Source organism: Adiantum capillus-veneris, chromosome 24, assembly GCF_014529385.1.
Source record: "Adiantum capillus-veneris isolate H3 chromosome 24, ASM1452938v2, whole genome shotgun sequence".
NCBI lineage: Eukaryota > Viridiplantae > Streptophyta > Polypodiopsida > Polypodiales > Pteridaceae > Adiantum > Adiantum capillus-veneris.
The window spans coordinates 144,491,602-144,563,690 of record NC_140954.1 but is presented as its reverse complement, the minus strand read 5'-3'; the positions used below and the strand labels follow the sequence as shown (position 1 = coordinate 144,563,690).

Genomic DNA, 72,089 nt, shown 5'->3' with positions numbered 1-72,089 from the left:
TACCATTTGGATTGGGACTATATCATAACCTTCTTTGTCACAAAAGTGTGTAGGTGTAGATTCATTAACTCACATATCCATTGTGGCCAAAATTTGGGTCCACTCAAAAGGTTCAAACAAATGTTCAAGGAATGGTTCAAGCACATAATCTATATCATTTACTTCTCTATCTAAAGCACAGTCTTTCCATCATAAACTACCCAGTTCAGAAGCCCTACACATCCAAATTGGAGTGTCTTTATGTACCCATGATGACAATTTATTCTCCGTTGTCGTACCGTGGCACGTGCATAATGTGAAACTAAATTATCTACCTTACTCTCAATTATTTTTCTATGTGGGACCAAATGCTATGATGTACATAGTGTGATATATGTGAAAATAGATGCCATAGTTGCAGCTCTGTATATACCTTGCGGGGACAGCGAGTCCCTTGGCGTGGCACTATGACATGATTTTTCACATACATATATTCCTATTTTGTTTTAGAAATGTACAAATGTCAAGTGTATTGAAGTGGCACGCTTGTTTTGCCTAGAAAGTTCAATGCGGGCGATCTCGGCCAAAAATAGCAGGTTTCATGTGTAGGCGGAAGAGATGCATCCAGATTGCTTGACAGGTTTCCCAGCTTGTTTGGGCTTTTTACGAGCAAAATAGGGCATTTTTGGGCTTAAAAAATGACAAAAAATGGCTCAAAATGCCACATCACTCACGGTGCCGTCACTATTAGAATTAATGGATCATTTTAGAACATCAATATCAGCACTACAAGCTCCTCTATGAAGGGATACAAAGCCTGCACCTAAGGTATGTTAGTGCAGTCTCGTGCTATTCCAACCCTGTATTCGAGGCTGTGAGGCCACCAATTAGGGTTTCCCCTCTTCAAATAGCCACTTGGGAATGAATAATGAAGTTCTAAAGCTTCCATGAAATGGCTACGATGGAGAATTGAAGCGTTTGCGTAGGGTTTTTATCAGGGCGAAAGAGCATTGCAACTGTGTAATTGGCAGTGAGCCTACACCAAATCATCACACACACAAGAGTTTTGAGTTGATCTTGGTTATTTTTCAAAAAGAAGCTTTCATGTCTGGAGTTTTTTTCTTTTTTAGTGTGTTTTTGGCTTCAAATCATCTACGCCTTGCTTGATTTTATTGCGAACTCTCACAGTCAGAGGCCCGACGCTTTCCTAGCCGCACTTCGCACTTCTTGACATAAGTTTGGTGAACGCGGTTCCAAGTAGGCTAGGGTGAGGGTTCAAAAGCTTCATTGAAGGTCTCAAAACAAAGGTTTAAAGCTATGGAGCAACAAGAGCAATAGGGGGTTCGGTTTGATCCTGTCACAATGCAAATGTTTCAAGCTTTTGCGGTATTTACGCAACAGCAGCAAGCTGCGGAAAGGAGGGAGCTTTCCTCAACTAAAGTGATTCAATCTGTGGTGAAGAAAACGAAACAATTTAAAGGTAAATATGTAACAAAGTATCTTTGTGGATATGTAAAGGAGATGGATCTTCATGAGGTGCCCAAAGCAGAGATGGTGCAAAGTTTCGAACTAGCTGTGGTTCCCGAGATCAGAGAGCATGTAAGGGGAATTGGAAATGAGCATGGGGCAGCTTGGGAAGCATTCAAATTAGCCTTGAAAGAAGAGTATTTCATGGAAGACTCCAAAAGGGTGACAAAGAGGACTTCTCGAGAGTGGGTAGTTCAGCCAAAAGATGGACTTTCGCCTACCAAAATGCTAAGGGAATTTGAACGCTGCTATAATCAACTTTCAAGGACTGAGAAGGCTACCCTAAACTCAGAGAAGACAGAGCTCTTTCTGCAAGCTGCAGGCAAAGAAATTCAAGAGAATTTAGAGTTACTGCTTGAGGATAAGGATGCGGAACATGGCTTAAAGACTGATTGGAATGAGGTCAAAGATGCAATTTCACTGCTAGCCAAGTGACAATGACAAAGAGACAAGATGATCATCAACCCTAGTCAAGCCCCAAGTGTTCCGAAGAATCCCATGAAGCCTATGATTGTGTTTCCAAAGAGTGACAAATCCATCCTTGACGATATTGTTAAGGGAATGCAAGAATTGAAGTTAAAGCTTACAAGGCTAGAAGAGAAGGGGCAACCATCAGGTCAATCTACAGTGCAACGACCTCAAAGCAGAGAAGGTTTTGTAAATAGATACATATGGTGTGATAGTACTGACCATGGAAGGAGGGATTGTGAAAGTTTCAAAGATGCTTTGACAAAGGAGCTTGTTTTCTTTAAAGATGGAAAAATTCACTTAACTGAAACAGGTAAGCTCTTGGGTACAAACTTCGGCAAAGGTGGAATGTCATTGAAGAAGCTAGTCAAGGACATGGCTACTAGCCATGCCATCTCAATGGTTGAGGCAGCCGCCTATGGGTTGAAGGTGGAACCTATTAAGCAGAAAGGAGTCAAGGTTGGAGAAGAAGCATCTAATGGGATTGGAGAACTGTGGCCATAGGCAATAAATTCTATTGTGAAAGGTAAAATGACTAAAGAAGTTTTACATGAAGCTGGAGACTGCATTCGTCTAGAAACAGGTTGGAACGACCTTGTGGACTAATTGTCAGTGCATGCATACATTGACAAATTTCAAGCCAATGAGGCCATTTTCATAGAGAAACGTAGGCGTGAGAATGGGGATGAAGGGCCTTCAAAACGGGCGATGAGGAGTGGAGGCAAAAATGACACAGTGCCTCATAGATCACCTTCCCCGCAATAGATGCATGTCCCCGAAGTGCCTATGCAAGAAGCCTCTAGAGAAAAGAAGAAGGATGCAATGAAAGCTCCAATCTGACATAGAGGCGGCAACAGATCTTAAAAAGGTTTTGGAAGAGAGGATTTTGAACAGTAAGGTGGAATTTACATTGGGTGAGGTCCTTGGAATAGCAAAAAGGGAGTTCCATGAAGAGATAATTGATATCATCAAGAGGAAGCGGCAGTCTCTTACTGAATCTATCCATGTACAGGGTGAAGAAGAGACTTTAAATACACAAGGAGTAAATGTCTATGGTGAGCAAGGTGATCAAACTATTGCTAGATGCTACAAGTCTAGGGGAGGAGTAAAATAGGTTCACTTCTTGGATGACAAAGATGAAGTCGAGACCATTCACAAGAGTTACTACTTGAAGAGTCACTGGGCAAGAGCAACTACTGAGACCCTAGTGAAAGTGGGAGACTTAGAAGAGACATACATTGCGCTGATAGATAATGGGTCAGAAATTAATCTTATGTCAAAGAGTTTATATCAAAAGGGAAAATGGCCAATTGATATAAATCATGGATGGATGATCCGTGCAGCAAACAACTCATCAGGAGAGTTGTACGGAGCTTGTCCAAATGTAAAGGTGACTATAGGGGATGTGAAAGATTACCAGAATTTCTTTGTACAGGAGATGTCTACATACCCTCTTATCCTTGGGCAGCCATACATCACTGCTACTCGCATAGAAACCAAGGTAATGGACGATGGGTCAGCTTATGCTAGGATAAGGAGCAGGGATGGGAAGCGTGCAATACAATTCCTTACTGTTTGTGTCGACCATGAAAGGCTTAGAGAGAAACCCTTTCCAAAGACAAACAAAGAATTCAAGGACTACAGGGATATGAGGGGTTGTGTCTATGTACCATTGTAGAGCGGGATTGCAGTGGTACAAGAAGAGAAAAGTTCTCGCATGATGTATATGCAAAGGAAACATTTTCTTTAGGTTTTGTAGTAACAAACTATGGATCTATTGATTTTACAAACTATGGATCTATTGATTTTACAAAGTGTGAGGATTTAAAGCAGGGTGAACGACAACATGTAAATAGTGCACAAAGAGGCTTGAAGATGAATGGTTTGCTAGAAAATAATGAATGCATTACAGGAGTATTTGATGAGTGTTCGTTTGTGGATATTATGCAAGACTTGGAGTCTTTAACGGATTGCAATTTGCGTATGGAAAGTGAGGTTGTGAAAGTTTGCTCAATAGAAATGTATAAAGTCATTGAGGATTTCAAAAATGCTCAAGGTGTTGATGTACGAGTGGAGACTAAGTATAAGTCTGTGGCAAAGAAAGTGAAACCAGTGGCATTACCTCTACCAAAAGACTGTACGGATAAGATGGATCAAGCTGCTTTGCAACCTACTCTTCGTGATCCGAGCAAGATTGGACATACGTTTACACATGATACTTTGAAGGAGTTGAAGATTGGTTGCAAAGACAATTTAACAAATGTTGAAAGAGTATGCTTTGAAGAAATGCTTGCCAAACATGGAAAGGCTTTTGCATTCGAGGCGCATGAGATAGGATTGTGATTTGCCACAGTTGATTGATTGCGATCAAATAGAAAAGATTCGACCGCATTGTTTGCATGTGTTTGATGAACGGGTTGTCACTCCATCTAGTTGTTCATCTACATTGCATACACAGTCTTTAGAGAAGACACGATTTGTTTCCTTCACTTTACATGGAATGGGTATGTTCATGGTTTTGTGTTGGAGATGGTTTCAGAAATTTTCAGCCATGGAGATTCTTGAAGAAGAAAGAAGCAAGACTCTAGCCGACGTTGAAGCAAGGAAGGAGCTATCAAAGACTTTGTGTCGCTTTCAGCGCAGCCCAAAGAAGCAAGCATTGCAGACCTTTATGAAGTTCAAGTACTGCACGACACACACATCAGAGTGGGCCGACGAAGAGTCCCTTCTAGGATTCCGGATGCTCTTGGCGATCTCCCTCGACGCCATATAGTTCGGTACTAGTACCTCACTTTGAAAAGGAGGGGATGTCACACCCCCCCACAGCATCAGATCCATCGTCATACCTCCCACTTCCTTGGCGTTTTCACAGATCATCCATCGCTTGAAGTCTTCCCCCTTTTGGCGATAATTCCCTTGCAGATGAGCCACAGCATAGTGTTCTAGAAAATCAGTCAGCCAGAACAATTCAGACATTGGAAAGCAAGCTGTCAAAGCTAAAGTCTAAGATGAGGCAGATAAATGAAGAAAAGGAAGAGGCTGAGAGAGCTGCTGACAGATTTGAAACTATGTTGAGGATGAAGAGAGTTGAGTTCAACTCATTATTGACCAGCCACACTGCATTGAAAGCCTCTTTAACAGAGAGATACATATACAATAACTTGGCTGATATTCTGAATCCAAAGGGCAAGCCTCTTTAACAGAGAGATACATATACAACTTGGCTGATATTCTGAATCCAAAGGGCAATGCCATTTTCAATATGGATAATCTGAGGGCACTCATGAAAACAATGCAGAGTGATTTGCAGGATAAGATCTCTGAATATAACAGTTTTTTGGCAAATCAAGCTATTCTGAACTACATTGAGAAGCAGAATGACCCCGATGAGGATTCTAAAGAAGCCGAAGAGAAGGATGAAGAGAGGGAGGATGAACCAGCAGATAAACACGATGATGATAATAACTCTCCTCCGTCTCCACCTTCAGGATCGGTGCTGATGAATCAGTGGCCACAGGGGACAGTCAGCCTAACATAGACCAACCAGACAAGTGTAAGGATCAGCAGTCGGGAGACCAAGGGGGCATCATCAACACCCAGACAACAGTGAAGATTCCCCAGTACACCAGTCACAGCACAGTTTAGATGTGAAAGGGAAAGATAAGGTTGTGACTGAGACTTTGGAAAGTGATGAGCAACATTCATTACAGCTCATCACACTGAACAAGAGGTTGAGACATCAGCAAGCTCCTATAACAAGGATGTATCTAGAGGATGATGTTCTCCTTTCTAATTTGGAACGCTTTCAGAGACTATATATCGGCGCAAGAGAAATGATCCAGCATTGAAAATCAGCCGCTTTTCATGATCATGAGTTGTGCAAACTATCTGAGCATCCTAGCAGAATTCAACTGCTAGAGAGAGTACCTGAGTGGGCACTAACCTTTGATGATAAGCTGGTCAATCCACACAGGCAGCGGCAGTCCACAGCAGCCTGTAATTCCCTAGACATTGAATTAAAGCTGATGCTTGGGAACAGGCCTATGTATAAATGTATAAAAGAGATCAGAAATCAACTGAAAGAAGTCCTACTGCAAATGTAATTTGCCAGAGGAGTTCTGGACCAGAGGTTATAGGCTATTATTGAAGACCAGACTTCCAGCATTAAGGGACCCCAAACTCAAATGAAAGTAGGGGAATAGGCAGTTGCTCTCCGAAGATTGTTTCAGCTGGTTCAAGTCGCCAGGAAGATGATGCAGCAAGAGAACCAGGCTGTTCTCAACTTTCTAGAGTTCGTCCATGATTCCTCAGTTCTCTTGTATGCACTACCTACTAACGAAACTGAGTTGCCTAGGTTTTTTTCAGCTTTGTATCCTCAACATTTAGAATCAGTGGATCGGCTCACATACTATAACATAACTAATGATCTTCAGGATTGGTATGAGCGAGCCACTGTAGAATGGAAAACCTGACATACACTGATCAATGATGCTCTCCAATTAAATGATGTTCAAGAATTGCAAGAAGAAATGAAGAGAGTCAAGCTCTGTATGGGACAATGAAATCCAGCTCAAAGGTCTCACCAAAATCACCAATCAACTGCTTCAGCGTACTATGGAGTCCTCTAAGATTCCTGGATATTACGGCTATACCAGGTCTGGGGCCACTGTAAAGAGAAATGGTTGAGATACTCTTTGAAGCTAGGATTAAAACAAATCAGCCTCTCCCAGAAGGATGGATCCACACAGCTTTACATTGCCATAAATTGGCCAGATGCCGGATGACAAAGGGTAGGAACAATGCTGACACTGGAACTTCTGAGGCACCAGCACAAAAGAAGGGCAAGATGAAGCGAGTTCAGTGGAAGGATACTGAATAGTTTTATCTGAGAATCAAACGGTGGATTTTTCCAGTGAGGCATTGGAATATCTTTGGTTGGGCACCTTTTGAATTACAATTATAGGGGTGTCAAGCACTCAACAAGCATGAAATATGACATAAAGCTAGCAATAAGAAGGGCTAGCAATTCCAGAGGAATACTATCATGAGGAACATCGGCCAACTCATGAGGAACATCGATAAGTGGGTTTAGGGTTTAGGGTTTGAGCCACAACCAAAAATCCCAATGGATTCCTCCAACACCAATTCAGAATCAACCGGTGGATTTTTTTCAAAAATTTTAAAAATATACCAAAATTCAAGAAAAGAAGGAAGGATGTAGAAGGCGAAAACAATCTCAGCAGGCGAGAACTGTCTCCTAGAACGCAGGACAATGGATCAGTCACACGACAATAATTATCACGGCAGTTACTACAGTAACTTCTAAAAGGGTATAAATAAAACCCATTATATTGTAATTGGGCTTTTGAGTTCTCTTGGCTTAAGCTTTCGAGTATTCTAAGCTACGATCTCTTCGCCTGTAACTTCATCTTGTAATCATTACTGCAACTGTAATCATTTGAGCTTCAATCCATTATACCTTGTAATAATTGTTTCTGTACTATGATCTGAAACTACAAACACTTTTCAGTTGTCCAGTCTATCTCTCTTTTCAGTATACTATTTCAGTTCAAATAACTATTTCAATCTAGTCTCCAGTCTCTATTCCAGTTTCACTAACTGAATTGACGACTTACCAGTAGCTCTAAATTCCAACACTGGAATCAACTATCTAAAGAGATCAGCTCTAATTCCACTAGGTTCCGTTTAGGAAGGGCCCCTGATTTGGCATACATGTCTACTAATGCACACCATCTTTTCCTAACAACCCATGTCGACCAACCTCAACATGCACCTCCTCGCTTCTCAGACTCCAAACGCTGTCACAAGCTTTCAAAATGCAAGAGAAAGTGGCTGCATTTGGAGAGAGGCTCTTCTTTTTCATTTGAGTGCTTGACTGGCATGCTCACGCTGAGCATACTTGGCAAACAATGCAATCCACAAGGCTACATCCTAGGCTGGAAGCTCATCAAACACTTCCTACACCTTTACAAGGTCCCCACAATTCCTATCTAGCAAAGCAGTACCAAGTATGCTATCCTTCCAAGTGGCCCCTTTAGTTTGACATCTGCATAATTTCTTCACCCTTGTGAAATGCTTCTATGCTTCCACAGGCTTTTAACAACCACACATGAGTGAATGTATTTGGAGAGAGCCCCTGTATTAGTTAATAGTTTCTTCATGCTGGGCATGCTGAGCTTACCTGGTGATAAGCATAGACCACAGAGCTACATCTTTCACTGGAAGCTCATCACAAACAGGCTTTAAGCTTTAACAAGGGTAGCAAACTTTGTATACATGTCCACCAATGCAGTAGCCGTTGTCCAGCTCAATGCTTTGTCACCACGGTCTTGCTGGGCATACACAGAGATCAAAGCATTTCAAGTGAAGTCCTAGTGATCGTCTTGGAAACTCGTCCAGCATGTTGTGTGCCTCTGCAAAAGCACCATACTTGACATACATATTGAGGAGGGAAGTGGCTAAACCGACGTCCTTTGCGAGCAAGCCCCTTCCCAAGAATACTTTTGTGGCTTTTGGAGACTTTTGTAAAAAAAATCTCAACACTATGTTAGTTATCTAAATAGAAAATGGTTTTCAGGGAATTATGATCAACACTCAATATGAGTTGATAAAAAATAGTACAGAGCTAAATAAAGGTATGAAGGCATCTTTTCATTGCCATCTTCTACAACTAATTTGTGCAAATGGACAAAAACTATCTATTTTCTTTTGAAAAATAAATCAAATCATTGTTAAGCAGGCCCAAACTTCTCCCTCAATAGGTATGTGATAGATGTACCAAGATTTTTTAACCCATATACAAAGACTACCGACATTTTTTACTTCTCCAAGTTAAGTGTTGAAGTGCAATTTTACATAAAATTTACTAATTTCAGAGAAGTAATATTTACTAATGTGTATTTAGAAACCTTTTTCATATCTTGAACCCATAATTATGAAGTTTCACGAAATTTTGATGTCATATACAAAAGTTATGTTTCATTTACTAGAATCTTGATGTGAGCCATTTTTGTGGCTTTAGCCAATTTTGTGGCTCGTTACAAGTCTAGTGTTAAGACAAAAACTTTGTTCATTTTAAACATTTGTACATTTGCTTACTCTGGGGAAGCATTGTCAGCATTGACAAGGTTTAGGCTATCCTTCAGTTGTATGCCTTGCATCCATCTAGCAAAAGGATAATTCTAAACTTAATAAGATATCGTCGGATAGTCTTACCGCCTCTTAGTACCTTGTCTTCATGTCGGAGAATGGACTCGGGCTGCAACACCTCTTCTTGGTCCTCGATCTCCGGTGGGTCTTCAATAGTTGGTTCTTGTGGTGGCTCTCCTTTACAAGGCTTTAGTAGGCTCATATGGAAAGCATTGTGTATGAGCCAATGGCTGGGCAACTTGAGTTGATAGGCCATCTCATTGATTGGCCTAAGAATCTGGAAGGGACCATAGTACCTTTTGCTAACTTAGCATAGTACTTTTGGTGTCCCGTAGAATTCTTGCCCGTCATGTGCCTTAATCGAGCCTTGGAAAATTTGAGTAAGACCCAATCATTTTCTTTAAAGGCTTGGGCTCTTCTGTGCTTATCAGCAGTAGTCTTTTTCCTTTGCTGTGAGATAGAGATAGCATCCTTAATCTTTTGGAAAGATTCTTGTAGGTCTCAGCTACACTCATCTACAACGAAGATCTTTCCCGTATACCTTAAGTAGCAGGGGACTTTTTGATCTTCCCTCAATTACCTCAAAAGGTGCTTTTCCCGTGGAAGTATGTACAGTGTTATTGTAGGCATACTCCACTAAGGTTAAGTACTTCTCCCATTGGGATCTTTGATCTACTTCCGTTACATAGGCTTTTAGTAGATCGAGAATTGTTAGGTTAGCCATTTCACTTTGGCCATCCGTTTGTGGGTGATAGGCCGAAGAGAAATTTAGCCTTGTTCCTAAATTCTCAAAGAGACCCTTCCAAAAATTACTGGTCATTCTAGGATCTCTATTTGACACTATGGACATTGGCAAGCCATGGTACTTGAAGATTTGTGAAATGAAGAGGGTTTCCATTTGATGGGCTTTGATAGCCTTTTTGATAGGTATAAATGAGCTTGTTTATTGAACCTGTCTACTATCGTCCATGGATAGACTTAGGCAATCCAAAGATAAAAGCCATGGATATGCTCTCCCATGGTGAATTAGGGATTGGCAAAGGTTGAAGTAATCTAGGTTGCTTCCCTCTATCAAACTTTGTCATTTGGCATGCCACACATTTAGAAACACTCTTGTATGTTTGCTTTCATGGTAGGCCAATAGAAATATGTTTCAATCCCCTTTAGGGTAGACTGAATCCCTCTATGCCCTGCATAAGGAGGAGCATGAGATTCATACATTACTTTCTCACGTAGTGAGTTAGTAACGCATAGTCTATTGCCATAGAGAAGATAACCATCTTAATGTCATAGACTTGATATAAACAAGCCATGCCAAACCAAGACAATTGACACCCTTGAAGATAGTGTATATTTTCAAGATCAAGGAAAAGGGCTTAGCAAAATTACTGGTCCATCTCTTTAGGTATTGTTATAACAATAATTTTGATATAATGACTTTGAAGGAGTTTGAGTAGACTAATTACTAGGGACACTCGATTGGAGAAGTGATTACGAGAATAGTACATGAAATTGAACAGAATGTAGGCCCAAATGATAGAGCCTATGATAGCATGTTCAAGAAAAGAGGAACCATAGCCAGTGTCAGCCACCTCAATGATGGGACCAAGGGTAGGAATTCAAAAACCACCAATAGCACGGAAATAATGGGTGGCACTAGGATGAGGAGAGGTCCACATGAGTCACATGTACCGAATAAATTTTTTGAAGGTTTAATGGGAGAAACAACAGCTAGAAGAGAGAGAGAGAGAGAGAGAAGGTGTTGAGCATAATAGTAGAGTCAGACCAGCAGACTTCCAAGAATGGGTCAAAAAATACAGCGGATCAGGAGATCTGTATGACTATTTAGTGAGCTTCATATAGGTTTTGAGAGCTAAGTACATAACCAACTTCCATACACAGTTTGAGGGATTTGGGATGATCTTAGAGGGAAAAGCTTTAACTTGGATCAAACCATGCCTCCTGTGTCGATAATCGATTTACCAACTTTGGCAATGAGATTTGTTGTTGCTTGTTCTAAAATGGAAATAAAGCATAGTACGGTTGCACAAATCTATAGTTTCAAACAAAAACAAGGATAAACTACCAGAGATAGTGGAGGCAATACATAGACAAATGTCCAGAGTTGGAGATTCCAACTGAGGAAAGACTTGTCTCACTATTTTTAGAGGGGCTATTAAACAAAGATTTGCATGCTATTTTGTATAGCAAGAAACACATGACTTGGGAAGCGTGCAGTCTAGATGCGATCAACTTGATGGATAATTACGAGATCTTCAATGAGAAAAGCAAATCTTAAGATACACAGAGCGAGCAAACTACATCCACGGTACCAGCACAAGTAGGACCAGTTGTTGCAGCTCCTGCCAACGCTATAGAGGACATGCTTAAATGCATGAATGATATGAATGATATGATGACCAATATGAAAATGATGCCGATGAGAGGCCTGGGACAAGGACCCAATCAAGGACAATCAATGGGACAACAAAGAAAATTGAAATGGTGTGCCATCAAAGGAAAATGGACAAATCACAAGATGAATAAGTGCTACTACAAGCCCAAAGATGATGGAAATGTCTAGTACGTGCCAATGAGGCCACAAGGACAACCCATGTATAGATACCCATCAAATGTGGTACCAATGCAATGATCACCTATGATTATGGGGAGACCACAAGCCAATAGCCACCACTCCCAGGGAATAATGCTATACCGATCAAGTATATGTTTCTTGAGGGGTAGGTGGATGAACATGCTTTAGTACTTGTTATTACATACCTTCAAACGATTTCAGTATCAGTGGGGGAAGAAGAGGAGTGATATAATCAACCGACATTGGCCCTTGTAGAGCCAATGTACAAGCACCTATGGATACGGGGCCTATTTACTTCATTGCAAATTAGGGAGCTAGACTACCTATGATCAAGCCAATACCCAAACCAAAAACTGGAAATCGCCATAACTATGGAGCGGATGAACATTGGAAAAAATATTTCCTTGAACCAGATAAGAGTGCAAGACCTATAGAGGCGCATTGTGGAGCTTGTGGATGCAAAGATGGACATTTTCCTAAGGACTACCCTTGTTCTCCTTAGGCTTTCCCTTGTTGTGCTTCATCTCCTATGCGAGAGCAATCGCTACCGCCTTGTTGAGATCGATTGGATCGAGTACCTCGACATCGTACTTGATATACTCGTCTAATCCAAAGAGAAAAGCCTCTTTGCGCTCTTCATCCGACATGCGTTGTTGGGTACCTAGCTGCAAAACACGATTAGAAAAAGACATAACCGGCATACCATTTTGCTTGAGAGCGCGCCAATCGTCCTTCAATCGTGCGAGGTACTGAGGTGGCATAAACCGCGCCTTGAGCTTGTCTTGGAAATCAGCCCAACTAAAAGAGAGGGGCGTGAAATCGTCGACTGCCTCTAGGTGCGCGGCTAGCTGTGCCTCTTGCCATGCGTGGTACCAATTAATGGCATCACCGGCAAGGTACATAGCTGCCGTCAAAACTTTGCTATTGCTTGTCTTCTTAGTTGTCGCAAAATAAGCATTAAATTGATGCAACCAAGAATGAATAACTGTAGCATCCATCTTACCGTCATACTTACTGAAAGTCAACTTTTCTGTAACTGGATGGTTGGAATCCGCGTCGTGCCTTACGCCACTTGACGAACTTCCACGATCATTGGGTGGTTCAGTCTTCGAGGCTAGGACTTGGGCAATCAATTCTTGAGTGCGTAGCTCTCGTCGAGCTTCACTCTCGACCTCCAAAGCCAATCTACAAGCTTCACGCTCGGTCTCCAAAGCCAATCTATGAGCGGCACGATCGGCCTCCAATGCTGCGTTTCGTGCTGCCGCTTCTTCCTTCCTTAGTTCTTTTCGTTCTTTTCTTGCGTCGCACTCGCGTTCTAAAGCAAGGCGCTTGTCTTCCTGTCTATCCATCATGGCCATCATCTGCTTCATCATTGCCTCCATAGGGTCTGGCGTAGATGGCGAAGGGGAAGGGTTGAAGAAATCATCTCCGGGTGGGGACGAATCTTCGTCGCCTCTCTCATGCTCATCACCTGTATACGAAGTATCCATTCCGCTTTGGGTGACGACCATGCACTATGATCTTGGGGTCTTAAGCTCGCGAGGAACTTGGGTTCTTGAGGGTCTTGAGGTCCTTGATTTGTGAGAATCTTAGGTTCTTGAGGTTCTTGAGTCTTGAGGGTCTTGGGTTCTTGGGGTTCTTGAGTTCTTGAGGTTCTTGAGGTTCTTGAGGTTTTCTTTCGCTTGCAAACCGCGTTTGAGAAGGATCTTCTCTTCACCCGAGTTCTACTCCTTTCTACGGGCGTACCCCTTGGCGGCCTTGCACTCACACCAAGGTTGCTTTTTCCCACCGCACGTCGATTGGCTGGCTGCTAAGTGCATGGTCCGCTCTCAAGGAGTGAAAAGAGACACAAGGGGAGGCTGGACAAGCCCTTCTTTCTTGGGATTCCTGTCACTCTTCAACAAAACACGATCAGGAATCGCCACGCCCAAGCGAACTTGGGTTTGTGCGACCTCAACAAGCAAAACAAATTCTTGTGGTTCTTCCCTTGATTAATGCAGAACACTTCCAAAGCTCTGATACCAATGTAAGGTGTAGCGGAATGAATGTTGTATTTTCTCAAGATTAGTGATCTTTATTGCTCAAGGTTCCTTTTAGTTCTTAGGAAAAGAGAGAGCTTTCCGTCTTATGGTTAGTGCTATGATCACGAACAAAGTGAGTGGATACTGTGTGTGCAAGTGAATGAGACTGAGAGAAGGAGAGAGAAGAGATACGACACCGAGAGTTGTAAAACCCTCCTTCGAAGGCCCCACTCTCGTCGGTGAGAGTGGTCTACTTTTATTGCACGAAGGTGTACAATGCGTATGCAATGGACTGATGCAACGGGACTATGCCGATGACGACGACGGGGGTGACAACGACAACTTAATGGCTGAAATCTGGGATCTTTTATATGCTGAATTCTTGGACTGTTTCGGGGCTGAATTGTTCTACTTCTATCTGCTGTCCAAAGGGGGAAAACTGCTGAGGTTCTGAGTGGTCCTGGGGGTGCTTATCATGGCTGAAAATCCCTGTTTTGGCGAGGGCTTATGGCTGAATAAAAACGCTAGAAAAAACGAGGCTTTGGCTGTGTTTTTAAGGCCTGTATGCTGAAAACGCTGGTTATCCAGGCACATCCATGTTGAAAACGCTGGTGTGAGAGGGTCCTAAAGCTGATCAAAACGTTGATGTTGTTGGTGGTCTACAATCCCAAAAACGCTACTGCTGATTTGCTTCAAAAACGCCAATAGGCTGCTATGGAAAACGCCAGCAAGGCTGATTTGAAAACGCTATGATGTGGCTGATCTGCAAGGAAATTATCGCCAGAAGGGGGAAGACTTCAAGCGATGGATGATCTGTGAAAACGCCAGGGAAGTGGGAGGTATGGCGATGGATCTGATGCTGTGGGGGGGTACTACTGAGAAGTTGCCTGTTGAGCGGGAAGCTCCTGCTGCCTCTTCTGCCAGAAAGTGCTAACTTGGGTTTGCTTATATATTAACTTAGCAAAATTTCCCTACCTACTTTTGTTGGAAAGTCACTTAAAAATAATAAGTGAAAATAACCAATAAATAGGAAAATAGGCTAAATGCACTGGAAAATTCCCCTAACTGATGCTAATGGATTTTGATGGGAATTCCGATGATCATGCTGTGTGCAACCAGAGGATATGCATCTATGCTAAGTGACTGGGCATGCACGGTCTACGAATAGACTCACAAAGTGCCAGATCACTGCTAATCTAACTTGACTTGATTGACGGGAACCCTGCTATGGTGTAGCTTGTCCACGGACACATAGGGTTGGGATGTGTCACGTGACATCTCAACTTGTTGCTCACTGTTCTTCAATTCAGCTTTTAATTGGGCCACTTCATTAGTGACAATCGTATTCCAGGATGACTGGATCAACACTGAACAACCATCCATGACCGCCGCTGGTCAGAGATAATTGGCTCATAAATTGTGACAGGAGACATATATGGTAGTGTGGTAAAGTCAGGTTTATGCAGGACTAATCATCCTGTGAGAGGATGAGTCTGCAGTTGTTGTAATTTGTCCTTCTTGGTTAAGGCTAAATCCAATTCACTGAAAGGGATAGAAGCTTTACTAACTGGACTGGCAGGTGCTGGACCTTTTCCCTTATCAGTATAAATTTCCGATTGTTTAGCACTGGTCTTATCTGGATGGTCTTTTATAGCACTAGTGTTTACTGAACTCTGTCCCGCTTGCTGGTTGGTCCCGATAATATTCTTTACTAGAGGTTGGTTTGACTAGCCAACTGGAGTCTCTGGCCTAATGGAGATTTTTTAGTAGTCACAATTTTGGCTTGACTTTCGAGCTGCTTCAAGAAAGCACTGCTCTTGGCCAATGTGGTCTTCGGTCGCTTAGAACTACCAGCTTCCACCTGCGTGGCCTTTCTCTTCTGAACCGTGAGAGCCAACTGAGTTCCTGGAGTTTCTTCATCAGAGGATAAATCAACATTGTTCGTTGCTGGAATGGGCTTTTGACTCCAAGCCATCCGTACCTGGTCATGAGCATCAGAAGAAGTTGCCCAGTAAAGAAACTGCCAGACATACCAGGCTTTAAAAACAGTCTAAGACTTCAACTTGGCAGTCTGCTGAAGCATATTATGCGACAGAATCTGACATAGGTTGATTGAAGTTGTGACATCTAATTTCTTTGCCAGTAACATAGCAAACAACTTCTCTGAGACATATGTGGGGTTATTCTTCAGACTCAACTTCAGCTACAAACCAGTAAGCCACGGGAACATCCAGACCTGCTACTACTGGAACCCCTTGTGCACTGGCCTTGCGTTTTTTCTTGGCTGCTTCATCTTCCTTCAGAGCTGCACTTATCTATTCAGCAGTTACAAATGCCAATAGGAAAGAACAGATTGAACATACTTTTAGCACTTCAATAACAACTGAACTAAAAGAGAGAGAGAGAGAGAGAGAGAGAGAGAGAGAGAGAGAGAGAGAGAGAGAGAGAGAGAGAGAGAGAGAGAGAGAGAGAGAGAGACGACACGCGACATGGAGTGGTGGAATTCCACCCCAGAGAGTATTGGCCCCAAACCTTGGCACCCCTTTTGGTATTTCACCTTCTCCAGACTCTGCACCTTCTCCAGACTCGGAAATTTTTGAGCTAACTTGAGTTGTTTTGCAGATATGCTGTAATCGCGAACGATTACTCTCTTTCAAGAAGGGGAGATGTCACAAACTGTTGACGTGTCAAAGCCTAAAGAATGGAGCCAACTTCCAGATGCTGGCCGAGGGGGGCTAAACCCTAAGAGAACAAGTAACAAAAGTAGAAGTCCTACTAACTTACGGAGACCCCGTTCGATGGGGCCCCAAGTGACATAAAGGATTAAAATAAAGCACGACCCGCACACACATGCTAATTGATAACGTGGCAGATTTCCAAAAATTGCGTTGACATGGCAGGCTGTACAGATTTTCGTATTTTGCGCTGGCTGATGACGTGGCAGGCTGTACGGATTTCCGTGATTTATGCTGGTAGCTTTTTGGCTTTGCTTTTGGACCAGAAGCTTTTGAGTTTGGAGGCTTTTCACTGTAACTGCTTTTCAGGCCAAGGGCCTTTAAATATGAGGTTAGGGCTCATTCTCTGGCATGCTTTCAGTAGCTGGCACATCACAATGCAACACAAATGCTTACATATGCATGTTAAAAGACAAAGAAACATAAAGCCGCCGATGAACACTCCTCCTGCATAACCTAACAAGGTCCGGGCCGGGAGATATTTAACAACTCCCTCATCACCCCTCCTGCATAACCTAAAAAGGTCCGGGCCATGAGATATAGAGGCCTTTTAAAACCAAACGCCCCCCAGACCGCAGCCTGCGTCATTTGGAGGTGTTGAGAGTAACCACTGCTCAGACTTCTTAATACTCCTCCCGCATAACCATCCAAGTCCCGGCCGGGAGTCACAACAACAATACTCCCCCCATAAATAACCACAAGGGTCCGGACCATGAGTAAAAAAAATAAATCACTTTTCAATCATTCAATACTCCCCCCGCAAATAACCACAAGGGTCCGGGCCACGAGTATGAACAAGCATTCTCAGACATAATTTCTCACTACTCCACCCGGGAGTAAAATCACCAATCATTGAAACCAGTATTAAAACCAGAGTCAAACAATTCAAATCAGCATGAAGACAAGTTGAAAACAAATACCATCCATTTCAAACAAATTCCAAACAGGATCACCAAACAAGTTCTCAAACAGATTTCATACTTAAAAAGCAATCTCGACATCAGTCGAGCTCGAAAAGTCGACTGACTTTCCATCATGGAACCTGCACCAAAAATTAGGGTTAGGTTCATTCCGTAAGGTCATAGCCGAGCAGAGCATGGTCCATCAGCTCTTAGACAAACAATGTTTCTTTGACGGCGATGATAGTCCCAAGATAGCAATCGCACTAGACCTCCAAGGTCATCTGCTCGTGAAGAGACACCTACTGAGAGATGTTGAGAAATTTCAAGTTATAATCTACTAGGGTTTCCATGGCAAGCATTTCAGTATACCCCACTCTGCAAGAAGTTGCACTCCGAAGGAAGATGTCAGAAACCATATAACTTCGGGCAATTTTTTTTTTTTTCTTGAAAGCTTGCCAAGTACTTGGAGTATGCTTCTTGGTAGCTGTAGACATCAACATCTGCATGGCACTGCTTCTGAGAAAAACAATGACCTGAAACAAATCTGGATCCTTCTCTTGCAAGTGATCTTAATTGGCTTATGCCCTGTAAGACATGAGCGGTGAAGACGAGAGCGCGCCCGATGCGCGATGAAGTAAGGGTGGGAGTAGCTAATGGGTCCAGGTTGGAGGGCGAAGATACCTCAAATAAAATTCCAATAGCTCTATCTGCTCTTTTATAGGACCGGTATGCTTTCAGAAAAGCACACCCCTTCATGCTCTGATACCACTGTCACAAGATGGACACCACGTGCCAATAGAAAAGAACAGACTGAACATACTTTTAGCACTTCAATAACAACTGAATAAAAGAGAGAGAGAGAGAGAGAGACGCACACGACACGGAGTGGCGGAATTCCACCCCAGAGAGTATTCGCCCCAAACCTTGGTGCCCCTTTCGATATTTCTTTATATTGCATCAACATAGTACAAGCCGGTACTCCAGACTTTGCACCTTCTCCAGGAAGCATGCCAGAGAATGAGCCCTAACCTCATATTTAAAGGCCCTTGGCCTCAAAAGCAGTTATAGTGAAAAGCCTTCAAACTCAAAATCTTCTGGTTCAAAAGCAAAGCCAAAAAGCTGCCATCATAAATCACGGAAATCCGTATAGCCTGCCACGTTGGAGAGGGGGAATGGGGGAACACGCCCGGCACAAACACAAGGGCCTCTCTATAGCTCAGGTTATTCACAGCACCCCTATCCTCTCAGAAAACACCTTCAAAGAAACACTTTACACTAGTAGACCACCGCCTGCTCAATTTCCACTGCTCACACACTCCACAAATCCACTACACAAGGTACACCTGCTACCACTGCCTGTCTCCACCCTTACACACACACACAGCCACTCAATCTCACTCTCTCACTCAAATCACCGTCGGTCCGGGAGACACACACATCCACACAGCCGGCACCTAGGGGAAACATGAAAGCAAGAGAAAGAGAAGGGGGGAAGGGGAAACAATAGCAAGAGGAGGCAACTGTGGCTTGATTGTACTTCAGAAAACATATACACTGACTTCCACTGCCATCACCATGGCCATTTTCAAGGGGCTAGCTTGCTAGAGAACTCCACTTTGCAGGCTTCAAACGACACTCCAAAGGCTAGGAAAAAAGCCCCTAATTTGATCTAATTTTGACTTTTATAGGGGAGCCTTTAATTTGGGAATTTACACTCTAATTGGTCCACTCGGCACCTTGAATTGGCATTTTTGGGAAAGGGGGCACCGCCTTGCTCTATCTGCTCTCTTCTTTTCTCTTTTGCACTTGGGAGGGGGGGGGGGGGGGGGGGGGGGCATTAGCGATGTCGCTATTGCCCCTTGGCTTTTTTCATTTTTTATTTTTATCTTTTATTTTTTACCCCTTTGTGGGCTTAACCTTACACTGCTCTATTTGGCTTGACTTTGACTCTCTCTCTCTCTCTCTCTCTCTCTCTCTCTCTCTCTCTATCCGACTCCTCCTTTGCTCCCTTTTGGCCTTGGCCTTTATTTTTGCCCTTTCATTTGGCTTGGCTTCAACCTTACCCTTAGCTTTGGTTTGTCCGGCCTCTACTGGCCTTTTTGCTCCTTGCTTGGCCCACTTGGCCTTGCTCTTTGCTTTGCCCGGATGGCCTTTGCAATGGCCTCTTTGCCTCCCTTGAACGCTCTTTCTCTTTCTCTCTATGCTCTCTGTCCGTGTTGTGGGACTTTCCTCTTTCATGAGGGGGGAGGCAATAGCGATGTCGCTATTTGCCTCCCTCTCTTTCTCAAAATTTTGGGGCCCCAAGGGCCGCGGGATCAACCCCTTATCGGGCGGCCACGTCATCACATGCCAACTCACCCGGTCTCCTCCCCCACGCGTGCGCACACCACCTGCGCCGCCCCGCCCGGCCAAAATCGCCTTGAAATGCCACCCCGCAAGGCCGCGTCCGCCTATAGCACGCAACATCGGAACGCCATCAATATAGGGCACACGGCCCAAATGATATACCCTCCATCGCCATGCGTGCACCCTGCATGTGGGTTTATTCTGCCGCCACATGGCAGCCCCAGGCTTGAACGGCCTCCAAGGCCTCAAAAAATCCCCCATTTAAAGTTAAAAAAAAAAACCTCTTTTTTGCTTGTAATGGGGTACTCTGCTATGTCCTGCCCAGTTGGCCTATGCACCGGCTTTGGAGCCCGACCAAAACCCACCGTTTTCATCTTCAAATCATCTGCCTCTGGCCCCATTTTGAGATCTCCAAGGCTGTCATCCGAGGCCGCAAAAAAAGCCAAAAAGCATCTGCCACTTTCCTTATGGCATTACCCCCCCACTTCGTCCTGCCGCATCTAGCTGACCAAGTTTCCAATTGATGCACCGCCGATTTGTGCTAGCTCCACAAGATGCACACTATCACAGAGAACCTTGGCGAGGCCGAAACGATGCCAGATGGCACATTTTCCAATGCGGTCAAATGAGCTCAGACCCGGCGCCCTGAAAAAATTCAACTGACCATATCTTGCTAACCAGAGCTCCGATTCGCAATCCGAGAAGACGGGTCTACTCACAACTCGAGCACTACACATGGATATACTGACATCAGCCCGGGCCACCTGTCCCCAACTGCCCTGTCCATCGGGGATCTGCTACACACTCCAGCTTTAAACTTTAGTATCTCACTCACTGGGGCTCCGTTTGACGAGCCGTCTGGACAGGCTTCTAGAGCACACTGAGCACTACATTTTAGGAAACTGATTTGGCATTTTGGACGCCTTCATTTTCCATCCCATTTGGACCATCTTTAGCCTTTTTGGCCTAAAAAGCCGCTTTAAGCATACATTCCCGCTACCCTTTGTCTGCCTAGGGTCTTGGCACCTATCCTAGCCTTCTGCACTGCACTCAACTGCTGCCTCTGTCTGGCATAGACAATCTCCTAGCTTCGACCAACTTTGGTTGCACCAACGTCATCAGCCAGTGCAAAACAAGAAAATCCGTACAGCCTGCTACGTCACCATGCTAGCATAATTTTCAGAAATCTGCCACGTCATCAATTTGCGTGTGTGTGCGGGTCCTCCTTTATTTTAATCCTTTACGTCACTTGCCGCCCCATCGGACGGGGTCTCCGTAAGTTGGTAGGACTTCTACTTCTGTTACTTGTTCTCTTAGGATTTAGGCCCCCTCGGCCAGCATCTGCAAGCTGGCTCCATTCTTTAGGCTTTGTCACGTCAGTAGTTTGTGACATGCTGACACCTTCCTGCCATATACTACAGCGCTGTCGTCATCAACATTGAAGGAACCTGTCTAATGAAGGAATCGAGAACCTGTCTAATGATAGCTGTGTCAAATTCAATTCTTGTGGTTTGCACAACCACATGCAAATCCCACACTCTTAGCAACACCTCTGCTTGCTCAGTAAACACATACCTCTGTATTTTACTATAGGGAATAAGTGGTAAAGAAGCTTTGGCAACAACAACAAGTACCGAGGTTTCTTCTAGGCTTTCCTGCATCTTTTCCGACAGTTTCTTTCTACCCATGCATTGTGAAGACGATGATTCTGTAAACAGAAGAGGACTTACTTGAATATTCGAATCCGTATCCAGGTGTGTTCGGTAAAGACAAACAGCAATCGACCGATGTGTCAGATGAAGAAGTTTGTGTTGTAGTGAAGAAGCTTCAGAGTTTGGCGATATCGAATGTGTAACAGCAGGCAAGCGTCTCGCAGAAGACTTAGGAGGAAAAATTCATACTCGCCTTACTATTATACGCATCCGCCATAAAAGCTCCACTACTTACCGTTCCTAGAGGTCTGTGCACCGCCAATGACATGGAAAACATGCATTGGTTAATAATCTCCATGTTCCTTGAAATGATTATTACAGACAATCCAACTGGCCCTTTTTTCCATAAAAACTGATACTGGCTCTGACACTTTACTGATTCTGTTACTGACGTGGTTTTGTCGTGTCGAGCGAGCCTCTTTTGTCCCTTTGACTGGCTCTAGTACTGGTTGTACATGGAAAAGACTGAAAATAACTGATTCTGAATTCTCCTGACCTTCACTTCCCAGAATACTAGTATCATTATCCTTGGAAGTTTCTTTGTCATTCGAATAATATAGCTTGACTTTGGCCCTGTTATTATAAACACCTTGCAACAGTAATCCATATAAATCTTTCAGCCTTAATGTGCCATTGGAGAACACCCAATCAACTTCATATGGACTGGACTAAGCTATTTTCAAGTTTGGTTTCTTAGGACCCAGTTTCGACTGATAGAGCAGAACCAAATCTCCTTTCTGAACTTTGATGCGTCGATCATGCCAGTGTTTCCTTCTTTGCTGAACAATTTCTTATTCCAACATAGTCCTGTGTCTTAACTCATCCAACTGTGTCAACTCCTCCAGTCTCTGTTTAAGATTGTTATTGAAATCCAATCCATACTCTACTGCCATCCTGAGAGTGGGAATGACAAATTCCATAGGTACGATAGCTTCAGTGCCATACACCGTTCTAAATGGTGTCAGTCCAGTAGTGACCTTATAAACTGTTCTATCTGCCCAGAGAGCAGTCTAGAGCTTCAAATCCCACTAGTGTGGCTCCTTCTGCACAATTTTAGTGAGAATGGTCTTGACAATCTTGTTACTGCTTTCTGCTTGCCCATTGCATCTAGTTTCGATGCTTTACTGATAGCATTTCTATTAAGATGTCCATAGTATCATTTATAAAGTGTGTCTCTTGATCAGACACAATCTCCACAAGACATCCATATCGGCAGATTATATTTTCAAACAAAAACACAGCAGTGGACTTCGCGGTGTTGTTAGGAAGAGCCTTAGCTTCCACCCATTTGGTGACATAACAGATGGCCATCAATATGTATCTATTCTTCCTTGGAGTAATTTTCTTGAACGGACCCATGAAATTCAGATCCCATTTCATAAATACTCTCAGTGGCTGCACTGGAGTTAGAGGAGTCATATCTGCTGACATGGGTCTGCCCATCCGCTGGCATATATCACATGTTTTACAAAAGCTTCTGATATCGGATAGTAAGGTTTGCCATCACAATCCAGCCTGTAGAATTTTCTTGTAAGTAACATCAGTGGCAAAATGTCCTCCAGAGTCGCCATCATGTGCCTCTGAAATAACTTGCATTCTCCCTTCCATGGGTACGCATCTTTGAAAAACCCCATTAACCCCCAATCTGTAAAGTGATCCACCAATGATAGTGAACTTCAGACTTTAAATAATCAAGGCCTTCTTATGACTCTGAGTCCAGCTTTCTGGGAATCCTCCCTTAGAAAGGAACTGATATACATCAAACAACACTGGATCCGTTGTTTCCTCGGCTGTCATCTGAAACAGTTCTACATCCACTGGCTCATCTCTCAGGGATGCTTCAAAATAACTGTCCATACTCCTGGACAGGAAATCAGCACCACAATGGTTTTTACCAAATTTATGAAAAATGTGAAATCAAATTCCATCAGGAACATTATCCATCTTATCAATCTGCCTTGGATAATGACTTTGTTGATCAAAAGCAATAATGCCTGATGATCCACATAGAAATGAAATAGCTTGCCCAGCAAATAGTGTCGAAATTTAGTAGCACTAAAAACCATTCCCAGAGCTTCCCTTTCAGTAGTTGTATATCCTTGTTCAGCCTGACTGAATCTCCGGCTGGCAAAATATACTGGATAGTCAGTCCTCCCTTCTGGCTGAGCTAATATTTCTCCCATTGCCAGCCCTGATGCATCTACATGTACATGAAAAATGACCTCCCAATTTGGTTGTCTGAGTACTGGCTTATTAATAAGGGCATTCTTCAATTTCTAAAAGCTCTCTTCACATTCAGCAGTCTAATTGAACTTGTTGTTCTTCTTTATGAGCTCATATAAAGGTAATGCCTGGGAAGCAAACTGATGCACAAATCTTCTATAGAAATTGATGTATCCCAAGAAAGAACTTAGTTATGATGCATTGTGGGGTGCCTTGGCCTGTTGGACACACTGAATTTTGTCATTGGCCATTTCTATACCATTTCTGGATACTACTATTCTTTCCAAACCAAGAAAGCAGATTTGAATGAATTTAGACAGATCCTCTTTTCATAACAACACTGGAAAACCATTTTCAAAAAAAGTAAATGCTTATCCTCCGTTGAATATACAGTGAAATCATCCATAAATATCGCCAAGAATCGGTGGAGAAATTCACTGAATATTTCCATCATACATCTTTGAAAAGTCGCTGGAGCATTGCATAAACCAAATGGAATAACCAGATACATGAATTCTCCCCACTACGTAATAAAAGTGATCTAACTTTGATCCTCGGGAGCAATCTGTAACTGGTTATATCCACTATGACCATCCATAAAACTATACATCTCAGACCCTGCGATTTCATCAAGCAGCATATTTGTAAAGGGTAATGGAGAGGAATACTTGATCGTTTGAGCATTCAGCTTCCGATAATCCACACAGACTCTTAGCTTTCCATTTTTCTTGGGTACCACCACAATAGGAAATAACCAGTCACTACTAGCTACTTCAGTAATGAACCCAGCTTTCAGAAGGTTGTCAATCTCTTCCTTGACCTTCTTAGCATAATTTGGATTCATCTTGTAGTGTTGTAACCGCACTGGTCTAGCATCAGGTTTTAATGGTATTCGGTGTTGACATACCTGTGGATCCACTCCCTTGAGGTCAGTATGTTCGCATGCAAACACATCTTTATACCATTGAAACATGTGTCGGACGTTCTCTTTCATCACTGGATTCATATGCTTGTTGATTTTAATCATTCTGGGATTTTTCTCAGAACACAGATTCCATTCTTCTATTTCTTGATCATCTGGCAGCAACCAGTTAGGCCCACCACCCTTTCTTTTGGTTGACTCTTCAGCATAGTCTCAAGACGGACCTTTGAGCCCTGAACTGATGTTCTGATTTTCAGTAACTTCTCCAGATTGTGTTCGTTCAGAAGCCTCTTGTGTACTAGAATCAATTGATTCTTCTGGCCTTCCAGTTAACTGAACTAGTCGTTCCCCAGCATTTAGTTCAGTAAACTATTTTGGAAATTGCTTCTTTTGCCTTTCAGCCTGATATTTGTCCAATAATACTGTATTTAACTCTATTTCAGCTACATCCTCAATTTTCTTCACCGTATACTTTTGGAAAATCTCTTCTGGTCGAAGCTCCTTTTTTCAGCTCTTAGTGTTGTTCGTCTGAATCTTAATTCTGCTACTTGCACCTTATATCGTCAGGGTCTGATTGGCATAGTCGTGAACAACTTGTGATGTTTGCAACCATAGCCTATCTACTAGCATCCCATATGCGCCTTGCACATCTAATACTAGGAAACTGGTCTTGAACTTTTCTTTGCCTACTCTTATCTGCATACTCTCTATCATCCCTATTGCTTACACAACTTGATGATCCGTCATTCGAACTTTGAAAGGTGTTGGTTTCAGGTTTGTGATACCCAATCTTTGCTGAAGGTGTACCCCCAGGATATTTACTCCTACTCCTCCATCCAGTATTACACCAGATAGTGGTTCCCACTATTTTCTAACCTTATAGTCTACCTGGATCACCGGCACTTCATCATCTCTGACAGTAACCAAATCAACTGCTCTGGCTTCCGCCTCAGCCTTCCTTCGCTGTCTGATGAATTTCGTTGCTTCAGGTAAAGTTTTTCAAATGTCATCTAACTCAATTATGAGTTTCTGAATTCTGTCACAAATCTTGACATGAATGTCTTCTCTCTCTTGATCAGATTCATTATTAGAACTTGAAGAATCAGGACTATGTGCACAATGCCATTCTTCTGTTCTGATACCGCTCGTGCCTTGTCCAGTGCTTCCTGTTGCAGTTGTATCTGATTTGTCATTTGCGAGATCTTCGATCAATCCTTGTACTGCAGCCAACATGGTTTCAGGAATTCCCGACCCTAACTGATCTGGTTGTGCTTTCTCAGATGACTCGACTTGTATCTTCTGAATGATCCAAGCATCAGAACTTTCAGGCTACTCTGGCAGCTTTTTGGCTAAATCTTGTATGATCTTAGCCTCCAGTTCCCTCTACTCCTGCCATTCATCAACTACCTTTTCTTTACCCTTTGCCTTCCACATCTCTCTCTGCTGAGCCCATTTGCTACTCTCAGGACCAACTGGTTTGACTGGCTCATCTGGAATCTCCTCAATGACCACCCCTTTGCTGCATGTAACTGCTCTAACAGGCACTGGCTCTGGGGCCTTCTCTTGAGTAGCCATAGTAGTAGGTGTTTCTGGGCATCGAGCCGCAAAATGTCCATACTTACCACAAGTATAACAGTTCAGACTTGTGTTCTAGAAATTACCACGACCCCTATCCCGGCCAGTATCTCCCTGGTATCTGTTGCGCTCAGTAGCAGTATCACAGGTACTTGCTTTCTCCTCTTGGGGTACACCGGTTGTCTCCACTCTGATTGGTTCAGCATTAGTAAAGCCACCACGGATAAATCTTTCCCCTTCTTGAAGTGATGAATGTGAATGCCACAATTGTTCCATAAATGACCATACGCTTTGTAATAAGTACACTCTGGACATTCATTAGAAACATGATCTTTAGATTTGCACCTTGAACGCCAGGTTTCCATTCTTCTAGCTGGTTGTCTGGTCTGGCTGATTTCAGCAATCTGCCTGGCCATCTCATCAATCTTTCTGGACCAAGACCCTTTCTTGGGCTTGTCTTTGCTCTTTTCATCTGAGCTGCTTTCAGAGCTACTGGAGGTCTTACTGGAATCAGAATTCTAAGTGGAATCACTGCTACCATTGGACCTCCTCTTCTTGTGACTCCTCTCCTTCTTTGCCTTTTGTTCAAGCTTCAGGGCTTGCTGCACCAAATCATTGAATTTCTTTGTTGGTGCGGGCATCTCCTGTTCCCTAAGCTTTTTACTACGGAAACCATTTTAAATGTAAGGTGCAGCGGAAGTGAATGTTGAACTTTACTCAAGATGAGTGCCCCGAACTGTGCTCAAGGTTCCTTTTACGTACAGAAGGAAGAGCCTTCCGTTCCTTTAGTGAGAGAGTGCAATGGACACAAACAAAGTGAATAGACACTGTGCGTGAAGGTACATAAGACTGAGAGGTAGAGAGAGAAGAGAATATGACACCAAAAAAGCTGTCAAGCCCTCCTTTGAAGGCCCCACTCTCTATGGTGAGAGCGGTCTACTAATGATTGCACAAATCTCTACAATGCTTGGACTTTGCCGATGATGTCGACGACGATGAGGACGGCGAGACGGGCTCAAATTTGAAAATGCTAAGGACTGAAATCTGCAAATCTTTATCTGCTGAATTCTGACTCTATGTCGGTGACGACGGCGATGACGACGATGCAACGAGGACGCGCTAAAAACGCAGATGTTGAAATCTGTGTTTTCCGAACTGAATCTGCAAATTCGTGGAATCTGACCGTGCGGCGAGGATCTGTTGCGGGAAGGTGAGATCTGCAAGGTTTGGTACTTCTACTGCGATGTTTGACTGCTGAAAACTTAAAACGTTGATGCTTCTTGGTGTTCTGTCGTGATGAATCTGCAAAACGCCGGGGGTGATCTACAAACCAAAAACGCTAGGGCTGAAAACTGTCTTGCTACTGCCGGTTGTCCTGCAAATGCAAAATGCTAGGCTTCTTGATCTGTGTTGCTGCTGCCGGGGCTGATTTGTTGTGCACAAAACGCCAGGCTGCCTATGGATGAAAACGCTAGGTCCTTGTAGATGCAAAAACGCTAGCTCTGCTGATGTGGGGAGTCTTGCTGAGAATGTGCCCGTTAAACGCGAATTTCCTACTGCCTCTTCTGCCAAAAAGTGCTAGCACTAGGTTTCTATATATACAAACTTAGCAAAATTGCCCTACCTAGTTTCCAACAAGTCACTTAAAAATAATAAGTGAAAAATGTCAAAAATAGGGAAAATAGGTCTATGTACTATAAAAATGGGCCCGATGGGTTCTGATGGAAATCTGATGATCATGTTGTGTGCAACCAGAGGATATGCATCTAATCTAAGTCTCTGGACATGCACGGTCTGCGAACAGACTCACGAAAGTGCCAGAACACTTCCTATTCTAGACTGACTTGACTGAACTGAACCCTGGTCATGCTGTAGCTTGTCCATGGACACATAGGGTTGGAGTGTCACGTGACATCCCCTCCTTTTCAAAGTGAGGTACTGGTACCGAGTTGTATGGCTTCGAGGGAGATCTCCAATAACATCCGGAATCGTAGAAAGGACTCTTCGCCGGCCCACTCTGATGTGTGGGTCGTGCAATACTTGAACTTCATAAAGGTCTGCAACACTTGCTTCTTTGGGCCGCGCCGAAAGCGACACAAAGTCATTGGAGACTGCTTCAATGTTTCCACTTTGTCTATGGACGTAAGTCCACATTCTTCTTCTTGAAACCACTTTCAACACAAAAACCTGAACATACCCATTCCATGTAAAGTGAGTGGACAAAATCTCGTCTTCCTCAAAGACTGTGCATGCAATGAGGATGAACATATAGATGGATTTCCAAACCATTCATCAAACACATGCAAACAATGAGATTGAATCTTTTCTTTCTGATCTAAATCAATAAACTGTGGCAATTCACAACGGAAATGCCCATGTTTGGTGCTCAGACTTCCTTGTGCTCTTTCTACAACTGTGTCGTGCCAAGGAAGAGACATGGAATGTGACTTCCTTGAATGCATAATTTTTAGCTTTTCATGAATAATCCGCATACATCCGTGCTCATTCATGAGTGAAACGCGCTCAACGTACAATATATCATGCCTAGGAAAAGGGATCACATAAAGAAGCTGACTAAAATACAAGAAACGATCACGAATGAAACACTCGAACAATGCGTGCTGACGAAACATTCAAACACATAGTACTTCTTGTGGGAGTTCTCTGGACCTAGGCTCGAGAGCCAAGATCGGTTCTTCTTGAGGGGGATCTTTCTGAGTAGGTTCTTTCTGAAGGGGTTCTTTGGACCTAGGCTCGAGAGCCAAGATCGATTCTTCCTGAGGGGGTTCTTTGGACCTCGACTCAAGAGCCAAGATCGGTGCTTCGTGATCGATCGTCTCTGCAATGAGGTTAGCTTCACTAGAGAAAGTATCAACTAAACCAGCATTCTTGTGAACAATCACATCATCTTTATCTTGCAAATCATCATGCTTGTGAGAAATCACATCTTGATCATGCAAATCATCATGCTCATCATTATGCTTGTCATTATCATTCAAATCATCATGCTTATCGTTGTCATTATCATTCAAATCATCATGCTTATCGTTGTCATTCAAATCATCATGCTTATCATAATCATGCAAATCATGTGTGTCATGCTTGGGAGAAGAAGAGACTAAGAGAGTCTCTTTTTCCTGAATCTCTTCAATCTTTACCTGCACATTAGAAATGAGAGAGGAAGAATGAACAACGTTCTTGCGATCCAATTCTTTTTTTTTTTTTGCGTACTTGAGATCAAATTCTTTGGCCTCCAAGCGTAATTGCTCGCGCCCACGCTCCATGGCTGCCATTCTTGCTTCGTGCCACGTTGTCATCATGTCCATCATCATCTTGCACCAAGCCTCCATAGGATCTGGTGCAATCCTTGGAGTAGATGGGGAAGGGGGAGGGTCGGAAAAACCTCCTAGTGGGGAAAACTCTTCTTCGCCACTTCATGCTCATCACCTCCATGCGAAGTATCCATTCCACTTTGGGTGATGACCATCCACTGTGATCTTTGGTTCGTAAGTTCACGAGGAACTTGGGTTCTTGATGGTCTTGAGGTTCTTGGGTTCTTGAGGCTCTTGAGTTCTTGAGGTTCTTCTTTCGCTTGCAATCTGTGTTCAAGAAGGATCTTCTCTTGACCCGAGTTCTGCTCTTTTCCGCAGGCGCACCCCTTGGCGGCCTTGCACTCACACCAAGGTTGCTTTTTCCCACCTCACGTCGATTGGCCGGCTGCTAAGTGCACGGTCCACTCTTAATAAGTGAAAAGAGGCACAAAGGGGAAGCTGGACAAGCCCTTCTTTCTTGGGATTCCTGTCACTCTTCAAAAACACAATTAGGAATCGACACGCCCAAGAGAACTTGGGTTACGTGCGACCGCAACAAGCAAAAAAAAAAAATGTGGTTCTTTCCTTGAGTGATATCGAACACTGCCAAAGCTCTGATACCAATGTTAAGATGAGTGCTCCGAACTGTTCTCAAGGTTCCTTTTACGTGCGGAAGGGAGAGTCTTCTGTTTCTTTAGTGAGAGAGTGCAATGGACACAAACAAAGTGAATAGACACTGTGCGTGAAGGTGCATGAGACTGTCGAGAGCCTCCATGTTGTGTGTGTCTGAAGTAGGCATTTCTAGCCATGTAATGAGACTTCAAGCCCTGGGTGTTCCATATACTTGGATTCCCATACTTTGGATGAAGTATGGCAAATGATTAAAAATAATATGCTGCAAAACAAGGAATTTATTTAGAAATTTACACACAAACTTAGTACTAAGACTATCTGAGGTGCTTTGAATTTACCATGTAATGAGTGATTGAGTGTCAGTCCATGCTGTCTTGAAGGATTTTTTTAGTAGCTAAAGGTTATGTTTAAACTTGTTGAGATTATCCTGCGACCAATCATCATTCACACATTTGAAATAATATGTCAATGGAACATCACACATCACCCTTTGCATTGCGAGTTGTTGGCTCTTGGTCTTTCATTGCTAAATGAAGTTTTTTCCAGTGCATATACTCAACTTTGCTAATGTAGGTAGAGTGATATACTCTCCCTCGCTTTGTTAGCTTCACATCTTTCATACCTTGAGGTTTAGATAGAAAACGGCGTGCCTTGACCCCACCTATGGATGGTTTGCAGGGTACATCTTTCTCATTGGTTGACCTTTTCTCGTCCCGCTGTATTTTTCTATTGCCCCCATGTAGACCAATATCTGACAAAACTAGTCCCAAAGCCTCTAGAGCGACTTGTCGTTCATATGACTTTTTGATTTTCCAAGCACACCCAATGTACAGATATACCAACTTCTCTACAATTCGGCAGAGACCGTGCATTGTACAAATATGGACATTAACAAGTGGTATATCCAGAACTAGTCAGAAATTAGAGTCTTGATTGTGACGAGTAGGAGCCTTTCGCCACCACTTTGGGTCCATCACTTTTGCAGGCTCCATGCAATACAAGCATGGAGACTTTGCCATGGCACCTATTCCACAATTATACATACACTTCAGTGTTTTGAGGTCACTTGCAAGATGCCATTGAACTTGAAACTCTCCTCTCCCATCTACAACCAATACCTCTCCTCGATTCATTTGCCTATCAATGATATCTGGAGTAGGGGTTTGATGGAATACCCAAAATGAAATGTCATGGTCTTCTTTCTTTACCTGCAAGATTAATCCTTATGAGATACGAAAAATAAATCTTAAATTTAGGTACAATAGAGGGCTTGCTAGAGCTGCAAAATTGAAGAAAACTGGAGTACCTGAAATGCACCAAGCCACCATATGTTTATTTCTGATTGAACACTGAAGTATGAAGGGTCATCAGTGGGACATTTGGAAAAAGCCCTATTCATTGATGTGATTGTAACTTGCTCTAGCTTCTTCTCTTCAAGAATCTCACACTCATTTAACTTCAAAACAAAATGTAGAACGCCACCTATCTCTTCAAATGTGATATTGTAGAACTCTACCATTTTAGTTTGCAACAAAGTGAGATCCGTGAAGATAATGTTGTACTCATCATAAGTGACAGTAGTTCCCTGTGAGCTATAAATATCTTGAATATGAAATGGACATCCAATGAAGTCTATCTGTTCATTATTGAGCTATAGTCTTTTCTTCCAAACATTTGCAGCTATTGGTAAAAGCTTAGACTTTATTCCCTTCTTCAAAAATATGGAAGAGATAGACTGTTGAATAGCTGCTTTTACTAACTCCAAGGGAGTCCAATGTACCATGTATATACTTGGCATGCACTGCATTCCTTGAAATGAATCTGTCAATGACATCCCGGTGCAAAACCTTAAACTTTTTGTGATGCATTATATCCTTTGCAAGACCACTAGTTATCAATGGCTTTAATTGCTTTCCTACATTGGCCTTCGGGTCTATGTTTTCTTTGTTTGGATAGATGGAATCTCTACAAAGAAAACATAACTAACATAAACAAAAACTTATATTAGTTTAAATTAATTAAACAGTTTACAATGCTCACCTCAATGCTTGGATTCTTTTCTTAAGGCCGCCAGAGCCTACCTTCAATGTTTCAAGATTCCGTATTTTCTTCTTTCGCATACGAGTGCCTAACATTGTCTCTTTGTTTTGTAATGACCGTACCTTTGTTCGCAAGACCTATGATTCTTGTGTGCGCTGCATTACAGTCTTTTGGTCCTCATGATGTAAGTTTGAAAGTCTCTCAATCTCATTTTCTTGGTGCTTCACTATGTCTTTATAAGTTTCTGATTTGTTGTTTAGAGATTTACAGTAGCCAAGTAATACATTCTCTCCATTACCTGCAAAGGTCAATAAGTTAGTGGGATTTGAAAATGCAGGAAAAGCATTGGTCATGGGATTCAATGGATAGAGTGAACTTTTTGTCCAAATATTTAAGTGTTTTACTCTCTCTGCTCTGAGTCTCTCTATCATGATCAGTGTCACTTTGATGTTAGTTTTGCCTCGCTTACACAGTGGCGTATATTGGGGATCCAGGTCAATGTGTAGATGATAAAAGGGTCTTTTAAGGAGGACATTTGTGGGGGTGGAAGAAGAAGCCATGTATACAACAAGGCAAGAAAGGGAGGATTTCTTTAAAGTCAGTGCACAAACAGTGAGAGAGTAAGGAGAGAGCAGGTTTGGAAGGATACGTCCTATTTCCTTTAGTCATACATTTCATGTACAGGAAACTCCCTCCAATACTAGGACGTTCATTAAATGCAACTGAAAACGATTTATTCTTCAATCATCACAGCCGTTATGACACTGTAGCAAGAATCTATTTGTAAGTGCACTTTTCGAATGGTTATTCCAAATTTACAATTACTTTTACCACACCTATTTTCTAGAGAGAGAAAGTCAAAATTCTATTTTTCTTAGAAGGCCCTCCAAATGACCTCCCAAATTTCCTAATGACTAAAATACAGGAAACGATCACGAATAAAACACTCGAACAATGCGTACGTACTACTCATGCGAACACATAATACTTCCTGTGAGGGTTCTTTGGACCTAGGCTCGAGAGCCAAGATCGATCCTTCGTGATTGATCAAATCTGCACGAGATCAGCTTCGCTAGAAAAAGCATCAACTAACTCATCATCCTTGTGAACAATGACGTCATCTTCATGCAAATCATCATACTTGTGAGAAATCACATCTTGATCATGCAAATCATCATGCTTGTCATTGTCATCCAAATCATCATGCTCATCAATATCATTCAAATCATCATGCCAATCCTGTGTATCATGCTTTGGAGAAGAAGAGACTGAGAGAGTCTCCTTTTCCTGATTCTGTGTAAACTGCGCCTGCATAATAGAAAAAAATCACCACAACTCTTTCATGTGTTGGTCGCCCTTCTCTTGTCTTGCTTTGTTCTCGCGATCAAATTCTGCTTGTCTTACTTTTGCTTCCAAGCGTGCTTGCTCGCGCTCACACGCTATGGCTACCATTCTGTCTTAGTACTGACGATCAATTTCTTCCTTCTTTCTGTTGTTCTTGCTTCGCATTCTAACTCCCTGTCCATCATCATCTTGTCGAAAGCCTCCATAGGAGTTAGTGCAATCCTTGGCGTAGCTAGGGAAGGGAGAGGGTCGGAAAAACCTCCTGGTGGGGAAAATTCTTCTTCGCCTCTCTCGTGCTCATCACCTCTAAGCTAAGTATCCATTCGGCTTGAGTGATGACCATCCACTGAATTCGTGGGTTCTTGTGGGTTCTTGTAGTCTTGGGTTCTTAAGTTCACGAGGAACTTGGGTTCTTGTGGGTCTTGGGTTCTTGGGTTCTTAAGTTCACAAGGAACTTGGGTCCTTGGGGTTCTTAAGGGTCTTGACGTTCTTGAGGGTCTTGAGGGTCTTGAGGTTCTTCTTTCGCTTGACATCTGTGTTCGAGAAGGATCTTCTCTTCACCCGAGTTCTGCTCTTTTCCGCGGGCGCACCCCTTGGTGGCCTTGCGCTCACACCAAGGTTGTCTTTTCCCACCTCGCGTCGATTGGCCGGCTGCTAAGTGCACGGTCCGTTCTCAATGAGTGAACAAGGGCACAAGGGGAGGCTGGACAAGCCCTTCTTTCCTGGGATTCCTGTCACTCTTCAAAAACACGATTAGGAATCGACACGCCCAACTGAACTTGGGTTCGTGCGACCTCAACAAGCAAAAAAAAATTATGTGGTTCTTGTAGTTCTTTCCTTGAGTGATACAGAACACTGCCAAAGCTCTGATACCAATGTAAGGTGCAGCAAATGAATGTTGAACTTTGCTCAAGATGAGTGCTCCGAACTGTGCTGAAGGTTCCTTTTACTTGTGGAAGGGAGAGCCTTCCGTTCTTAATGAGAGAGTGCAATGGGTACAAACAAAGTGAATGGACACTGTGAATGGACGTGCATAAGACTGAGAGATAGAGAAGAGAATACGACACCAGAGATGTTGTCAAACCCTCCTCCGAAGGCGCCACTCTCTATGGTGAGAGCGGTCTACTTATGATTGCACAAATCTCTACAATGCTTAGACTTGCCGATGATGTCGAGGACGATGAGGACGACGACGAGACGGGCTGAAATCTGAAAATGCTAAGGGCTGAAATCTGCAAATCTTTATCTGCTAGATTCTGACTCTATGTCGATGATGATATCAATGGCCACGATGCGACGATGACGAGCTGAAAATGCAGATGCTGAAATCTGCTTTTCTGGGCTGAATCTGTAAACCTTGCTGAATCTGACCGTGCGGCGAGGATCTGTTGTGGGAAGGTGAGATCTGCGAGGTTCGGGGGTTCTTCTGCGAGTGCTAAAGGCTGAAAACTGAAAACGCTGATGCTTCTGCTGATTCCATCGCGGAGGAACTGCAAAACACTAGGTGCTCTACTGTCCCAAAAACGCTAGGGCTGAAATTGGTCCTACTGTTGCCGGTTGTTTTGCAAATGCAAAACGCTAGGCTTCTTGATGGGTCTTGCTGCTGCCGGGGCTGATCTGCTGGGCAAAAAACGCCAGGCTGCCTGTAGATGAAAACGCTGGCTGATCTAGGTTCTTGTCCAAAAACGCTAGCTCTTCTGCTGGGATGCAAAAACGCTAGAGAACTTGGGGTCCTGCTGAGAAGTTGCCTGTGAGCAATGCTCCTGCTGCCTCTTCTGTCAGAAAGTGCTAGCACTAGGTTTTTATTTATACAAACTTAGCAAAATTGCCCTACCTAGTTTCCAACAAAAGTCACTTAAAAATAATAAGTGAAAAATGTCAAAAATAGGGAACATAGGTCTATGCACTGTAAAAACGCTCCTGATGGGTTCTGATGGGAATCTGATGATCATGTTGTGTGCAACCAGAGGATATGCATCTAATCTAAGTGATTGGTCATGCACGGTCTGCGAACAGACTCACAAAAGTGCCAGATCACTTCCTATCCTAGACTAACTTGACTGACTAAACCCTGGTCATGCTGTAGCTTGTCCACGGACACACAGGGTTGGATGTGTCACGTGACATCTAAGTCCTCTCAGTTTTTCTTACTATGATTTTCTATATTCTCTTGTAATTTGTATGTTTTCCTGGGGTCACTTTCTACTATGTGAAGCTAAGGTGTTGAGTTCTAGGCTCCTCTGGTGTTGTTATGTTTTGGGGGCTGCTCAAACTCCTCTGTCTGAGAGAGAGAGAGAAATGAAATGAAATGAAATGTTATATTAACGTCTTCAAAAGGCCAAAATGACCTATGAGACCAATCAGTTAGAGAGAGAGAGAGAGAGAGAGAGAGAGAGAGAGAGAGAGAGAGAGAGGTCTCTTTCAAAGAGAGCTTTATTCACGAGCATTTGACTTCCATCGTTGGATCTTGAAATAAAATCTGATGATAGAGTTTACTTGTTAACCATACGATAAACATATCAGTGCACCATAAATACATATCGATGTTTACATTTATTCTTGGCGATTTTAATGTAGATATGCAAAAGAATGGGAAGTAAAAATCATCACTCCTTTCAATCATGAACATTAATAAAGTAGAACTTGCAAATAACTTAGTAATAGCATATAGTTAGATATTAATTGATTCTATTTGGAAAAATGCCCCACTAAGCAAATCGTAAAAGTAGAACCCGGTTGCATCTACTCAATGGTCAGTAAGACATAAATGTGGTTAGCACACCGTTGTTAGCAAAAAATACACATAATATACAAACCAACAAAGAAGTTTCAAAATACATAGTCACCTTAAAAAACAAAGCACGAGATACAAGCAAATAAAATTGCTCAATGCTATGTAAAACAAAGCACAAGAAGATACAAGCAATAAAAATCGCTCAATGCAATGTTGAGACATAGCTATATGAAAAAAGAATTGAGCAAGATAAAAGTTGCACAGGGTACAATACTTTAGTCCATGTTACTCATTATTCTTTTGCATAAAGGCTCTAACAAAACACAAAGTGCAACCAAGTACATGTATGAAGAAAATGCTCCGAATCTTAGGTCAGCACAACCTACAAAATAACTGGCTACAATGAAGAAATGAATATTGCAACTAGCAAGTCAAAGTCGAAATGATAGGGTATAAAGAGCACAACTACGAGCATGCATACCCAAGAAACCAAAGAGGCAAAAGGCTTGAGCTATTTGCAGAACCTTCATCAAATTCAACAACTACACTAAGAGAATACCTTGTGGAAATTACACACACCAAGAAGATACAATCCCAACATTATAATGAGAAAATAGAATTCTATTGTATCAGTTATAGTTCTTCCTTTCCATGCCTTAGTAAAGCTTGGAACTCTTGGGAGAAATTGTGAAGCATTGTTGATTAGTGCCACATGGCAAGTTAATCATGGAAAACATTTCCTTTTTCTTGCAAGAGGGCATTAACCAAGCATTATCTTATGTATATGTAGGCCATTGTGAGAGCTGACATTTGTTTTCCTATTTCTGTGAAGGAGGGCATTGAGTAGTGGGTCAGACACACTCTATCATCCTCTCATATAGGCATTGTGACTTTTTCACCATGTCCTTCTTCCATGAATTGTGCTATTTAGACTAGTGTAACCCTCCCAAATTAAGAACATAGCTCCACTAATGCATCTATGTTGTTAGGTTGTCCCCCCTTGATTCTTTTCTGTAAATCATCCATTTGAAATCCCTATGTCTTGAAGAATTCGTTTTGCTTTGATTAGAAGATATGAGAAGGTCTTGCAAAAAAATACAACAATGGAATGAGTCTCATTGCTCGTAATATCACCAATTCTAAGAGCCCAATAGTGATGACAAGTCTGAACTTCAACTAGGATTTCATTGTGGTCCTAGTTTCATCAATATTATGTGGACTTCCACATGCAATGTACCACGATACATACAAGCAATGGATACAACACTTAATTCACATAGAAGTTGTGCATGCTGTTCAAAATGCAGAATGGAACTAGGGAACACAAAAATATCGGTTATTTGTTGATACTACGATTGAACATATATAGGATTCCAATTCCCACATGCCAAATGTATACATACACATCGTGCTTGGAGACAGCTCAAAGTTTTGAGATTAGAGATCGCTTTTTATTGTCATATGCAATACACTTGAAATATTTCGGATTGTAAGAGCAACAATGGCAGTCACATAACACCAATACTGAGGGAGAAAAGGGAAGTAGATCTTTGATAGTTCCCTTAAAAAAAGGATAAGAGTGTTGCAAGCTATCCTTATCTCAAACCTAGGTTCCATAAATGGAATTATTTGCAAGGTGTGGGTTTCTGTGTTGTACCCAATTCTCATTGTCACAAGATGATGCTTGCTAAGTTACTGATGTAGAATATGTGCAAGAAGTGGGTGAGGGTGAGTCCTCATTGTAGCATGTGTGCGCAAAAGCGGGTGCGTGTTGTACAAAGGTCAATCATGGAGCAAAAATTAAGTTCATTAAGTCATAACAGCTGCTAGGCAGAGTAAGTGGCATGCAAGAGGAGGGTGGTATGTCCAATGCAGCATGAAACTTGTGCTTTGAATGAACAAGAAAGCATTTTCGGGCAAGGAATAAGTTACTTTCTTTCTGTATATTACATGCAGAGATCTTGGAGCTGTTCTTTTTTGCTCGCTCCACTCCATCAACATGCAGTGAGATGTAAATTTTCATATGAGAGTCACATATGTACACCTCCTATTCTCATTAGCATGCAAGCAAGGAAGGCTGCTCAATCCTGCTGCAGTTGGAGTTGAGCCTGCAAGCTGTTGCTAAAGCTGAGAGTAGCATTCAACGCCTCTTACTCCATGAAGATCTCTAATCAAGAAAAAGCGTGCATGAGCAGTTGGTCCTAATCCAGGAAGCAATTTAGTCACCCTCCGGATGGAGCTACACACATCCTCTTCCTTCTCATCATTATCGCCATAACTTTACAATCCTATTGTTTGTCTACACTCGCTGCTCTGATCTCCATCTCATTTTCTAGCTCTCCATTCTTTCAACTACACATGTTGTCGTCCCCGCTTTCTCTAACCTCTTTTCCTACTACTTCTGCATGAAGTACGCCTTGAAACTGCATTCTTCCATCTGCACACACTCCAAAAGAAACCTTTACAACACATTTTCAAATTTCAGAAACCAAAAGAAGTTATTGCCCATGGACAGCATGAGCGGTTGGCTAAACTCTTTGTTTTGTATAGGAGCAAGTTAATGCCTTCTTTTAGGGGTGTGTTTGTGTGGTGCTTGTGAGTGCAAGAAGTAAAATTATGAATGTGTGTACATGGCAACACTAGGTACATTGTGCATGTCTGGAGAAATGAAATGAAATGAAATGATATATTAACGTCTACAAGAGGCCAAAATGACCTATGAGAGCAACTGATTACAATGATGAGTCTAGTACCAAGTCTGGGTACAAACAAGAAAACTACAAACAAAGAACAGATAGGAGTGCTACCGACTCCTATGGGTGGCTGGTAGGCTGAGCAATGGTATCATGCCATAAAGGTACAAAGTGGGGATAAGTGTCACCATGATACAATATAGCAGTAGCATGAAGCCTATCCCGATCGACATTCTGGGTGTCGTGCTAGAATCCTGTGGATCCTCTGCCGCAATCTCCGCCGGTGCTGCGCGGCTCCCCTCCTCAGTCACGGTCGTCTCGATCTCCCTAACTCTATAGCTCGATCAATGAGAGTACCGCTGATGTGTGTATGGGTGGGAACCAAGCTCTCTGGTGGTGGTGTCCCCTCTGACTCTGTGGTACTCAGACTGAAGAAATCTGAGATGCGTCTCTGGGACTGTCTCTGTCTTTGCCCATTCAATAGAGCGTCTCTATGTCTCTGAATCTCAAGTAGGAATAATCCGAGACATCTTTGATCCTGATATCTCATGACTCTGTCTAACGAGTCAAAACCATCTCTGAATAGACAATGAAAGCGTCCCCGTATCTCATAGTAGACTGTGCAGCGACATATGTAGTGAAACTTTGTCTCTGGCTCTGCATGGCATAACTGACATATCCTACTGTCTGCTGGTATGCCTCTGAATCTACCTGTCTCAATCCCAAGCTGGTGTGAAGATGTGCGAATCTGGCCAATAGCACATCGTAACCTATGAGATAGATGTGTGTCCATGTAACTGGGCCGTGTGACAAATCCGTCTGTCGTGAGTTGAAGAAGATGTTCTCTATAGAAAACCCTCTTCGTACCCAACTCCCGTGATGGTTCTATCCATGTCCTCTTGCTATCAAGCTAGATAAGATCCTGCTGAATGAGTCTAGTAGTCTCCATCCGTGTAAGAGCCAAGGATGGTGCATCAAGAGAATACTGGAAAGGGGGCAGCCTGTCCATGCTGAAACCATGCCTGTGAAACCATGAGCTCATCTGTGCATACCAACATGATGTATCTCCCTGTAATGCCAGCTGTCTGGATGACTCGAGAGCAAGCCTGGCATACCTGTCGCTGGTGGTGTCCCATAAGCTGTGTACAAATGATACTGATCTGGTGAGTGCCTCAACCTCCATAGGTGGGGCAGCCAGCTCCGCTCGTATGATGTCATGTGGGACTGAGGCCTTGGCTCTAATCAGCCTAGAAATCATAGATATCAAGGGTCTCTCCATATTAGTCCATCCAGCACTGTCAATAGACGGTCCCCAAACCTGAACCGCGTAGTGCATAACTGAAGCGACCAAAGTATCGAAAAGCCAGAGCTTTGTTCGAGGTTCCTGGAACTGAACTAGCGAACAAATCCTCTCTAAACCACCTAGGGCTGCATAGGCACGAGTCAATCTAGTGTCTGCTGCCACTTTCAGTGTGAACCTCGGTCCACTAAAGACCACCCCAAGATATGTGTATGCATCAGTGTACTCCATACTGTCCTGTCCATATGTGAAAGTAGGTGCTGATCTCCTAACCCACTGTGGCGTGGTATTAAATACCATGACCTTGGTTTTACCAAGGTTGACAGACAATCCACTATCCTCTGCAAAACTATGCAATGCGTCCAAATGTCTCTGCATACCCTCTGGCGAATCTGATATCAACACGATATCGTCAGCATACAATAAAAGAGGGATCCATGTCCCTGCAAGCTGAGCACCTCTATCTCCTCCTCTGTCAATATAATCAAAGACCCCATCAACATACATACCAAATAAAGTAGAGGAAAGTGGGCATCCCTGTTTCACTCCGATGGTGGAGTGAACTATGTCGGATATCCCCTCTGATGTGCGTACATGACCCATCACTGAACTGTACAATGCCATGATCCCCCACATCAGCTCTGTGGGTACCCCCAATTCCATAAGCCGGTGCATCAATCTGGCCCTCGGCACTGTGTCAAAGGCTTTGCGAAAATCCACAAAGCTGCAGTATATCCGTCTACCATGTGCTCGACCCTCCTCAATGATAGCTCTGAGTGTAAAGACATGATCTAGTGTGGAGAAACCCCTTCTGAAACCAGCCTGCCCAAGTGCTCGTATGCCCATAATCTCTGCCCAACTGCTCAGCCTATGCTCGAGGATGGATGCATATAACCGTGCCAATGTGTGTCCTACCATGATAGTACGGTAATTCCCCGGCACTGTGGGGTCACCTGTCTTGAAGATAGGTACAATAGTAGATAATCTCCAAGACTCAGGGAAACCCTCACACATGACACGGTTGAATAGCCGTGCAAGCATCTCTGCCAACAAATCCCCAGCATGTATAATGTGCTCTGCTACCAAACCCTCATGATCCTGTGCCCGTCTGGTCTTCATCCTGTCAATGGCCTCCTTTACCATCTCAGTGGTAAAGAAGGTGCTCATAGCCGGACATGGCTGTGGTGGGTCTGGTAGTGGTGGTTGTCCAGGTACAGTGTATAAAGATGTTGCATACTGCCCCCATATCTCTGTAGAAGTAATCACTGGTGGGGGAGACTTCTCATGGAATAGACGCCAAGCCTCTCCTGAATCTCTACTAAGGAAGAGCTGATATAAATCTTGCTCCATCTGGACCAAGAAAGCTCGCTTCTTCCGTCACACTAGTCGTCGTGTAGCAATGCGAGACTGTCTATAGGTGATCACTCCCAATGTAAGGTCCCGCTGTATCTGAGCTCTCCTCTGTCGACACTCCTCATCATACCAGTTGTTCTGAGGCATGTGCCCAGAACGACGTCTCTGCCCAGGCTGAGTGTGTGGATATGCCTCTGTCGCTGCCCCATGTAATGTCACTGTCAGCATAGATGTGATCTCCTCCACTGTGTATACTGGCTCTGATGTGCATAAAAGCCTACGTATCTCCTCTACATAGACTGAGTCAGTCTCTGGTGTAAAAGTATAGCGTGTATGTCCACCACCCCGTGAGGCCTGAGATGTATTGTAATCAAAGGAGACTGATAATGTTAAAAGTGCATGATCTACTGCTATCCCAACTGGCCTGGGCCCCACTGTGAAAGCCTGAATGTGAGAGATAAAGCTCGGATGTGTCAGAACATAGTCTACAGTGCTGGACCCATGTCTATGTGGAAAACAAGTAAAACCTGTAGACAATGGGAAAGTCGTTAAGCCATTCAGTATGGCTAAACTGTGAGTAGTCGTCATCTCTCTCAGGTATCTCCCATACTCTGTATGCTCTCTGTCGTGTGAGCATCTCTCAAGTCCCAACTCCTCTGGCTCTAGCTCTCTAAGCATCTCCTCTGATGTGTCATAGAAGACTGTCTGTGAGCTGCCTGTACGGGCATTGAAATCCCCCAGGAGTATGATGTCTCCATCTTTGGAGAACTCCCAGATATCATCATCAAGTATAGAGTAAGGAGACTGTCCTCTGGGTGAAGCATATACTGAAGTGCTGGGAGGAAAATAGCATATGGCGATGTACAAGAAACGTCCAGTCTCTGCCCTCAGCCTCACCCACAAGTATCTGGCCTGATCATCTCTCCGAACTATGTGCAATAGTGGTTGGAGCTCCTCTCTGAAAAGAACTGCTACACCTCCTGATCCTCTAGTCCCATGCGCAGTTCTGGTGCATGTCCTACAAGCTGTCTCCCATCTGTATCCTGATATATGCGGCATCAACTGTCCTGGAGCCTAATGAGTCTCTGAGTAGAAAACAATGTCTCTGTCTCTGAAGCTATCCTCAAAGGCCCCCACATCAAGTCTATACGAACCATTACAGTTCCAAACTGCCATCCTGAGAGTGGTCCCATAGGTCTCGCACCGTCATGTAGAGCGGTGCTCTGTAATCACTACTCGTCCATTTCTGTAGAAAGCTAACTTCCCCTTCTCCCTTGCTGCTATAATCTCTGGCATGACCTCTCTCATATGTGCAAGCTGTGAGAGCGTAAGATCATCTCCTAAAAAGATACCTGTTTTCTTGAGGGTTGGCCTCTTCTTTAAAAAGTCTTTCTTTTCTTCCATGGAGGGAAAGCGCAAAATGAGAGCCCGTCCTTTTGAACTCTCCCCATTACCTTCACTCTTCTTGCCCACTCTCCAAGCTTGTGTGTGCGAGGGCTTCTCCACCCCCATCATGGACATGAGGCTCTTCACCTCTTGGTCCACCTTATCTGAATCTTTTAGGCCGGTCACTCTCACGTGTAGAGCACGTACCCTTCTTCGTTGTTCCTCTTCTAGTGTTTTGTTGATGATGTCGGGTGTAGTCGGAATTTCCTTGCCCTTTCCCTTCTTGACAACTTCAATCCATTTTTCAGCCTCGTCCATTTTCTTTTGCGTTTTGGAGAGAACCTCCACCCATGAGGTCTTCATTTCTCCTTCCTCCTTTATTTCTTTGACTTGTGCTCGTATACTATTCAGCTCGTCAATCATTGATGGCTGAATTTCCCCATCTTCAAGGCGTCTTCCCTCTTTGGTTTCGTTGAGTTCCTCCCGAAGGGCTGAGATGCTACTTTTTAAAGCTTGAATTTCATCCCGGAACTCCTTGCGTTCTAGTTCCCTCGCCTGTTCCTCCCTCTTTTTCCATTCGAGAATTAAATTCTTCTCTTTCTTCCACTCATCCATGCGGGCTTTGCATTCTTTCAACTCCTTTTCAATGGCTGTCATCCTCTTGCTTGTGACCATGTAGTGCGCCGCCATTGTCTTGCCTTATTTGTTTCACTTTCTGAGAGAGAGGAGAGAGCAACCTATACGCACCGCATTATGCATACATATGTTTCCACATTCAGCCTACATGGCATATATTTGCTTTCTGTATGTGTCAATTTGCAATTTCTGTGAGCTCTGTAGTTTCCAAATTCCTTGCAAATAAATCCCTGCAGGTCTGAAAATACAGGATTTTGAGAATGCGAAAATTCGGAAAATCCGGAAAGGCCGAGATTGAAAGTTCCTGTGGGAATTCCTCCTGTGTTTTGAACCTTTGCAATTTTGCCGTATGTACCTGCGGGCTGAAAATCTACGGGCTCGCTGTCACAGCAGCAGATGGGCGGGCTGAAAATCTACGGGCGCGCTGTCACAGCAGCAAATGGGCGGGAGGTGGGGGGAGTTTGTGCGCGCTGTCACAGCAGCAGGTGGGCGGGGGGTGGGAGAAACTTGTGCGTGCTGTCATAGCAGCAAGTGGAGGGGAGTATCCGCAGCGTGAGGGGACTGTTTTCGTGAATTACAACAGCAGGCGGGGGGGAGTGTATGCGCAGCATGATGGGTGCAGCAGGCTACGTGGAGAGATGGGTGCAGAGAGAGAGAGAAAGAAAGAAAGAAAGAAAGAAAGATTTTTAACGTCTATGTCAGGCCGAAATCGGCCTATGAGACAAATCAAATGTACATGGTGTGTATGTCATCCGTCTATCGGAAAGACAAATGAAACAAAACTGATACAAAACTGAATTGAATGTAGGTAGTGGGGTATCTGAGGAGGGATGGAGCTCTATCTCTAGGGGTATATGCATGTCTATATGCTCAAGGTAGTACAATCATGAGAATGCATCAAGCTATCTAGCTCCATCCTGTACTAATGGGGGGATGTAAGATGTGGTACATGGGCGGGTCTGGTGCCAAGGCTGCCCGGATGAAAGCTGTCGGGTCGGCCCTCATCTGGGCCACTCGCTCCTCAGTGGCACGGCGCTCCCGGGCTCGGATCTCCTCGATCTGTCGGTGGTGGGAGCGCGCGCCCCTGTAGCCTGTGACTCGTGGTCGTCGTCTAGCTCGGCTCACCTCCGCCTGTGGGAGTGTCACTCCCCTCTGAGTGTCTGGTGGGGGAGGGGCGGTAATCCTCTGAAAGAAGTCTGTGAGCTGCGACTGTCTCCCCTCTGTCTGTGTAGCTGTGTGTGGCTGTAGTAGTGTGTCCCGATGGCTCTGTATCTCTAGTAAGAACCGTCCGAGCTGTCTCTGATCCCGAGAGTTCATGATCTCTCGGAGAGTGGGTTGTCCTCTGAATAGGGCCTCATACCTGCCTCTGATCTTAGTGTATGCTCTGCATCTACATACAAAGTGCTCCTCACTCTCCACCTCCTCTGTGCAGGCTCTGCAGACGCGCTCCTCCCTGGGGACACCAGTATGTCTCCCGATCTCAATCTCTAACCTGTGTGAAGCCACTCTCAGCTGACCAATCGCCACCCGTGAGCTATGTGGCATATATGTGTCCATGTAGCGTGGTCTCTGTATGAACCCCCCAGACAATATGGTGAGAAACTGGTCTCTGTAATCTGACATCCTCGTCCCCAAGCCAGGTGACTCCCAGACTCTCCTAGTGTATAGCTGCCACAGATCCTGTCTCAGTACCAAGTTCCTCTCACTGCGAGAGAGGTGAACATATGGTGAGTGGGGGTCGTACTGGAAAGGTGGTAGGCTCTCCATGTCAAGACCGTGTCCCTCAAACCATGCTCTGACCTGTGAGTACCATGCTCTCTCATGCCCACTCTCTGATAGCTGTATAGCTGCCTCAAATGCTCTACGAGTAAGTCTGTCAGGAGGTAGCTCTCTCATCCTCTGGATGAAGCAGACTGTCTGGAATAGTGCCTCTACCACCATGGGTGGTGTGGCGAGCTCGGCTCTAATAATGTCATGTGGCACTGTCTTCTTGCTGCGGAGCAAGCGTGAGATCATACATATCTGTGGCCTCTCAAGCTGTGTCCACTGGTCAGCTGTCAATCCTGGTGCCCATACTGCCGCCGAGTACATCAAGGCCGGGGTGACTAAGGTGTCGAAAAGCCACCCCTTCGTGCGGGGTTCCTGAAAGTGTGCCTGGTGGCATCTCCGCTCTAGCATGGCCAGAGAGAGAGAGAGAGAGAGAGAGAGAGAGAGAGAGAGAGAGAGAGAGAGAAAGAAGAAAGAAAGAAAGAAAGATTTTTAACGTCTATGTCAGGCCGAAATCGGCCTATGAGACAAATCAAATGTACATTGTGTGTATGTCATCCGTCTATCGGAAAGACAAATGAATCAAAATTGATACAAAACTGAGCTGAAAGTAGGTAGTGGAGTATCTGAGGAGGGATGGAGCTCTATCTCTAGGGGTATATGCATGTCTGTATGCTCAAGGTAGTACAATCATGAGAATGCATCAAGCTATCTAGCTCCATCCTGTACTAATGGGGGGGTGTAAGATGTGGTACATGGGTGGGTCTGGTGCCAAGGCTACCCGGATGAAAGCTGTCGGGTCAGCCCTCATCTGAGCCACTCGCTCCTCAGTGGCACGGCGCTCCCGGGCTCGGATCTCCTCGATCTGTCGGTGGTGGGAGCTCGCGCCCCTGTAGCCTGTGACTCGTGGTCGTCGTCTAGCTCGGTTCACCTCCGCCTGTGGGAGTGTCACTCCCCTCTGAGTGTCTGGTGAGGGGGGGGCGGAAATCCTCTGAAAGAAGTCTGTGAGTTGCGACTGTCTCCCCTCTGTCTGTGTAGCTGTGTGTGGCTGTAGTAGTGTGTCCCGATGGCTCTGTATCTCTAGTAAGAAACGTCCGAGCTGTCTCTGATCTCGAGATTCCATGATCTCTCGGAGAGTGGGCTGTCCTCTAAATAGGGCCTCATACCTGCCTCTGATCTCAGTGTATGCTCTGCATCTACATACAAAGTGCTCCTCACTCTCCACCTCCTCTGTGCAGGCTCTGCAGATTCGCTCCCCCCTCGGAACACCAGTATGTCTCCCGATCTCAATCTCTAACCTGTGTGAAGCCACTCTCAGCTGACCAATCGCCACCCGTGAGCTATGTGGCATATATGTGTCCATGTAGCGTGGTCTCTGTATGAACCCCCCAGACAATATGGTGAGAAACTGGTCTCTATAATCTGACATCCTCGTCCCCAAGCTAGGTGCCTCCCAGACTCTCCTAGTGTATAGCTGCCACAGATCCTGTCTCAATACCAAGTTCCTCTCACTGCGAGAGAGGTGAACATATGGTGAGTGGGGGTCGTACTGGAATGGTGGTAGGCTCTCCATGTCAAGACCGTGTCCCTCAAACCATGCTCTGACCTGTGAGTACCATGCTCTCTCATGTCCACTCTCTGATAGCTGTATAGCTGCCTCAAATGCTCTACGGGTAAGTCTGTCAGGAGGTAGCTCTCTCATCCTCTGGATGAAGCAAACTGTCTGGAATAGTGCCTCTACAACCATTGGTGGTGTGGCGAGCTCGGCTCTAATAATGTCGTGTGGCACTGTCTTCTTGCTGCGGAGCAAGCGTGAGATCATATATACCTGTGGTCTCTCAAGTTGTGTCCACTGGTCAGCTGTCAATCCTGGTGCCCATACTGCCGCCGAGTACATCAAGGCCGGGGTGACTAAGGTGTCGAAAAGCCACCCCTTCGTGCGGGGCTCCTGAAAGTGTGCCTGGTGGCACCTCCGCTCTAGCATGGCCAGAGCTGCATATCCTCGGGTGAGCCTGTCAACAGCAGCCTGCCTCATAGTGAAGGGTCCTGGTAGGCTGGTGAATGTGATGCCAAGGTAGACATAGGAGGTGACTACATCAACCTGTCCTCCTGCTGCTGTGAAGGTGGCGGCGCTCCTCACTGCACTGGATGTGTGAAAGATCATAACCTTGGTTTTGCCAAGGTTCACAGTCAACCCCCTGTGTGTGCTGAATTCGTCCAAGGCCTCAAGATGGCGTTGCAAGCCCTCGGGTGACTCTGAAATCAACACAATATCATCAGCATATAACATGATGTGGACCGGAGTACCTGCCAAGTCGCTCCCCTCTCCCCCTGCTCGCAGTATGTAGTCGGAGATCTCGTCGATGTATAGCCCAAAGAGTGTCGGGGAGAGTGGGCATCCTTGCTTAACACCAATGGTGCTAGCAATGGTCTCTGAAAAACCGCCTGGGCAACGAACCCGACCCGTCACCCTCTCATATAGAGCATATATGGCCCAAATCATCTCTGTTGGTACCCCAATGCTGTGAAGGCGCTGGAAGAGTCTCTCGCGTGGGACTGTGTCAAAGGCCTTGCGGAAGTCCACAAAGCAGCAGTAAAGCCTCTTCTTCCGCGCCTTTGCCCCATCAATGAGGCAGCGCAGAACGAAGATGTGGTCAATGGTGGAGAAAGCTCGTCTGAAACCTGCTTGGCCTGGAGCTCGTAAACCCTCGATCTCTGCGTAGCAGCTGAGCTGTGCCTCAAGTACTGCTCCATATAGCTTGGCCATCGTGTGGCCAATCATGATAGTCCTGTAGTTCCCTGGGTCCAGGGTGTCGCCAGATTTGTGGATAGGCACTATGGTGTGCTGTGTCCACTCCTCTGGGAAGCCCTCCCCTATAGCCCGGTTGAAGACATGTGCAATCAACGGGGCTATAGTGGAGGCCGCATAAATGATGTGCTCACTCTGTAATCCAGTATGGTCAGCTGATCGTCTGTGCTGCATGCGGCGTATGGCCCTCTCTACCATCTCTGCTGTAAAGAAGGAGGAGCACGTGGGGCGAGGCTCGTGTGGTTGTGGAATAGGAGGCTGCCCTGGCACTTCATAAAGTCGCTCTGCATAATCATGCCATATCTGTGGATCCTCAATAGCTGTAGTCGGACGTGGCTCGCGCAGGGTGCGCCATGCCGTCGCGCTATCCATGCTCATGAATAGGCGGTATAGCTCAAGCTCCTGTGCCTCTTCGAATGCTCGCCGCTTTTGGCGTGTCAGCGTCTTCATATGCCGTCTGGCCTCTCTCTCTGTGATCTCTCCTAAGGCTCGCCGTGCATGGAGGCGTCGGTATAGCTCTCTGCACTCATCATCATACCAGCGGTTCTGAGGCATAGCCCCGGGGGGGGGAGTGCGTCCTGTGTGAGTGGTGTGTGGAAAAGAGCTAATAGCTGAAGTGTGGAGAACGGAAGAGATATGTGATGTGAGAACTGAGAGTGGTGTGGATGGGTGGAGGAGACATAGGCCATGTTCGACCTTGGCCGAGTAAATAGAGGCTAACTCATGTGTGAAATGGATGGTGGTGTGTGGAGTGCGTGTTGTGGAGCTGTGTGTGATGGTATCTCCGGTGATAGAGAAAGAGAGGTATGTGTGGTCGGCTCCGATGGGTATGGGTGGAATGGTGAAGGATGTGATAAGGTGTGTAGCCTCCCTGGGTCCCAGAATATAGTCGACTGTACTCCCCCCTCCTTCTGCAACTCCATGTGGCATACAAGTCAGGCCCCCTGAGGTGGGCCACTGGACCATCCCGTTATAAATAACAAGACGGTGCTGGGAGCCAAGTCGAAGTAGATGTCGTCCATAAGCTGTGACTGGAGCTCTGTCTGCTGTGTCTCTCATAGTAGCCTCCTCATCTAGAGTGTGTAGTGTCTCTGGGTCCTCATGGTCATATGTCTCACACTGCTCACTGCGTGTACGAGCATTGAAGTCTCCCATAAGGAAGACTTCACCCAGTGTGGAGTACTCCATAATCTCCTCCGTGAGGCATGCGTACGGTGACTCCTGCTCAATAGGGGCGAATCTGGAGCCTGTGGGAGCAAAATAGCAAAGGGCAATGTAGACGATCCTGTCTCGTGAGAGCTCGAGGCGAATCCACATGTAGCGGGCCTGTGGGTCCCGGGCAACAATCTGTAGTCTGCTGTGAAGCCCCTGTCTAAAGAGTATGGCCACTCCTCCTGAGCCGCGAGTGGTGTGCTGGCGCATACATCCTCGATGTAGAGACTCCCACTGAAATCCATGTATCCGTGGTAACCCTCTCTCCGGGCTCTCGTGTGTCTCTGTAAGTAGAATGATGTCTCGACCTCTCATCACCTCCTCAAGTCTCTCTGGGTGTGTCCATAAGTCTCCATTGCAATTCCAAACCGTGACATGAATCTCCTCGTGTGTCCCACAGGCCGCGAGTCCCTATGCGATGGTCTTGCCATCAATGATAACCCTACCATCCCGATATACTGCCTTCTTCCCTTCTTTGCGGGCTTGGTGGACTCGAGGCATGCACGCGCGACGGTGATCTTGTTGCATCTTTGTGAGGTCATCATCTAGATAAATCGGTGGGCCGTCGATCCCTCTCAAGATGACCCTCTTTCGGAGGAAGGAAGTTCGAGACTCCTCGGAGGCGAATTGGAGGATGAGAGCTCTTTTCTTTGGATCTTTGCCGGCTCTCCAAACTTTGGAGAAAGGGATCTCTTCTTCCTTGTATCCCACTTTCTTGCATAAAGCTTTCCCATCGCTTTCGGGTGTAGACCCTTCTTCTTCTTTGATGCCGGTCACTCGCACATTGAGACGGCGAGCTTGTCGCATCTTCTCCTCTTCGATGGTTGTGTGTACGATGAGTACTTCATCTTTTTGGGCTTCCTCTCTTGCTACCTTCTTGATGTTCTTTTTGACTACTTCGACCCATCCTTCTTTGGTGGCCTCTAATTTGTCCTCAATGCTTGCGGTGAGGGCTTTGGTGATCTCCTCCTTGAGGGCTTCCTTAGCCTCCCCTTTAATCTCTCCTTCCTCGGGGGTGAGGGATGTGAGGGAAGCATGAAGGAGATCGATTTGTGCCTTCATCTCTTCTTGCTCTTTCCTCCATCTCTCCCTCTCCTTCTCGTTCTCCCGTTCCCTTCTCTCCTTCTCCTCTTTGAGATTTTGGATTTCCGCTCTCATGTCCTCCTTCTCTTCGTTCCATAGCTTGATGAAGTTGGCTTTCTCCTCCTTCCATATTTCTCTCTCCATCCGCCATTCCTTCATGTCCTTCTCCAATTGTGCAAGCCTCTTATTCGTGAGCATGAAGGACGTTGTCTTCTTTGTCGGTGTCGGCGTCTTGATGATGGGGGAAGACATGGTTGGCTTCGTAGCTACCCTCTCTTCATATTGTGAAGAAGAGGGGAAGAGAACACTCAGCTTGTGTGTATGCAGGGGGGCAGCGGGCAGGGGATGGGGATGGGGTGTGTGTTTTCACTTGACGTGCAGGGAGCAGCGCAGCGCGCAGGAGGGAGCAGCACACAGGGATAGCGTGCAGGGGTGGGGCAGCGCGCAGGAGGGAGCCACGCGCAGGGAGCAGCGCGCAGGGGAGGCAGCGTGCAGGAGGGAGCCACGCGCAGGGAGCAGCACGCAGAGAGAGAGAGAGAGAGAGAGAGAGAGAGAGAGAGAGAGAGAGAGAGAGAGGAGGGAGAAGAAGAAGAAGAAGAAGAGAATTTTAACGTCGTAGGAAACTATCCCAAGAGACCTTAAAGATCTATCCGACGAGGAGAGTTGATTGAGAGAGAGAGAGAGAGACCACCATTGAAGCTCTGCAGTAGCCAACAAGTCTCCACATTCTATCAAACACGCCTTCTCCAAAACTATGGTCTAAGTTGCAAGTTCTGAGAGCAAGGAATCTGCAATTTCTGCCCGCTGAAATCAAGACAAATCGTTCTAAGCAAAAATTTACAATGAGTTTTTGCCTGCCATGAGACCTGCTGGAGACAATGGAGAGAATAAACATTCACAGAGAAGATACTGTTTGCAGAAACTTCAAGTTCACTCCATTCATGATGTCAATAGCAAAAGACAAAATCTCTTTCGTTGCCTGAACATCTATTGGCACTTTCAGAAAGACATCAAGAGGCAAGACGAAGTTTTTGAGAGCAGAAAATGAGAAAATGCATACAACACACGCATACAAGCAAATTGCACCAGAACATCACACAGAATGAGAAGGCCCTCGAATAAGGGGCACTCCCACGACAGTCGCCTCAAGGCCATTCATAAGACCTGTCAAAGTAGACGCATATCTTGGTAGGAGGGTTTTCCAGTCTTTGAGTTGCACAGCCTGAAAGGTCGTCAAATAAATCAGTCTTCCAAAATGGCCACCACATACAGCTTTGCAGTGCAAGATGGAATAGTTAATTGAAATGAGCCCTTACATTTGCCGCAAGCATAGAGTCTAACTTATCTGCCTGCTTGAGCTTGTTCTTTCACCTTGCTTTGTTGCTACAGACATCCGCATCCTCAGAAAGCAACTACGCAACAAGCACTGCAAATTCCACAAGAAATCTGACTGTCCTTCCATTTAATGTCACCAACTACTTACACTGTACTCTACAAAACTTTAGCAGCAAATTAAGGCCTCCAAAGTCTTCACACACTAGAAAACTGTCGTAGTGACAAAGGGTGTCAGCTGAAATAGAGCACAATACACACAAAAAAATTCTAGGTAAACAGGAAAATGAGACTCTTAGGAAGACACATTCTTTCTTATTATGAGAAAACCCCCAAGCATTGCATATCTGAGATATAATGGCATGTAAGTGCCGTTCATGTTCCACACCTTGTCTAAGTCTTGAATGTTTGAAGCTTCACAAGAAAATCAATTCTTTGAGATTTGGCAAAAAAAAAAAAATCCAAGAAAAAGATTCTTCTATAGGGCTACAACCACCTTTTCTAGAGAGGGCTACAACAATCATAAGGGGGGAGACTCCCAATGAAAAACAACAAATGTAAAATGAGGCTAAATCAAGAGATGGGAGGAGGGAAAAGCCACATAGGTGGACGGTAGTGCCATTTCATCACACCCTGGACCATGGTGAAGAAAGGCCCAGGGCGCCAGAGCCGACGGAAAGCCTCTCTAGGCTCCCGCATGTGGACACAGTTGCCTTGGAGTCTCTAGAACTCTCTTCTGAGAGTGTGGACCAGCTCTAGCCAAAGATCTCGAACAATCTCTGCTGGTGGTACAGGGCGAGCCTCAAAGATGCGAAAGCAGCGGGCCCGCCAGATGAACCAGAGTGTCAAGCCACATATGAGCTCCCAACACTCCTCTCTCTCACTGCACCACTCCTATGGAGTAAGCTCTGTAGCAGGCTGGGGTGTAGGTCGGCCCCCCTGCATCACTATCATCCTACTGGTGGAAGACAGCTCATACTGAAGCGCCGGGCCCGTGAGAGTGGACCAAGTAGCTGGCCCCCAAGTGTATTGCCGTGCCGTGGAAAGAGCTTGCATCAACCGAAGGACACGAAGCCAAACCTGCTGTGCCAAAGGACAATCACAAAGACAATGGCGCTGACTCTCCACAGGATGGTCGCGAGCTGCGCATGCTGCCGAGAGACCACTATGTACAAGCCAGCTCCCAACTACTGTAGCCCGATGTGCAACCAGCCACTAGAACAAAGTGACTCGCCACGGCTGTATGGAGTCCCACAACCTCGCCCAAAAAGATGACAAGAACTCAGCTGTGAGACCCTCCTCCTGCCAATGAGGTGCTGCAGCACGACGAGCCTCTCTCCGTGCTGCCAGTATGTGGCGTCCCAGACGAACAGTGCACTGAAAGAAAGGGACACCGGGTGGTCGGTTGAGGAGAAAGGGTCCCTCCAAAACCACTCCCCAGGATCCCACTGCACTTGTGCCAGTGGACAACACTCCCAAGCCCACAGCCTCCAGTGGCGTCTCAAGAGCTGTTGGGTCAGGATCTATGACACAAGTCCTCCCGCAGATGCCCACAACACGGATCCTCTGAAAACAGCACTCTGCCACCTGTGGGGCCCCTACTGAAACACGGTGTAAACGACCCACACCCTGTAGCTCGAAGAACAGGGAGGGGACACAGTCTCCGAGCAAGCCCGAACTGCGATGAGAACCTCCAGTCGTGTGAAGGCTCCCATCCATCTGGGCGCTGCTGACTCAAGAGGTGTGAGCCACTCAGCTGGTACTGCCTCTGTGATGCCCTGACACATGCTCTGCGCCCCTCTCATGCCCTGAAGCTGGATGCTCTGAAGCTCCACTGCCAAGCCTGAAAACTGTAGCCAGTCACCTAAAGTGCGTGCTGGACCCTCTGCCATGGGACCCCAAGAAACATGAGGCCTACTACCAACCAAGTAGTGCTAACCATGGGGTTCCAAACCAGGGGCTGTCTCAGGCGCTCCTCTGTACAAGTAGGAACTCGAAAAGATCCAACAAGAAATGATGTACCACATTGTAGCCAACAACACCTGGTTGGCCACTACAACTCTGCCTGCCAAAGAAAGTCGTGCGGAGCTCCAATGCAACAACTTCCTCCTGATGGATAGGAGGAGGGGAGCAATCTGCTGCTCCGGAGACAAGTCCAAGCCAACCTAATAGCCCAAGTATCGAACCGCAGTCCCTAGGGAAATCCATCTGAAACCCTCACCTGGCAGCCAATCAGGCGTAGAAGCACTACCAATCGAGAAAGCCACTGTCTTTCTCCAGTTGATCAATGCGCCTGATGCACAAAAAAAGGTCTCAAGAGCCTGCTCACACCTGTGAAAGTTGGCCTCCTGGCCCTCCAAGTACAAGGCTGAGTCATCAGCAAACTCAGCATCAAGAAGCTCATCTCCCCGAATAGGGAGCGCTAAGCCACGTAGACCAACCTGCTGTGAAACCAAAAACCTGCTCATTGCCTCAGCATAGAACGGAAAGAAGAAGGGGGCAAGAGGGCAGCCCTGTCTGACTGAATGTGTAAGCATGAAACGATCGCCTCTACCACCTGACAAAAGAACCTGACTGTGTGCCCGTCTGTATCGAGCTGGCACACCTCTGATCCAAGCATCTGAGAAGCCCATCCTGCATAGAGTGCCTTCCAAAAAGTCCCAGACAACTCTATCGTAGGCCTTCTCAAAATTGAGAAGAAGTATCACCAGATCCTCACCACGGAGGCGCGCGAGGGCAGACGCCTCGCAGAAAGTAAGATGTTGTCAAGGATACTCCACTCCTTGACAAAACCTGTCCATGTCCCATGTATGATGCTCTCTAGAAGTGGTTGAATCTCAAACTCAGAGCCTTGGCAAGAATTTTGTAGGCTGAGTTGAGGATGGTGATGGGCCGCCACTGTCAAATCTCATCCAAGGAGCCATCCTCCTTGGGAATAAGGTAATCAGGTCCTCACTCATGCTGTCAGGCATCTCTCCTGTGTGTAGGATGTACTGAAAAGCGCTGCAGAGATCTGAGCCAAGCACCTCCCAGTACTCTAAGAAAAAGCTAGGAGTCAGACAATCCTCACCTAGACAGCTACCACGGGGAAGTGCTCTGAGGGCCGCGTGGAGCTCCTCTAGCTGTAAAGGCAGCTCAAGACTTTGACGCATCTCCTCAGTCACAAGACAAGGCATCTGTGCCCACACCTGCTCTCTACATGCATCCTGACGCTCTGACTGAGGCTCTGCTGACAGAAGGTCACGATAAAATTCTGTGGCAATAGCACGCATGTCCTCTGGCTTTGAAGCAACTGACTCGTCAGGCCTCCTCAACTAGCTGACCCTGGCATGCGCCTGCCGGGGCCCCACTATCTCAAAGAAAGCCCCTATCACTGTGTCACCCACCTGGGTCCACTAAGATGCCTGTCGATGAAAAGCAAACTCCTGGCGTCTCTCCTCTGTGATGGCAAGCTCCTGGCGAGCCTGCTGTAACTGCTCCTCCAACCAAGGAATGTCTGGATGCTGCTCGTGCATCCTCTGTAGGTAAGCAACACTTCGTTGGAGACGCTGCTCCTCTCTCACTGCAGCAGCCAAGCGGGCCGTAGACTCCGTGAGAAATAGCCGAGTAAGCTGAACAAGTCGAAAGGCCACTCTGTGAGCAGGAGAGTCCTGCAAGTCTAAGCCCTCTGTCCAAAGAGATACCACTCGCTCTCTGAGCGCAGAGTCCAGCAAGACCCTCTCAGGGATGCGAAGCATCATGCTCCCCCTCCTCTGTGTATCTATTACTGTGAGGATCACTAGTGCATGGTCCGAAAAAGAAGTCCCAGGCAGAATGCAAACTGACCCACCCAAGTCACAGAAATGGTCACTACTGTAGAAGCGATCTATCTGAGATAGATTCACTACTCCCACTCTATAGTCCGAACGAGAGAAGGCCAGGCTGTCAGGTGGCCTCACAAAGCTAGAATGCTGCCACACATCTAAAACCCACAGAGTCATACATAACCTCTCCCAAGCTGCCAACTCAACTCCATGCACAGTAGTATGGCTACCTCCAATCCTGTCAACAGGGTCCTCCAACATGTTGAAGTCTCCCCCAATGCACCATTGCTCTGCCTGCGGCAGAGACTGCAATGTGAGCCCAAAACTCTCCACGTGCGCTCTCCACATTGGGCGCGTAGATATTCAAGAAGCCCATGAGGCAACCCTCAACCTGCATAGTAATCTACTGAGCCCTGCTTGGCACAATAATCCCTCTGCCCACAATGGTCTACTACAAAGAGTCCGCAATAGTCATACATACCCCACCCTGGATGCCTCCAGGTCCAAATGCAGCTGACCAAAACGTCTCATAGTGACCACGCAAAATCAAACCACATCGCCGAATGCGGCTCTCACAAAGATGATGCTCATGTAGCATAAGAATGTCAATCTCACCACCCACAAGGCATCTCTGTAGCTCTTGAGCATCCGACCCCTCTGACGCTGAAACTGGGACCCTCCTAATCCCTGCACATTCCATGAGATGATCCTCATGGAGTCGGTGAGAGAAAACAGATGTTGCCGCAGCAGCCAACCTCGCTATCTTTGAGGCCGGTTTGGATGGGGAGTAATCCGCATCCGAACAACCTCTAGACAAGCGCAAAAGAAGTGACTGTCCCGCCCAGGCCCAAGCCGAGTGTGGAGCCCGAAGGGATACATCCCCTGTCCAAGAATCCTCATGCACAAATACATAACAAGGAGGGCATTGAGTGTCAGCAAACAAATGCACCACAATGTGCTTGCAACCCGTTGCATTCGGAGGCGTCATGCTGAACTTGGCAGGAGACCAGAGTGTCTGCATCAGATGTGTCACCGCTAAGTCCCCTATGTGGCGTAAGAACTCAGTAGCCTGAATTTGGAGCCAGTTAAGGACTGTGTGCTAGGTCCACTCTGTGAGATCCCTACCACACAGCGGAAAGGAGAAACCCACCGCTGTATCCAGAGACTCAATGCCTCTAGCTCTTGTGTATGTGGCTACTTGGCATGCTCGGCCTTGGGAGACTGCGCATGCACTGTGGGTCGAGGTCTCCTGCGAGGACAGGCCTTTGCCAAATGGCCCATTTGCCTACAAATGAAACACTGGTTCGGGAGACCCGAATACTCCACACTGTCTGATCCATCCCCCACTCACTCGAGGCAGCAGTACCACCTTGGGGAGGGAGTGTGTGTCATGAACAAGAACCCGCACAGTAGGTAAACCTGTGGCCTTGGCCACAATTGAAGCTGCAGTGCATGGAGACCCTAGAACTGTCCCGAATATGGAACCAATCCTAGGGAGGAGAGGGAGGTACTCTTGCCTCAGGCCTAGGAAACAGACCGAAATCGGCAAGTCTACCTCCTCCTCGAGCACATCTGTAGTAGGGTCAAAACCATGATGCCAACGTCGGAAGTAAGCTCGCTGCTCGGATGCCGAGTGGGCTCATCGTAATCACCTTGGTCGTCATATCTATAGACTCGAACTCTACATGGGAGTACCCTCTCCCGAGGATCTCGACATCGATGATCTTGCCCACATCGGAGAGAAGACGGGCCTGTAGTAAATCCCGAACCTCGCCCCGACTGGGCCGAGTGCCAATGATCTTACAGATAACCGAAGTGGCTTGCAAGCGCTCCACTTCGACCATCAAGCTCGCTTGCTCTTTTGGCGAAAGAGAAAGTCGAAGGGTCGGCTCCGCGGTGTCGGGCGAGGGGGGTTCAGTGGAGTCCCTCTGAGGTGGAGCAGAAGCCACCATTCTGTGTCTGCTGCTGAGTCAAGAAAGACACGAAACTCCCTGAAGGTTGAAAAAACAAACTCCTGCGAGCTAAGAAGTGGGATGGGGGGGGGGGGGGGGGCGAGGCAGGGGGAGGCGGGCCGAGGCGCGAGGGGCTGGGGCGTGCGCTGTGAACTGACTGCACGCTGGGCTGGCAGCGGGCAGAGCAGGGCAAGGCAGCGCGAGGGAGGATGGGGGGGGGAGAGAGCGATGACGAGAGAGAGGGTGTGCAGGTACGTGCGCAAGGGAGGGGGCAAGGGCAGCAGCAGAGAGCTCAGTTGGGGGTCCTCAAGACTTCTTTTTTCTTTATTTCTGTGCTCGCGAGATTTGGCAATTTCATTGGCAATCAAGTAAATCCACAAAAGGCCCCAAGTTACAAAGTAGAACATGTACTCAGGGCCTCATCCACAAGACAATACAGCTATTAGCTCGATCAAGCATATTACTAATTCACCCCACTAATGTCAACGCTGCCAAATAGTGGAACTAGGTGCCACACACACACACACAAGCATACATGGGTACAAAGTTCTGCATACTTAATTTTATCATGGCTCCAAATATAGAGGGGCTGATGGAGCCTATACCTAAGCCAAGCATTTGACAGAAAGGTTGGAGTTAATAAGTAGTTGATAGGGCACACGCAACATTCGATAGAAAGAATAAAACCCATACGGCCATACTCATCACCTCTCCATGCATTGATTCCAATTCTAATCCGACATGTTCAAGCCGATGGCTCTCCACCGCAGAACATACTCCCCATGCTCACAAACATGCTATGTCATCACAGGCATCTTTGCCATCTCATCCGCCAACTCACAGGGTCATACATAAGAATTCGGAGTCTCCAAAAAGTCAATAATGCGTCCGGTATCACCTCTGGTATACATAAGACGACGCATGAGTGGGTCGTATAATGAATCCACCTACATCCAAACACCAAAAGTAGGATGATGAGGAGAACATTGAGCATGAGACCACCATTCAAAATCTGGCATGCATATCAGTACAAAGTTTGACGGGCTGCAGCATGTGTTCTCTTCAAAAGCTACCTTTTCGTGGTTGATTTCTTCGCTTGTGACGAGCCCTTCACTTACTGTAGGTATGCGTGCGGATAGGCATGCATGCCAGGGATCAGCACAAGATCTTTGATACACTCCTCGACAAAATGCACCGGGGTGCACATGCTTCTGGGGGACATGCTGATGGTTGGTTATCTTGCGAGGGAGATGTTCATGTGCTTCACACTGAGATGCAGGGCAATCCGCGAGTTGTAAAGCTATCAGTCTCAAGAATAACTCGACCTATGTATCTGAGAAATTGTTCAGTATGCTGCTGGCAAACATTCTGAATCCCAAGATTGAGATCAACATCAATCAGTTTCTGTACAGCAATATTATACAACAGACAACTAAAGTAAAGACACAAACTTGTTCAAGGCGTGGCATGCCTGGAAATCCCTCTACTGGGCTACTTGCATACCACCGCATGTCACTGCTAAGAGGTATGGAAATAGGTGCTTGGAGAAGGTACAGGGAAAAAGCGAACAAGGCAGGAGGAGCCTTCAGAAGAAATTGGGACGGAGCAGAATCCTTAAGGCAAAGGGAAAGAGCTGGCAACAATCGGATCCAAGTGATTAGCAGCTAAGCCAGAATCTAGCCCATCTGAGAAGAAGAGGAAAACAACCACCTTCCTCGAACAGCTTCAAGCTAGAGGGCACACCACAGATAAGCAGTCTACAGATTCTCCAGTACAGAATGTCATCGACCTGGTCAGTACTCCAGACAACCAATGGCTGCATACAAAGACAATGCCAAGAATACTGAAAGTGGCCCGTAAACACGACCAAGGGTCAGACAATTACAGACCAGACTATTAAGAAAGATAATATGCCTGCCACCACATCCGAAGGGTCAAACTCAAGTAGCAGAGCAAACATCAACTCAGCTTGTCTGACTGGACAAGTTACAGAGGCTACAGAAACAGCCATTGAAAGGGAGATTGATTATGAAAAGTCCAGATCGAGCATTATTGCCCTATTCTTTTCATATGATTGTGTATGAAACTGATCAAACTGATCGAGACCCCATTATAGAGGGTTGTGTAGCTGCCATCCACTCAGAATGGAATACAATAGCGAATTCCATCGGACAAATAATGGAGGCCCAAGGGTCAGCTTCCATGGATACTTTGAAGGAAGAACACTAAGGAGGGAGATGAGGCATTGAAGAAGGAAAAAGTAGAATAGCAGAAACAGATATTGCATTTTCAAATTGACTAGAATCAGAGTGCGAGGATACGGATGAAGATCTCACTCTGAACTTCAAAGATCTACAAAAGTTCGTTGAAATTATTCATTCTGACTTAGAGGACAAAGCCAAACAACTTTGGTTAATGAAGCGCTCATGGACTATATGAAGAATCAGGATAAGTTGAGGAGACATATAGAAAGGATGAAGAAGAAGACCCTGAGGATGAAGGTGCAGGTCCCAGTGATCAAAGGGGTGAATACAAGGATGATGACGATGATGATAATCCACCTTCTCCTCCGCCACCGGGATCAGCAGCAGGAGGAACTAGGACCAATGGCGAGCAAGGCTCTGATGTAAAGAAAGATGGGGAAGCTGGGGGTCAGACACAAACAGAGGAACAGACTTGAACTGGCCCACGTACAGTGTGTGTGTGTCTGAGAAGTATGTCCACATCATCATTTTGTGACAACATTCTTGGGATTGCTTGGTCTATTGTTGGGGTGGACACTGACGTGGCAGGGACTATACAGACTGCCCGTGAAACGCGCTGAGAGGTTAGCCGTACGGACGTCCGCAAATTGCACTGACAGGAGGTGACGTGGCAGCCTGTATGGCCTTCCGCAAATTACGCCGCCTGCTTTTCTGGCAATTTTTGGAGCAAGCGCTTTTGGGAACCACTTTCTTTTGGGATTATTGCTTTTAAGAACCCATTGCTTTTGAGTTCACCTGCTTTTGGGGCTCTGCTTTTGGCATCCCTTGTAAGAGTAAAAGGACCCTTAGGGACCTCACTCTTCAGAGCATCTGGACGCTGAGTCTGAGAGCAAAGGACCCCCTTCGCGAGTTGTGCTTTGTTCAAGCATTAATATAATAAAGAAATACCAAAAGGGGTGCCAGGTTTTGGGGCCAATCTCTCAAGGCACGGAACTACGCTGGGCAGTGTCGACTCAATTTTAAAGTGTGATAAAGTTGTGACGTATTTTCAATGATTTTCTCGTGTGTCGTGTCAGATTCTCGACCTGGGGTGTCCAAGAATGTGATAGTGGTACCATAGCATCAGCCGTGTGCTTTTCTCACAGCATACCGGTCCTATCAAAGAGCAAACAGGGCACTTGGGCACTTTGGAAATTGTTATTGAAGAATCTTCATGCCTCCACCCCGGACTTATTAGCAACTCCCACTCTTACTTCATCGCGCATCGGGCGCGCTCCCGTCTTCATCACTCTGTCTTACAAGGCATAAGCCATAAAGAATCCCAGATTACACATGGGTTCTTGTGGAGAATCTGGCAGGAATAACACCTCTCAGCGGGAAGGCAAAGAAGAGTTGAAATTTGGTGCGAAAACATGTAGAAAAGAATGAAGATTTGGGCAATTTTATTTCGACAGAGAAGTTTGCCAGAGCGAAGTACAAGCATTATCTGCAGGTTGACACTGTGTGAAAAGGTTGATCGAGTACTCCAGAGACCCGAGATTTGCAAAAAATCTGAAAAACTACGCGATTGATGAGATTCACTCGAGATGGCGTGAGGCCATTGAGTCTCCTCTCAGGACGGGTGGAAAGCTGAAAGGACAGACGAGTGCAAAAAAGCGGAAGCTTTACTCGCCGAAAGGGCTGGAACAGAACTGTTGACCAAAAGATGAACCAGATGCTGGAAAGGACACTGAAAGGGATACTGATGTACTGACAATCTGGTTATTTGTGACAGATAACCGGAAATAGGAGTGAGGAACTCGCATCTGTATCGATTGGGAAGTATGGAGTTGGACATCCACTCTTTTGCAACAAGGTGAGCCATCTTCTTGCCTGTTTTGCAAGTGAATTCGAGGATGAGATGGTAAGATCGGGAGCGACGGAAGCTCAAGAATAGATCCGTCGATTCAAGATAAGATGATGAATTTGAATGAATGGATGATGACGCGTGTTGAATGATTCTAGTGCATCAAGATTCCCATATGAATGAGATGACTGGATACTGTGGTGAGCGCATCAAGAGTTCCCACGGGATGAGATGGCTACACAGGGATCTAGGTGCATCAAGACTTCTGGACAGATGAGATGACTAGATGATTGAAACACTAAGTTCAGTATGAACCAAGTGTGTGAATGAAGAACTTTGAACTAGGAATTTCCGAAGATGATCTATGTATGAGATTAATATTCTCTGGAAGAACTTAATAGATGTGTGCTGATAACAGGTGAAATCGACGATAATGGATGACGAATTTGGAGCAATGACAGCTCCAGAATGAACCTGACAACGATAAGTATCATGTTATTTGTGAACAGATAACAAGATTAAGAATGAGATGATGATGATTTTGGAGCAATGATAGCTCCTGAATGAACCTGATAACGAATCATGAATATTGAATCACGATTGATTCAATGGAACTGCCGTGAGCGCATCAAGAGTTCTTGCGGGATGAGATGGCCACACAGGTAGAGCTGAATGATTGAACCACTCTGTTCGGTATGAACTTAGTGACGGATTGGGATCCCCGGAAATGATTACTCGCACACGACAGTACTTGACTACAGATGGAATGATCACTCGCACACGACATTGCTGGAGTGAAGAAATCTATGGACATGATCACAATATGAGATTATTCAATCCGACATCAGTGAGATCTGGGATAGATCTAGATGCGATTGCTAAATACGTTGCTAAGAATCATCGTCCTAGATCAAAATGGAATCCATGGACGTGATCACGATATGGGATTAGTCAAATATGTGAGGTCCGGTGCGGATCTAGATGCAATTGCTAAATACGACGCCAAGAATCACAGTCCTATGTTCTATGTGATGTGATCTGAATATGATCTGATTGTGATGTGATGTGACTATCGCCTTTGTATGAGTGCTGGATTTGTGTCGTCTAGTGCGTCGGTACTTAGAGTCAGTGTCTACTGAACTCGTTTATGGCTTGTCACGTGTACATCTTAGGGTTTAGGCCCCTTGGCCGGCATCTGTAAGTTGGCTCCATTCTTCAAGGCTTTGATACGTCAGCAGTTTGTGACATCTCCCCTTCTTGAAAGAGAGTAATCGTTCGCGATTACAGCATATCGGCAAAACAACTCAAGTTAAGTTAAAATTTCCAAGGGTCATTCCGAGGGACAATCAATTTTCTCTTTTTGTTAAGGAGTTAGCTTCTCCTTTCGGCTCTTTTGATCAAGGAGTTGGCTTCTCCTTTCGTCCAAATTGGAACTCTTGGGATTCCGGTGTAGTAAAATTAGCCATCACACCGAGACCACATTGATCTTCCACGGGTGTCTTGATGCACTAAAATTACATACCCAGGCAATCTCATCCAATTAGGAATATTCAATGGTTGGCACATCACAATGTAACACAAATGCTCACATATGCATGTTACAAGACATAGAAACATAAAGTCGCCGATGAACACCTTTCCCACATAACCTAACAAGGTCCGGGCCGGGAGATATTCAACGATTCCCTCATCACTCCTCCCGCATAACCTAAAAAGGTCCGGGCCGGGAGATATAGAGGCCTTTTACAACCAAACGCCCCAAGACCGCAGCCTGCGTCTTTTGGAGGTGCTAAAAGTAACCACCCACTGCTCAAACTTCTTAATACTCCTCCCGTATAACCATCCAAGTCCGGCAATCACAACAACAATTATTTTACAAGCATACAACCAAACGCTCCCCAGGCGTCGGCGTGCGTCGTTCGAAGGTTTTCTAGCATACAACGGAACGCTCCCCAGACATCAACTTGCGTCGTTTCGAGGTTTTCAAATGTACAACGAAACACTCCCCAAGCATCGAGTGGCCTGCGTCGTTCCAAGGTTCAAACAATACCAAAACAGTATTTCTCACTTCTCCACCCGGGAGTAAAATCACCAATCAATGAAACCAATATTAAAACCAGAGTCAAATAATTCAAATCAGCACCAAGACAGGTTCAAAACAGATACCATCCATTTCAAACAAATTCCAAACAGGATCACCAAACAAGTTCTCAAACAGATTTCAAACTTCAAAAGAAATCTCGACATCAGTTGAGCTCGAAAAGTCGACTGACTTTCCATCCCGAAACCTTCACCATAAAAATTAGGGTTAGTTTCATTCCATAAGGTCATAGCCAAGCACAGCATGGTCCATCAGCTCTTGGACAGACAGTGTTTCTTTGGCGACGATGGTAGTCCCAAGATAGCAATCGCACTGGACCTCCAAGGTTATCTGTCGTGAAGAGACATCTAATGACAGATGTCGAGAAATTTCAAGTTATAATCTGCTAGGGTTCCCATGGCAAGCATTTCAGGATACCCCACTCTGCTAGAAGTTGCACTCCGAAGGAAGATATCAGAAACCATATAACTTCATAGACATCAACATCTGCATGGCACTGCTTTTGAGAAAAACAGTGACTCGAAATAAATCTTGGATCCTTCTCTTGCAAGTGATCTTTATGGCTTATGCCCTGTAAGACATGAGCGGGGAAGATAGGAGCGCGCCCAATGCGCGATAAAGTAAGGGTGGGAGTGGCTAATAAGTCCGGGGTCGGAGCACGAAGCTAAAATTTCCAATGAACTTTGGAAGTGCGATCTTGCTCTATCTGCTCTTTGGAGGGACCGGTATGCTTTCAGAAAACAACACGCCTCATGCTCTGATACCACTTCACAAGACGGGCACCACGTGCCAATAGAAAAGAACAAACTAAACAGACTTTTAGCACTTCAATAACAACTGAACTGAAAGAGAGAGACGACACACGACACGGAGTGGCGGAATTCCACCCCAGAGAGAATCGGCCTCAAACCTTGGCGCCCCTTTCGGTATTTCTTTATATTGCACCAACACAGTACAAGCCGGAACCCCACGCTCTGCACCTTCTCCAGGAAGCATGCCAGAGAATGAGGCCTTAGCACATATTTAAAGGCCCTTGGCCTATGAAAAGAAGTTTACATGAAAAGCCTTCAAATTCAAAAGCTTCTGGTCCAAAAGCAATGCAAAAAATCTGCCAACATAAATCATGGAATTCCATACAACTACCACATCAACTATCAACACAAAACGTAAAAAATCCGTACAGCCTGCCACGTCAGCACTATTAGCGTAATTTTTGGAAATTTGCCACGTCATCATTGTTTTGGCACAAGTCTTTCTTTGTGGGTCCTACTTTATTTTAAACCCTTCATGTCACTTGGGGCCCCATCGGACATGGTCCCCATAAGTTGGTAGGACTTCTTTTTCTGTTACTTGTTCTTCTTAGGGTTTAGGCCCCTCGGCCGGCATCTGTACGTTGGCTCCATTCTTCAAGGCTTTGACACGTCAGCAATTTGTGACATTAGCCTCGCGAGAACCCGCTCCCACCCGGTTGCAGATCCTTGCTAGTTTCCCTGTCAAGACCCTCATCAGCCTAGCGTTTTCAAATTTCAGCCAAATCAGCCAACGTTTTTGCATTTCAGCCCTAGCACGGCGAAGCGGTTGCAAATCCAGGCCGCAGTACTGTCACAGTAGCAGATTCCCAGCAAAGCAGCTAGCGTTTTCAGCTTTCAGCCTTGACGTCGTCGTCATCCGACAGTATCATCGTCATCGCCATCGCAGATCCCTATCTTGACGACAACACCTTCGTCGCCATCGTCACAGATCTCGGACTTGACGACGACACCTTCCGCATCATTGTCATTGTCATCGTCTCCATCGTCATCGTCAACATAATCACCATCACGTACCACAGCATCTAGAAGCATTGTACCAAACTATGCAATCGAAAGCAAATACCTCTCTAGCCATAAAGAGGGGAGCCCTTGGAGGGGGGTTTGGGACCCCATCTGGTGTCGTCTCTTCTCTCTCTCTAGCACTCTCTTGCACACTCACTCACACATGCATTCCACTCTCGTGTTTGTTCATTGCACACTTACTCTCATAAAGTCAAGGAAGGCTCTCCCTTTCTCTAAGTAAAAGGAACCTTGAGCACTTACTACTCACTCATCCTAAGCCATACACATCATTCACTTCCGTTGCACATTACATTGGTATCAGAGCTCAACTCTTTAGCAGTATTCAGTATTATCACTCAAGGAAAGAACCACAAGAAATTTTTTTGCTTGTTTTGATCGCACGTAACCAGGTCCACTTGGGCGTGTCAATTCCTAATTGTGTTTTTGAAGAGTGGCAGGTAACCCAAGAAAGAAGGGCTTGTCTAGCCTCCCCTTGTTTCTCTTTTCACTCATTGAGAGCGGACCGTGCACTTAGTGACCGGCAAATCGACGTGAGGGGGGAAAAAGCAACATTGGTGTAAGCGCAAGGCCACAAAGGGGTGCGCCCGTAGAAAAGAGTCGAGCTCGGGTAAGAGAAAAGACTTCTCAAACACCGATTGCAAGCTAAGAACCTCAATACTTCAAGAACCCAAGTACCCAAGATCTTAGTGTATGGTCGTCACTCAAAGGGGAATGGATACTCTGCATGAAGGCGATGAGAGTGGAGTTGGAGAAGAAGCTTCTACACCAGGATGATTGTTCCCCGATCCTCCCCCATTCCCATCTACGCCACGAGTTGCACCAAATCCTCTTGAGGCTTGGATCAAGTCGATGATGGACATGATGCTACAACAAGAGGCGCAGCACGCCGCCATGGATCGTGACCGCGAAGTTCAACGCATAGCGGCCGAAGAAAGAAAGGTGACTATGGAGCTTGAGTGCGAGCAAGCGCGTGAAGCTCAACAATAGCAGCTAAAGAAAAACGAGCGGCTATGGAGTTAGAGCGTGAGGCACAGAGAGACCAACACATGCAAGAGTTGGTCCTACAAGTGTAACAAACTTGGACACCCCAAGTCAAGATTCTACTGTAACACAGTAGAGATTCACTTCAAAATAATTCACTGTTCACAAGAGGATCGACACGACCCGGCATAGTTCCATGCCAAAAGATATTGGCCCCAAAGACTGATGCCCCTTTCGGTATTTATTTTTATATTAATCTATGAGCAAAGTACAATGAGCCCGCGGGTGCTCGCTCTCAGACTGTGCGTCCAACTGCTCTCGGGAGTGAGGCCCTTGGGCCTTATTTATTCTTACAAGGGATGCCAAAAGCAGAGCCCAAAAGCAGTTAAACTCAAAAGCTTTAATTCCCAAAAGCAACTAGTCTTCAAAACTTGCCAAAAGCAATCAGCGTAATTTGTGGAAAATCCATACAGCAGTCAGCGCGTTTTGCGGAGATCCATACACTGCCACGTCAGCATGTCAGTACGAGAAACGGACGCCGTAACTGTCTGTCCGTACACTGCCACTTTAGAAGTCAGTGCATTTTCCGGTGGCTCTGCCACGTCACCAGTTTGAGTCATACCCCCCTCTTGAAAGAATTGTAATCGCCCTTGATTACGCCTGCAAAACAGACAGAGGTCATAAACTGTCTTAGTAGACACTGACTGTTAGTACCGACGCACTAGACACGACACATCTGACACCACTTGTACAAACCAACAATCAGATCGCAGGACATCACATGAAAAATCACATAAAAATCATTCCAAATCGTAGACCATGACCATCGGCAACGTATTTAGTAAGCGTATCTAGATCCATTCCGAACCTCACTGATGCCCGATTAACTAATCCTTATTACAATCATGTATATAGAGATTTATGAGACCGAAATGTTGCAATCATTTCGTCTTTCAGTTCCTGCACTCAAACAAGTCAAGTACAAAACTGTGTCATGCTAAGGAAGAGACATGGAATGTAAATTCCTTGGGTGCAAACCTTTTATCTTTTCATGAGTAATACGCATACATCCGTGCTCATTCATGAGTGAATCCTGTTCATCGTGCAATATGGCATGCCTATGAAAAGGGATCACATAAGGACGGTGATTAAAATACACGAAAGCATCACGAATGAAACACTCGAACAATGCGTGCTGACTAATCACTCGTACACATAATAATTCATGTGGGGGTTCTTGGGACCTCGACTAGAGAGCCAAGATAGGTTCGTCGTGATTGATCGAATCTGCAATGAGGTTAGCTTCACTAGACAAAGTATCAACTAAACCATCATCCTTGTGAACAATCACATCATTATCTTGCAAATCATCATGCTTATCATTATCATGCAATTCATCATGCTTGTGAATAATCACATCTTGATCATACAAATCATCATGCTTGTGAATAATCACATCTTGACCATGCAAATCATGTACGTCGTGCTTGGGAGAAGAAAAGACTGAGAGAGGCTTCTTCTCTTGATTCTTTGCGATCTACGCCTGCACATTAGGAAATAGTAGGACCAATGCGACTTTCCTTTCGTTGTGCTCACCTCTATGGCTGCCATTCTTTCTTCGTGTTCACGTGCTATGGCTGCCATTCTTTCTTTGTGTTCACGATCGAATGCTGGCTTTCTTTTTTCTTTTCTTTCTTCGCACTCACGCTCCAAGGCGGTGCGTTGCGCTTCTTGTTGTAACTTCTTCCTGTCCATCATCATCTTTACCAAAGCCTCCGTAGGATTTGGTGCAATCCTTGGCGTAGATGAGAAAGGGGGAGGGTCGGAAAAACCTCCTGGTGTGGAAAATCCTTCTTCGCCACTTCCATGCTCATCACCTCCATGCGAAGTATCCATTCCGCTTCGGGTGATGACCATACACTAAAGTCTTGGGTTCTTAAGTTCACGAGGAACTTGGGTTCTTGGGTTCTTGAGGTTCTTGAGTATCTTGAGTTCTTGAGGTTCTTGAGGTTCGTCTCTCGCTTGCAATCTGTGTTAGAGAAGGATCTTCTCTTCACTTGAGCTCCTCTCTTTCCTGCGAGCACACCCCTTGGCGGCCTTGCGCTCACACCAAGGTTGCTTTTTCCCACCTCATGTCGATTAGCCGGCCGCTAAGTACACGGTCCGTTCTCAATGAGAGGAAAGAGAAACAAGGGGAGGCTCGACAAGCCCTTCTTTCTTGGGTTTCCTGTCACTCTTCAAAAACACGATTAGGAATTGGCACGCCCAAGAGGACTTAGGTAACGTGAGACCGCAACAAACAAAAAAATTTATGTGCTTCTGTCCTTGAGTGATACAAAACACTGCCAAAACTCTGATACCAATGTAAGGTGCAACAGATGTGAATGTTGAACTTTGCTCAAGATGAGTGCTCCGAACTGTGCTCAAGGTTTCTTTTACTTACAGAAGGGAGAGCCTTCCGTTCCTTTAGTTAGAGAGTGCAAATGATCACAAAACAAAGTGGCAAACATTGTGAATGAAGATGCTGAGACTGAGAGGTAGAGAGAAAAGAATACGATACCAGAATGATGTCAAACACTCCTCCGAAGGCCCACTCTCTATGGCGAGAGTGGTCTACTATTGATTGCACAAATCTCTACAATGCTTTGGACTTGCCGACGATGTCGCCGACGACGAGGACCACGACGAGACGGGCTGAAATCTGCAAATCTTGTCTCTGCTAAATTCTGACTCTATGTCAGTGACGACAGCGATGATGACAACGGCGACGACGGCGCGCTAAAATCTGAAAACGCTAAGGGCTGAAATCTGCAAATCTTGTGTCTGCTGAATTCTGACTCTATGTCGGTGATGGCGGCGATGACGACGATGCGACGACAACGCGCTGAAAACGCAGATGCTGAAATCTATGTTTTTCGGGCTGAATCTGCAAACTTTGGCTGATCTAACCGTGTGGCGAGGATTTGCTACGGGAAGGTGAGATCTGCGAGGTTTGGGGGTTCTACTGCGGAGTCCCACTGCTGAAAACTGAAAACGCTGATACCTGTGCTGGTTCTGTCACAGAGAATCTGCAAAACGCTATGTTGTTCTGCTGATCCAAAAACGCTAGGGCTAAATCTGTGTCTGATGCAAAAACGCTAGTGATATACTGAGGAAATTTGCTAACTCCAGGCTTGATCTGCTGTCTGCAAACGCAAGGGCTGTCCTTGATGAAAAATGCTAGGCTAGTCTTTGGTCTGTTGGCTGAAAACGCTAGGTTGACTACTGGGGAGGTCTTGCTGAGAAGGTGCTTGTTGAACACTTGGTTCCTGCTGCCTCTTCTGCCAGAAAGTGCTAGCGCTTTTCTTATATACTTTCTTGTCAAATTGCCCTACCCAGTTTTCCAACAAAAGTCACTTAAAAATAATAAGTGAAAAATGACTATAATAGGGAAAACAAGTCTATGCATCGTAAAAATGCTCCTGATGGGTTCTGAATGTAATCTGATTATCATGCTGTGTGCAACCAGAGGATATGCATCTACTCTAAGTGCCTGGACATGCACGGTCTGCGAACAGGCTCACAAAGGTGCTAAAACACTTCCTAAGCTAACTGAACTAAACCCTTGTCATGAAGTAGCTTGTCCACGTACACATAGGGTTAGATGTGCACATGACAAACTGTTAGAAGAAGAGGAAGAAGAAGAACTGGGTAGTCTTTCAAAGTGTACACGCTTCTTCTGCTTTCTTACAGATGCAAAAGAAGATTGACGGCCCAAATACCCACAGTAGTCAATCCCCTTCTTGCGCTTTTTCACTTGCTTTTTGGATTGATTTTTAGTATCCAAAAGCTGACCGATCTGAGTCTGAACCACGTCTTAAAGTTCTTGTTCTGTAGACATCCTCAGAGAAGGAGGTTTCTTGAGTGCCAATTTGATTGGTGGTTGAGTGGCTTTCTGCCACTGAGTGTGTACTTCAGTGATGGATTGCTGAGACAAAAATTTTGCAAAATGAGGGTCTTTCGCAAATTTAATCATCTGCTTTGTGCACTCGTCAACCTGCTGTCGACGCTGAATCTCTTGAAGTTCATACTGAGTAGGCCGAGATAGCCTGTACTCTTCCACTGTTAATTCGTTTGAATCTTTTGCATGGTCTCCTCTTGCATCAGCAGATGCAGAAGAAGTCGACTGATTCTTTTCAGAATCTAGAAGTGTCGCGAAATAAGGGATCGGATTTTCCGGTGGAAGAGAAATCGGCCCTGCTCTGATACCACTGCAACAAACTTGGACACCCCAAGTCAAGATTCTACCGCGACACGACAGAGATTCACTTCAAAATAATTCACAGTTCATAAGAGAATCGACACGGCCCGGCATAGTTCCGTGCCAAGAGATATTGGCCCCAAAGACTGGCGCCCCTTTTGGTATTTATTTTTTTATTAATTCTTGAGCAAAGTACAATGAGCCCGCGGATGCTTACTCTCAGACTTTGCGTCCAAATTCTCTGAGGAGTGAGGCCCTTGGGGATTATTTATTCTTACAAGGGATGCCAAAAGCAGAGCCCAAAAGCAGATAAACTCAAAAGCTTTAATTCCCAAAAGCAACTGGTCTTCAAAAACTACTAAAGCAGTCAACGTAATTTGCGGAAAATCCGTACGACAGTCAACGCGTTTTGCGGAGATCTGTATGCTGCCACGTCAGCATGTCAGTGCAAGAAACGCACGTCCATACTGTCTGTCCGTACACTGCCACGTCAACAGTAAGCGCATTTTTCGATGGCTCTGCCACGTCACCAGTTTGCGACAACAGCTACTCACCTCGAAATCCGAGCCGTTCAAGGAGGTTGGCAATTCATCAAGTAGCACAAGTAGAGATGCAGATTCCAACAACCCAGCCACTAAGAAGTTAACGTTCAGTAAGTATGACCGTAAGATGGATGCTAATGTTATTTGTAAGGTGCAATGGAAGTGAATGTTGAACTTTGCTCAAGATGAGTGATGGTCTAGATGCAATGGACTTGCCGATGATGTCGACGACAATGATGCCGACGACGTGGACGGACTGAAATCTGAAAACGCTAGGACTGAAATCTACAAATCTGCTAACTGCTGAATTCTAACATTGTGTCAGCGAGGACGACGACGCGACGACAATGCGCTGAAATCGCAGATACTGAACTCTGTGGACAACGGACTGAAACTGGAAACACTGGCTAATCTGACGATACGGCGAGGATCTGCTTCGGGTAGGTGAGATCTGCGAGACTAGGGAGGGGATTTGCTGTGTCTTAGTACTGAAAACTGAAAACGCTGATGCAATGGCTGATCTGACGTCGGAAAATTGCAAAACGCTAGCAAGGTCTGCAATCTGGAAAACGCCATATCTCATCTACAAAAATGCTGGTTTTGATCTGCTATCTGCTGACGCCAAGGCTGATCTGGTACTGCTGAAAACGCTATGCTGAAAATGTAGCCAAAAACGCTATCTATTCTGCTGTTGGCTAGAAATGCTAGGCTTCCTGTCGGTCTTGCTAAGAAGATGCACTGCAAGTTACTGGAACTTCTGCTGTCTCTTCTGCCAA

At 45.3% G+C, this 72,089-nt stretch overlaps 2 protein-coding genes and 1 pseudogene across 2 annotated transcripts; 1 reads left to right on the top strand and 2 right to left on the bottom strand.

The window, feature by feature from the left end:
* Positions 1-37,727: 37,727 nt before the first annotated feature.
* LOC147427295 (uncharacterized) lies at positions 37,728-56,445 on the bottom strand. The gene is made up of 3 exons (XM_086498487.1): positions 51,794-56,445; positions 51,642-51,699; positions 37,728-38,675 (listed from the first exon to the last, which is right to left on the bottom strand). Exon 1 carries the CDS (start codon positions 55,958-55,960, stop codon positions 55,205-55,207), a length of 756 nt encoding a protein of 251 aa, XP_086354613.1. The 5' UTR covers positions 55,961-56,445; the 3' UTR covers positions 37,728-38,675; positions 51,642-51,699; positions 51,794-55,204.
* Positions 56,446-58,035: 1,590 nt separating this feature from the next.
* LOC147427294 (uncharacterized) lies at positions 58,036-60,100 on the bottom strand. The gene is made up of 5 exons (XM_086498885.1): positions 59,275-60,100; positions 59,016-59,197; positions 58,885-58,932; positions 58,638-58,802; positions 58,036-58,511 (listed from the first exon to the last, which is right to left on the bottom strand). The coding sequence occupies exons 1-5, from the start codon at positions 59,384-59,386 to the stop codon at positions 58,410-58,412; spliced, it is 609 nt and encodes a 202-aa protein (XP_086355011.1). The 5' UTR covers positions 59,387-60,100; the 3' UTR covers positions 58,036-58,409.
* LOC147427293 (uncharacterized) lies at positions 59,991-60,280 on the top strand (annotated as a pseudogene).
* Positions 60,281-72,089: the final 11,809 nt, after the last annotated feature.

Coding starts and splice junctions, on each gene's coding strand:
- LOC147427295 (XM_086498487.1), bottom strand. CDS start 55,960: ATGTGGAGAGCGCACGTGGAGAGTTTTGGGCTCACATTGCAGTCTCTG.
- LOC147427294 (XM_086498885.1), bottom strand. CDS start 59,386: ATGCAGCCATTGGTTGTCTGGAGTACTGACCAGGTCGATGACATTCTG. Junction 59,198..59,274: donor CTTGAAGCTGTTCGAGGAAG/GTGGTTGTTTTC, acceptor GATTGTTGCCAG/CTCTTTCCCTTTGCCTTAAG. Junction 58,512..58,637: donor AAGAAATCAACCACGAAAAG/GTAGCTTTTGAA, acceptor GTTTGGATGTAG/GTGGATTCATTATACGACCC.